The following is a 72089-nucleotide window of genomic DNA, read 5'->3' as shown; positions in this document are numbered from 1 at the left end:
AAACATCCCTATACTCCACCTCTGTGGATGAAAAGAAATTGTAGGATTTTTTCATGGAACTATTCATGAGCCAAAAGAAAGGGTGTAACTTGTAGTGGATTTCCGTCTATCTAAATCTGTGTCCCAAGCTGAATCACTCTATTTTTGAAGAATAATTTTGGAGTCCGTACCTGCAAAAACATATAGAATGCCTAACAACTTCTTTGAATGCTGCAGAGTTGGAAGACGCTATTGCATATGTGACTTGGGGGGTCTTTGCACGAATAATCTAAGAAGTCCAAATGGAAAATTGACACCAAACTAGGTGTTGAGCATCCAAAATAAGAGAACCGACCAGCTTCAGGTAACTTGTAGCATCTACTCATTTGAGGAGTCTTATTGAGGCAACTCTTGGTTGCATCCATAGGAGATGAAATAGGTTTACACTCAGTCATACCAGCAAGTCTTGGACATAGCATTATTGAGAGAGAAAGATACCCCACTTTGATTGCCATATCTCCAATCCACGTGAAGTAACGTGATGTTTGCCATTTCAAACTCCTTAGCTAAGGTCTTTGTAGTACTAAAAAAGTGTTGAACATGGATACTTGCAATCACAAGATCGTCCACATACAGGATAATAAAAGTCATTAATCCTTCCTCACTGTAAATATACCAATTTGGTTCTACAAAAAGGACGAAAGGTGTCATGAGAAAAACAAGTCTATCTTGTGGGTACTATGCTTAGAGGCTTGTTTCAGGCCATACAGAGTGTTCCACAACTTGCAAACCATTTAATTGAAATTTGGATCCAAGAACTGTGGAGGTTGCTGCACATGCACCCACCACCTCCTCCTCTTAGCCGTTGTTGGTGAGAAAAGCCTAGATGACATCCATTTGATAAACGGGCCACCCGAAAAAGGGCCACAAGGGAAAAAAATATCCAAATGGTTTCCATACTTGGAATTAGTACAAAGGTCTTGTTGTAGTCCACACCATGTCCTTGAGAGAATCCCTTGGCAATAAGTCATGCATTGTGCTTATCCAAAGAACCATCAGATTTTTACGTAGTCTCATATACCCATTTTCCACCAATCACCTTCTACTTTGGAAGGCCACAAAAACATTTTCCACGTGTTGTTCTTCTTGATGGAATTAAGCTCTTTTTGCATGGCCAAATTGTACTTTGGTTGTAAGTTGTGAAAATGTCTCCTCAACTGTCAGAGGGTGTCTATGTGAGGTCCCCACCCCGTTACCATATCCATTTGGCAAAAGGAGGGTATCTCACATGTGGTATCAGAGCCTAGGTTAGGAAACTGGAAAAATCATTATTGTTTGTAAATTTAGACAAAGAATGAATTGGAGACTTAAGTTCGAGAACTTATGAGCATCGATGTTTCAGGAAGATGCCGCCACTGAGTACCAAGTTCAATACCTTTGAGATAATGTATTATGAGGCTTGTCATTCTTCAAATTTTGCTTTTTGATGCAACATGATGAAGTTTTTGATGAAGGCTTTCTCTCCTCCATCAACAACAATCCAAAGGGGAAGGGAACTTGCTGGGATTGCGAAGGTGGCATCTTCTACATCAATGTGAGAAAGCTCGAATGCCTCTCCTCTAATTTAAAGAAGCTTTGGTGGGGGGAAGAGCTGCCAGCTATCCAACTTTACTACTTTCTTGGTACTACTAGGGATGACTACACTCTATCTCAAAATATGGACTTGACATGACCTTAAATAAATGGGTTTTCAATCAAGTGGTGAAAGTGATCCCTACTTATAGGATCAAACCCATTTCTGTCCCTGATATCTTTCCTCAAAATAAGAGTCTTGTATTCTATGAACCCTGCAAAGATGTGTACAAAAGCTACTACACAGACGAAATAGTGGATTGTAAAAACTTATCCACAAATACTTATCGACTGTACCACTATGCCCCTGGAAATCCATCTCTAAGAATCATATAGATTTTCAGCAGAGCTAACTTTGTATACATCATAATAGAGTAAAACAATGCCCATCTAGCTTCTTGATGAGATCTCAACTTTGTACATATCTTGAAGTAAATAAAGTTATGGCATCTTGAATCTAATAAAGATAGTTGCTTTCCAAATTTTGTCTTGAGTTGTAGAATTTTAAAGCACGATGTTGTGTTGAATCTTTAAATCAAATCATTGACAAGCGTACTATTGCGTAGGTACCGTCAAATGCTTTATACACGATTGTACACGAGAAAAAACTTCTCCTAAAGCAAGCCCAACCACCCACATTCAAGGGCAAGGGAACCCATGTTGAGCATGATGCTAAAGCCTGGATTGAGGCAATGGAAGGCTATTTCAAAGCTGCAGGGACCAACTTGTAAACCAAACTATGCTTGCAATGTTTTGTCTTATTGGCGATGCAAAAATATGGTGGAAACAACATTGCAAGGACTTTGGTGTTTAGAATCCTCTCAGTCTTGCGAGGATATTAAAGAAGCAGTTACAACATGATATCTTCCACTCGCTCATCGAGACACAAAAATGAATGAGTTCTTTGCTTTAAAATAGTTATCTTTATTGGTGGGAGAATACTACTCCAATTTTGTAACCTTGCAAAGATATGCCCCAAAAATGTCCATTGAGCGAGAGGTAGCACGATTCTGTCAAGGATTGAATCATCCCTTGGATACTCATCTTGAAGCAATGAGACCCATATCACTTCAAGATGCTCTATTAAAGGAAACACCTCTGGCTAAAGAGACGGCTAGAAATCAGGGAAGAGGAAATTTTAGAAACCAAAGGGCCAGGCCAAACAACTGGAGCCCCAAGCCTGCTAATCAAGCTTATCAACCTCGCCCTTTAATAAAAGCAACTATAGTAGCTCAACTGCAACATTCAAATGTTTGTTTCTTTGAGTGTAATGAGTTGGTCATTATAGGAGTCATTGTCCTAGAAGAAATGTAGCAACAACTGCAAATGCCATTCCTGTAGCACCAAATGGTAGAGGCCAACTTGTTTGTCATGGAGGGAGGAACGCAGGAAGAGGTCGTGGAATAGGAGCAATGTCTCAAACTCATGCCATTATTATGGAAGAACCAATGGTAGGAGACCAAGCTGAGGAGAGAGCAACTTTACATGCCGCTATTGACAACCCTAATGCTTGTTAAGTATGGAGCCTGATTTACCCCTTGTAATTTTCTGTGTTAAAAATGCACATTTGTAAGGCCCCCATTATGAGGAGAAGCCATCGTGCATGAAGAAAAAATAACTCGCCGGAAAATAAAATCACTCGCCGGAAACAAAAAAAAATTCACGCTCGGCTTCGCTGGAATATTATCTGCCAGAGTGGCCGAAAAGTGGTCAGAAAACACTACAAGAGGTACTTAATATTAGCGACGCTCGCAGTGCAATGCTCAAAAGTGAAAACCCACGGTGTCGTTATAGGCGTTGCTATGGGCGTCGCTAAGTTACAAGTAAACTAGCGATGCGCATAGTGAGACCTATAGATACGCCGACAGGGGTACAAAAATAACCGAGAGCGTCCGAAACTCAGATCTCAAATCTGAGTTTTTGGTGCGCGCTCAAGTAAGCAAAGGTAACCCGCACTCTCCCTCTCTCTCTCTTTCTTCTCCACACACACACACACACACACACACACACACACGAGGAGAGGAAGGAGAGCCAGGTATGCTCCTTCCCTCTCCTCACTCTCATGTTCCCTTCCCCTCTTTCTCTCTCCCTCTCTCTCTCTCTCTCACACACACAGACACACACACACACATTGTGTTTTTGAAAGAGAGAGAGAGAGAGAGAGAGAGAGAGAGAGAGAGAGAGAGAGAGAGAGAGAGAGAGAGAGAGAGCACATGCATAAACAAAAAACACACACACACATGCATAAACAAAGAATGCATACACACACATTGAGAGAGGAAGAGAGAGAGAGAGAGAGAGAGAGAGAGAGAGAGAGCGAGAAGAAGAAGAAGAAGAGAGTTTTAACGTCGTAGGAAACTATCCCAAGAGACCTTAAAGATCTGGTCGACGAGGAGTTGAACTCAAGACCTGTTATTCAAGAGGAAAACGGCATAACCAATCTACCACACTTGGGTGATAGAAAGGTTATACCATTTTCCTCCTTTTATTGGCGCGCACACACACCCACACACACGAGAAGAAGAGAGTTTTAACGTCGTAGGAAACTATCCCAAGAGACGTTAAAGATTAGGTTAGATGTAGATTTACGGTAGATTAGATTTAGGTTTATTTAGGTTAGATTAGATGAGATTTAGGTTTATTTTTTGTTAAATTTACGTAAGATTAGATTTAGGTTTATTTTGAGTTTAAGATTAAATTAGATCTAGATTTATGTTCGATGGACTAGTTTTTTTAGATTTAGGTTAGATTTTAGTGCATGTCAATGAAGGTGCACTCATGATGGTAAGCATTGTATGAAAAACACTTGCTCATATGAAAAACACTGAAAAAGACTCCGTTTTCCTACATGAGAAAATTTCCTGCGCTCAGAGCCTCGACAGTCCATGCGGACCAGCAATTCCACCTGCATGTTTGACTGCTGCTACCATACAATAAGTCGTCATGATCAGCCAATGGAAGAGCAAATTGAGCCTACACAGAAATTAGTGATGCAAGATGACGATTCCAAGGGTCACATACACACACACACACACACACACACACCACAACCCGTCAAATCTAGAGTAAGAATTAAGTGCTTTGAGCAGGCATCAGCTACATTGCAAGAATGGCGTACCCGCATGCTACAAAATAAATCTACTGTGAAAAAATGTTAAGATGCTGTAAAATGCTACACCTAGAGAAGAGGCAAAGTGGTTTTGTCCACTACATGCACTATCATGAAGACGTGGGTGTGTAGATTTCTTGTACCTACAAATATAGGCATTGACCAATAAAGACGAGATTATAACCCCGTGGTTTTGTTCTTCGTGCACCTCTAGACCGAGGTGTGCGGGGATTGGACATGACTAGAGAATGTGAGGTAGTTTACAGTGTGAACAAAGAGACAGAGAGATAAAAGAAGAATAATTCCAATAGAAGATTAAATTTGTATTCCAAGTTATAAGGTTTTTACCCTCATTATGAGTAGTGAGGAGGATGTGGGGCCATCCAACCAAAACACCTATCTCTCAACGAGGATCTTATGTCCTTGTAATCAATGCAAGCATGCTGTGCGACGGACAAGATGCATTTCTTTGCAGCACATTCACGAATTTGGTGAGTTCGATCCATCTATTATAGATTGAGTTGTTGCCAATTATAACTCGTCGGACTCTGACGCTGGCCAACAGGAAGCAATCTTGCAACCCAATAGACGTGTTCGCAAGCACTTTGGTCAAGCAGCATATGTGAGGCCACAAGATGTAGCCTCTGACAGCTTGGGGGATAATCATGCAGACCACATTCCCAACGAGGCAATGTTTGAGCCCGAGATCGATGAAATGATCGAGATGATCATGGATTCAGAAAGGCTTATCTATCATGATATGAAAAGTGAAGCTGATATGCCATTGTATAATGGAGCACATGTGTGAGATTCCCAACCTGCCAATACCAAGATCGGGATGGGATCCTTGATAGGTCTCTAGGTTTGATAAAAATCAGAGTCTCTAAATAAGAAAAATCCAAGGAATATACCTTTACCATTAACAATGGTTGGGGTCTATAGCCTTAGAAGAAGACCTAGTCCTGTCTCGCAGCGAAAACGGGACAACGTATTAAAAGTCCAAAAAAACTATTTCGGCCCTATAACTTCCACAAATGTGGCTAAGGTATCCGCAACCAGCGCTTTCCCCCCCTAACAAATGTGAGGGCACAGCCGCTGGTGGACTCCTCTTCCAAGTGAAGAAGTTACGTTTTTAGTGCGCGGGGATGGATAGCTACCTAACTAATCAGGTCCACCCGTCCATGATTGACAACCTTAGTCAATCCCCACTTACCACCCCGCACTCACACATAATTATTCTTTTGTTTTCTCATTACTATCACATTCTTGTCACAATTAAAACAATGATTTCTTTTAACTTTTATAACAGGATTTCATTGAAGCAGCCCTTGAAAACAGTATTGAAAACATTCTTTTCGCAAACAGACATCTTTAAACTTAAGACAGGGTACTGTCAATCAAAACATTGTCCATAATAACCATGACGAGTACTCTTCTTGTCTCAAGACCACCTAAGGGTGAAAAAAATGGCACCCGTTTCTTATTCATAATCCGGAGTGGATAAACCCCCACCCAAGGTTCTGGGTGCCCATACACCAAACCAGTTGCCCATACAACCGAGCGGCTCCCCGAGGATAAAAAATGGTATCCTAACTTCTGTAGAAACATCAAGACATGACACGGGGTATAAACTCCTTGTTCATGGGGGTAACCAACTTATCTGTGGCTGGAAATCCATCATTATTCATCAAAATATACCAAGGAGTCGGAGGTGTCTTGAGACAAGCTGTCTTAAGGATGATCAATCATATCTTTCCTAATTAAATCAGTTTTAATCCAAACAATTCTTTCCTACTTTATAAACAAATGCACATTGGAAGCTACCTTCCATTTTTGGTCAATTATTCCTTTTCTGATTCTTACTCACTCCTTGCGTATGCTGCTGCGCTTGCGGCTGAAGACTCTCCTCCATAGGCTTGCTACTAGGCCCAGCTTCATCGTTGTGCGACGCTCTAGATCTTTTTAGAGCTCTGCCCTCATCATCAGATGTAGGATTGGCTCGGGTCCTTTTAGATGCCATAACTTCTTGTTCCTTATACAAAGGACGTCTAATCATTAGGTAAATTATCCAAAAGCTAGACTTAACCTTTGTATCCGATTTTACCCAAATTTAGGGTAAATTTATAGTCTTAATTGGTAAATTCTTGACCTAGTAATTTCTTATTTTCCTATAGAGGCATGATAACTTTTTCCACAGCTTCCCTAAGGGTTTTCTAAGCTATCCTAATTTTCTTCTAATTTTGTATATCTTTTTCCTAATTTTTCCATCGAGTTTTTAAGCTTGGAATCAGCTTATTTTGAGCTTAATATTTATTCATTTATTTTCTCTTAAAGATTTCATTTCCTCAACTTTATATCATAGTTTTACACTTACTATAATTTTCCTAAAAACTTTTGACCGCAAAGTCTATTTATTTTAATTAATATTTTGCTAAAAATAGGACTTTTGGTCAATTATAATTTTCTAAACTCACTAATTATTTATGACATAATTATCACAAGTAATTATTTTTGACCTCTGATAATTATCTTTTAATTTTTCAACTCAATTATCTAATTTTCGGCTTTAGTTTTCAGCTAGAATTAGTATAATTTGACTTGGATAAATATCTATACTAATTTTCTAACCTTGACCTAATTATCACAGCCTCATTATTTTGTAATATAACTCTGATAAATAGCATGTAATCATATCACATGTTTTACTAATTTTCTCCTTTAGTTCTCAGCTAGAATTAGTATAATTTGACTTGAATACTTATCTATACTAGTTTTCTAACCTTGACATAATTATCAAGACCTTCTTATCCTATAATATAACTCAAATAAATAGCATGTAATCATATCACATGATTTACTAATTTTCCCCTTTAATTTACGCTCAGAAATAGTGTTTTTCTACTAAGATAATTAGCTAAACTAATTACCTGTGGTTAAAATAATTATCACATGTTCCTTAAAATGTGATTTATCTTTGATAATTATCTCAAAGCTTTTCAGTTTAATTTACTATTTTTTCCCATTAATTCTTTAAAAAAATAGTGTTTTCCTACCGAGATAATTAGTTAAACTAATTATCTGAGTTTAAGATAATCATCACGGGTGTCCTAAGTTGTATTTGACTTCTGATAATTATCTTAAAGCTTTTTGAATTAGTTTTCCATTTTCCCTCTTTTATTTAACTTAAAAACAATGTTTTTTTGCTGAGATAATCAGTTAAATTTATTATCTGAGGCTAATATAAATATCATATGTTTTAAAAGATGTATTCTTGCTTTGATAATTATCTCAAAGCATTTGGGTTCAGCTTACTATTTACCCCTTGTTATTTTTTCCTAAAAACAGTGTAATTCTACTGAGATAATTAGGTAAACTAATTATCTGAGGTTAAAATAATTATCACGGGTTTTATAAGATGTGAGTTACCTGTAATAATTATCTAAAAGCATTTTGGATTAGTTTGTTGTTTTTTCCCTATAATTAGTGTAATTCTGCTGAGATAATTAGTTAAACTAATTATCTAAAGTTAATATAATTATGAGGGTTTTAAAAGATGTGTTGTTGCTCTGATAATTATCTCAAAACATTTTGAATTATTTTACTATTTTCTCCCTTTTATTTTTTCCTAAAAATAGTGTAATTCTGCTGATAATTAGTTAAACTAATTATCTGAGGTCAAGATAATCAAGATGTGATTTACCTCTCATAATTATATCAAAGCATTTTATATAGTTTGATCACTTCCCCCTTTACTTTTCTCTTAAAAATAGTGTAATTCTGCTTAAATAATTATAAAAATTACAAGATAATTTTTCTAGCATAATGACAGTCTAACACAGCTCTGATAATTTTAGTCCTAATATAATATAATAATTAATTATCTTAGTGCTCCTAAGCTTAATCTCAATAATCAACAGAGAATTTTGAATTAGGAGAGAATTTTAGAGTATAAATAGTTTTAATCTTTAATTAATTAAGAAAAATATAAATAGGTTAACATAGTTCTACTAATTAAAAAAGGTTAGTGCTACTTATTGTTGATTAACCAACTAGAGCTTTGCTCTTTAGTGATTTCTACGTAGAGGTCCCTCTAGATGAGTAAAAAGGTACCAAGCCTCCGAGTCTGTTTGAAAATTTGAAGCAAAGGGTCATATTTATAGGTTTCTGGGCACTCACAGGCTGGAAATGGCAGTAACTTGCATCCCAAGCAGTCCTATAGCTCCAAAAACGCCCCCTGCTGCTAAATCTAGTTTGGGAAAGCTCATCATTATTCCACACAGCCCCCCAGATACGCAGAATCGATTTTCTGCTACTTTGTTGACTTTTAATGATTAATTTTGAAAATATATGCAATTTCTAGAATCTTAGGATAAAAATTATTTAGCAATAATAATTACTGAAACCGTTTAATTTTACTTAACTAATTAAATTCATAGTGTAACCTTTCAGAGCTCGTAACTTTTCCAGAGTTTATCAGAATTCTGTTCTAAAAAATTCTAACCAGTTTCCCTCAAGTAAGTAGGTTCAAAGTGAACAAAAGCCTTCACAAACAATGAGTTTTTGTGAAGAATCAACAAACGTGTTCTTAAGACGAAGGACACGTGAAGTGCTACAATTCTTGCAAAGCAAGGTTCGCATGCAACGCAAATCGTGGAGCATACAAAACACAAAGACTTCAATTTCACAAGGTACAATTTGACGTTTTTTTTTCTCTCTTTACATTAGTGTGTGTTTACCATGGCCAATGAGGATATCCCATCTACACACACTTTTGATTTTGAGCACGTAGATCAAAACCAAGTCACCGCAGGGGCTGCTAACACTAATATACATGACGACAATGATCTAGGAGATTATGGCCTTGTAGATATAGCTGCTTTCAAGACTTTGGAAAATTGCCAAAGCATGCTTGAACGAAACCACTCTGCACTCAATGCAAATGTTACCAATCTTACGGAGTTACTTGTAGACGGCTCAAGGAGCCACAAGTGGCACGGTCAAGGGAACCAAGCTCGCACGACCCACTGAGTCCAAGAGACAAGTGCTTTAGAAGATGCAGAAGGTAGCAATGCATTACTTAAGAATATCACCATTCCTGAGTTTCATGAGGAAGAGCGTAATCGCAAGAATGATGCGGCCAATACGTTCTTACACAAATGGAGTGATATTCATAGATTGAGACACACCCCAAATATAAAGATGGCTATGGAAACAAGTCTATCTCTTAAAGGCAAGGCCTATAAGTGGTGGATGACATTTCCAATAGATGTCCGTCCTCCGTCTTGGGCTACGTTTCAAGATTATTTTTCCATGGAATCCAATGAATAAGATAAGAATTGGTTAGCATGGGATGCATGCCGCATGTCTGGCCCACACAATACCTTTCCAAGTATCGAGAAACCATATTAAAACTAGAAGGTCTAGATGAATTTCAAAAGATACGGGGTTTTAATAGGGGTCTTGATGAATACTATCGTCTTTATGTCAAGACCCAACATCCAAAAACATTCGAGGAAGCCATCAGTCATGCCCAAAGATATGATGATGACCAATAGAGGAAAGGAAATGTTCCCTACTCTAAGAATAACTTTGCTAAGAGAAATGTGGCTAAGAGCCAATGGCAAGGTAGATCTCCCACATATTCCAAGAGGAATAAGAGACAATCTACCACTCCACGCCCACAAGAGGCTAAGAAGCCTAAGCAATCACAAGATACTCCACGTGGGTCGCTCAGCATTGTTAATTTTGAGCGTGCGAAGAAACACAGTTTGTGTTTTAAGGCCTTTTGGACCAACATAACAAGAAAGATTTTCCTCTTTTGCAAGGCAAAGAAAAGGCCATGCACACGGTGCAACACCTCACATTAGATTTATCTCCTAAATATTATGTTGTAGAGGTTCCTCATATGGAAGAAAAGCACAAGTGTTGTGTGCCTGCTTCAATGTGGCAGCCCACCTTTGGCCCCCATGATTTGATTCGCATGCATGGCACTATTAACGGACAATGTGTGCGTATTTTAGTGGATGATGGTGCAACTCATTACTTCTTAAACTATAAGCTAGTTAAGAAATTGAAGTTTACACAGACTCCCTACTCTCACAAGTATGTGGTGGAGCAGATGTTTGAAAATGATAAAGAAGTATGGGACACAGTAGTTCAAGGGGTTGAGCTTATTGTTCAAGATCATACGATGACCCTTAACTTCCTAGGGGTTGAGATATTGTAACATGTGCTTTTGCTTGGTGATAAAAATATACCATCTACACCTCTTATATGTACAACTGAGCTTTTTATTTTACAAAAACAAGATCTAATAGATGAAGTCTTTTTGTGTTACTGCTTGTCTCCAAGTCTTGTGAATTCTCAAGAGCAAAGTGCGGTGAATTCTAGTAATGGTATGCAAAGTGCAATGAATTTTAATAATAATCAAAGTGTTAACAAATCTAACGAGCAAAGTGCTCTCAACTTTAATTCTATAGAGCAACGTGCAATTGTTGTAAAACAAACATTATAAGAATTACAAGATTCTCCATCCCAGCATAACTCTAGTTTACTTTCTCCTTTTGCACGGCAAAAGCTGACTCACTTACTCACAGAGTATAGTGATGTATTCTCAAGTGATTTACCGTTGGTTTTGCCCCCTACACATGATGTGCAACATGGCATAGCTATCTTGCCACACACTAAACCAGTGCGTAAACCACCTTATCATATGAGTGCTAAAGAAGCCAAGGACTTTGAGAGTCAGTTGGCCCTTGCCTGTGGTTTTATTAGACCTAGCACTTTGCCTTGGGCATCACCAATTCTATTGGTAAAAAATAAAGATGGTACTATGCGCATGTCCGTAGACTATCGCGGATTAAACGCCATAACCATCAAGAACAAGTATCCTCTACCAAGAGTAGATGAGTTGTTTGATCAACTCCATGGGGCAAGAAACTATACAAAGATAGATCTTTGTTCAGGATACCACCAGGTGCGTATCCTTTTACAAGATATCTCCAAAATTGCCTGGTTCAAGCATTTTGAATTTTTGGTTATGCCTTTTGGTCTAACCAATGCTCCAGCTACATTTATGACACTCATGGATAGTGTCTTACGTCCCTATCTTGGAAAATTTGTTGTGGTTTTCCTTGATGACATTCTCATTTACAGTAAGACTGAAGATGAACACATAGAACACTTACGATTAGTGTTTGAATAGCTATGAGCTCATGCATTGTATGCTAAGCAAAGCAAGTGTGATTTCTTTAAAGCAGAGATACATTACCTCGGTCATGTGATCTCTTATTCTGGCATCAATATGGACACTAGCAAGGTAGTTTCCATTCTTTGATGTCCACATCCCGACATGGTTGATGAGCTTCAAATATTCTTAGGCATGGCTGGATTTTATTGACAGTATATCCGTGATTATACCAAAATCGATGTTCCTATGACGGATCAACTTAAAGCAAAAGTAAGAACTTTTTCTTGGGGAGAATCCCCAAGAAAAGTAAGAACTTTTCTTGGGGAGAAGCCCAAAAATAGAGTTTCAAACAGCTCAAGGTAGCTATAGCCACTGCTCCCATCCTAGCAATCGTTGACCCACTTAAGCCGTTTGTGGTAAAGACTGATGCTAGTGATAAATCAATTGGTACAGTACTTCTCGAGGAGGGAAGACCTATAGCCTTTAGAAGTAAAAAGTTAGATAGAGCTCAATAGAATTATTGTGTCTATGAGAGAGAGCTCTATGTCATAATACACGCTTTACAAAAGTGGCGACACTATTTATATGGTGCTTAGTTTGAACTAGTTTTTTACCATGAGAGTATCAAATGGTTTACTACTCAAACGGACTGAAGGGCCATAAAGCTAGATGGGCAAAAATCTTTCAAGATTATGATTGTAAGCTACGATATCACAAGGGGTGATATAATGTAGTAGCAGATGCACTAAGTCGCATGCCTCAAATTAATTCACTTGCTTTCACGGAAATAAAGAGTAGATTTTTGGAGTCATTATGTGGCAAGTGTGCACAAGATCAATCATATGCTAAAGTGTGGAGTGCAGTTTTAAAAAGGGATCCTTCAAACTCACATGTCTCTGTACGTGCAAATAAAAAATCCAACACACAGAACTCCACCCCTACTTAGGAAGAGCTTAAGCGATGGAATAATTTTTACATTGATGATGGCTACTTACTCCACATGGGTAGAGTATGCATGTTAAAGGACTTCGACACTAGGCGCCAAATCTTATTTGAGTGTCACGATAGTCCAAGTGCTGGTCATCCAGGTATTCGTAAGACCTATGCCTTAGTTCGATGGAAATTTTATTGTCTGGGATTACATCATGATGTTCAAGAGTACGTACTAAATTGCCAATAGTGCCAAGTTAATAAGGAGGAGCTCCTAAAGGTAGGTGGCCTTTTACATCCTTTAGAGATTCCACAAGGTAAGTGGGAGAGTATCTCTATGGATTTTGTAGTAGGACTACCTACTACAAATCCTGGCCATGATGGGTAATTGTAGACCGTCTCACAAAGATGGGTCGATTCATTCCCATTAAGACTACGGTTAAGACATCAGAATTAGCACGGCTATTTGTAGATCATATATATAAACTATACGGTCTTCCAGCTAGTGTCATTAGTGACAGAGATTGAAAGTTTAATAATCACTTATGGAGAGATGTGTTCCAAACATTGGAAACTAAACCTACTCTAAGTATGGCTGATCATCCAAAAACGAATGGTCAAACCAAAAGAGTTAATCAAGTGCTAGAGGATATGCTAAGAGCGTACGTTAACAAGAAGCAAACAAATTGGGAAGACTATTTACCTATATTGGAATTTGTTGATAATAGGTCAAAGCATGTGACTAAAAGGTTTAGTCCATTTATGTTTTTGTATGGATTTCAACCTAGATCACCCTTACGGTGGGTTGGCTAAGGAGAAGATACAACAAGCGAAGGATTTTCTCCAAGACCATTTTGACATGCTTCGAGTTGCTCGACAGAATGTTAAGCATGCTCAAGCTCGATATTAGAAGTATGCAGATGAGCATCATCGTCTTGCTACTTTCAAAGAAAGAGACAAGGTTTTCCTCAAAGTTCCAGAGCATTCAGAAAGTCTGAAGACGGGAAAATTTGATAAACGTTCACCACGCTATTGTGGACCGTTTACCATTCTCAAACGTATAGGTCAAGTGGCCTATAAGTACGCTCTTCCAGAGCACTCACGAGTTCATCCTATTTTTCATGTTAGCCGTTTACAAAACAGCTAGGAAAGAATGATAATGTCATTGACACAGGTGTGTTAGTTGACCTTATCGAACCGCCAAGCATCCCTTGGGTTGCAAAAGAGTTTGAAGAGATGCTATGCAATGTATGGAGCTAGCAGGAGTTGACTGCTTGTCAAACGAAGACCGGAGTGGAAAGATATAGAAGCCAAAAAGTTGGGTGCATTTTCTCGGGATTGGCTACAGATGGATCTTCACATTTTTGCGGCCTCCGTTCGGGGTCTCGGGGAGTCTTGAAGTGCGATAAGTCTAGAGGATTTTGAGGCCAATCATATGAACTTGTATCCGGGTTTTGCAACTCGACAAATGGATCAACAAGTGACAGATGGCAGGCAAGGAAAGCAAAGGAAAAAAGTGGGGTTGCATGGGGGGTTTTTATAAGAGTTGAAATTTATTAAAAAAAACTTGGTGATCCAGGGGCCGCCACATGGCAGCCATATATCCCGTATGCACGAATTCAAGCACGGATCGTGGAGTATAAGAGCTACAACGTGGAGCCCATTGGAGAGAGATGAGGGGAGTGAGCTCCTTGTTGCGTAGATATGGCGGCCCCTTGGAGCGTTGTGCTGCAGTTGTGCGCTGGCCTGAGGACGGCGGTGCGGGAGTTTTAAGTGCAAATCAGGTATAGAAACAAATATGATGATGGAGAAAATGATGTACAACAATGGGAGCACTCAATGTAGTGAGGGAATGGCTGAGGATAGGCTCATTGGACTGTTGAAAGTATGGGCTGCAGCGGAGAAGCTTGTGTTGGCAGAGATTCAAGCCCATTTCAGTGAGGGAAAGGGATTAAAATTGAAAACTTTAGACTAATGTATAGTTTTGGGAGGTTGAAGAATGGAACACTTAGGGTAGACTCAAATTTTGGCCACCTAAGATGTGGGTGTCAAGAGATCACACCTACCAAGTTCTGCGATGAAAATGAACTAGACTTGGTTCCTCTTTGCATGAATAGGGTGAATCCAAAAAGAGATAATCAAGAAACAATTGGGAATAATGAAGTGACATGAAAACTAGAGACTAAAATGTAGTGCTTACTATCCAAGATTACATTTCTATTCGAGATCTTACCATGAAAATGACTTGAGAAATGTCCTAGAGGAGAATAGCCAGCCAAGTAATGAATTTTACTATGACACTTTGACACTCAAGAATACTTAGACCTTGATGCACATCATGAAAAGTCAAAAGGTCATGAAAATTATCTAAAAATGATTTCGATGAATTCTTTGAGTTTCCCAATCAAAAGCCCTGAACGCAACAACTCTATAAGAAAAAGTGCACAAAACAAAAGGTAAGGAGCAACCCAATGTCATGTATTAGGGGAAACATGCGTACTTGAGATAAGTGGGATCCCCTTGATTTCATAATGGAAAAAGTAACTAGAAAATCCTCAATACCTGTCATAAAATCTAATATTGAACCAACCCAAATGATTTTCTCATATTAAACTGATCATTTAATGTGGGAGAATAAATGGGAACAAGGGTTAGAATATAGACATGTGCTTACAGCTCTATCTCAATACGGGGCCAATGGTAAACGGGTCCAAATGAGAGATGGTATGTCAAAGAGCAAGGCTAGCCAATGGAGATTAAAGGACCTTAGGGTTGGTCTCATAGAAGACCTCCAAAGGTTAGCGTTAAAAGTGCTTTGACCTTAAGTAAGCTAGGGTTGAACTTGATGTGGGAACCCGGCCCAAGCTTACGGTGCTTGTCGTGCTTGATGACTAAGGTGCTTGAGGTGCTTGTCGTTCTTGATGACTAAGGTTCTTAAGATGCTTGTCGTTCTTGCTGACTAAGATGCTTGAGGTGCGTGTAATACTTGCCGACTAGGGACCGTGAGGTGCTTGTGGAAACACTACCAAACCTTGACGTGCTTTGTCATGCTTGATGACTAAGGTGCTTGAGGGTAAGGTGTGAAAAAGTCAAATCCCATCCCTACAAAAGAGAGGGTGAGCCCTAAAGCTAGGGGGATGAGAGAGAACACACACACTCTCACACAAGGCAAGCTTGGTACAAAGAAAGCATATAGGACATTTGTCAAGTTCATCCTCATGTTGCCCTCATGGTGTGTCTAAATCCTATTGGTTAGCCTCCTAAGGTGTCCAATGATAACTTGGTAGATTTAATTATTGTCTTTGCATTTGTCAAGTCCAGTCTCTCAAAGGGAAAGGGGGACACTTGTCCCAAGACTACCCTTGTTGCTTGTAATGCATACTGCATGTGAGTAGCCAGTCTTGCAGGGGTCCAATGAGCTTCAAGCTTGAGCTACAAGAGGGGGGGGGGGGGGGGGGGGGGTCCACCAAATAAATAAGGGGGCTAGTTTGGGGGGTATACTCTCCCACACACACTCACACACACTCTCATTGTGTGAAGTGCAAAGTGCAAGAGCTCCATCTCCTTCTCCAAGCTAGTAGAGAAGTTGAGAGCCTACACCAACACACTTGGCTATGGAATGCTAATCCAACCAAGATACATGCTTCAATGCTTAAGCTTTCCATCTTCATTACTATGCTATTATGTATGCTAGAAAGAAGAGTAATGATAAGTGAGGAAATTTTTCTTTCTCCTATGAAATGTTTCTTCTTCCTCTTCCCTACCCTTATTCCCCACTAGCTCTCTCCACCTTCGAAGGTGTTTGAGGCCTTGGGATTGAGGCTTGGAGAGTTAATGGTTTTTGCAAAGTTTATGTTATGTACCTTATGCATGAAGCTTTCCATATTCATTGCATCACCTAGTTCACAAGGAACACAAAGAGAACCAAGTGGATTGAGACCAGATCCACACAAAAGAATGATGCACGCACTACAACACAATTTTTGTATGAGAATGTGTTTACACGCTATGGTTTACTATTGAGATTGTCAATGATCGAGGGAAGAGACACATTTTGTTAATGAAGTCATTGAGTATTTACTTGATGCATTTATGGTCATACACAAAAAATCATCTAATGGTCAAGCCAAGAGTACCAACAAAGTCTTTTTCTCATTTCTAACCAAAATTGTGAATGAGAATAGGTTGAATTAGAATTAAAAGTTGTACTCTGCTATTTGAGACTATACTGTTTCATACAAGAATGTTCAAGGGACTACACCTTATAGCATGGTGTTAGGACCTAATGCAATTTTATCCATAGAGTTTTTGATTCCAACTTTGAGTATAGAAAATAAACTTGAATGGACTGGACATGAATGGTCCAACTGTTTGGATGCCTTAGAGAAGTTGGATGAAATTATATTAAAGGTAGTGTTTGCAATTTATGCCCAAAAATGATGCATAAAAGAGTTTCATGACAAGTCTAAAGACATTGTTCTAGGAGATTATGTTCTTGTTTACACTCTTAAGCAAAAAACAAAGAAATTTCAAAAGTAAGTAACGGGACCATTTGTGATCCTTTCTTTGTCATCGAGTGGAGCCATTAAGCTTGCTACATTTGATGGATAGGAAATGTCAAATTGGATAAGTGGTTGCAAGCTAAAGAAATATCACTAGCCACTAACTCAAGAGATGCTTGAAAGGGCACATGAAACTAAAAATTGAAAAGAAAACATGATCTTGAGGTTCAACAGAAACAACAAGAATCTAAGGAGCAAGAAACAAAGAGAAAGCAAAGAAAAGAACATTTTCAGATGTGGAAGACTGTTCAAATTTATCAAACACTAACATTGAGTAAGATGAAGAAAGTTTGGACCCATATATTTCTACAAAACTAGAAGCCAACATGTTACCAATTCATGCATTGGTCAATTTTGGTTCACATTTGAATACAATTAGTTGAGATATGTATCAGTAAATGCCAGAGTTCATCCTACAATCGTTGAAAAGAAAACTTACAGGATTCAATGGGACTATTAGTACATTCTAGATTGTGGTGTTACACACCTCATTCCTAATTTTCCAAAACACCCAAACAACAAGGGAAAACAATGAACATTTTAGGAGTGCTACCTTCTTCAAGTAGATCTAAGGTAGAGCACACGGTTCCTATGAATGTGGTGACTCGAGCTCAAGCTCAAGAAGTTGCCAAAACTTCACCTCATTGAGGACGGAATGTACACTTACTCTCAAACAAAAATTGAGATCTTATCAATGAGGATGCAAAGAAAATTGTGGAAAGCTAAATGAGACAAAATGAAATAAAAAAGGATGAAGGAGAAAACAAGCTTAGAAACTGATATGCAATAAACTAAAGAGCATCTAAAACAAGAAAAGGGAAACAGGAACAAATGGAGAAAGAAAAATCATCCAAAATATCATCCACGAGGGGTTCACTAAAAAATATGTAGAATAGCATGTGGGTTTAACAGTCCGATTTAATTTTTAATGAGCTTATAGAAAATATACATAAGGGTGTTTTAAACTAAAAAAGTCAAAACTTTGGTACATAAGGATTTCTTCTATTGAGAAAAATGGTACATAAGGGCTCTCTATATACCTAAAAAATTTGATTAGAGGTTTTTATAAATACCTCTTGAATGCACGTGGTATATAATATCTCTATATAGTACCTCCCTCAAGGTATCATCGAGAGGTTCAATCCTGGTAGATAAAATTGTTGAACCTTTAGAGAGTCCAATTAAAGCTTACAAGTCTATACTAAAACCCAACCAAACACAAGAGAAAAGATGATTGACATATCCACACCTAGAGGTTGAAAAGGAGAGACTAGAAGTGTGTAAACGGCTCATAGAAACTACTCACACTTTATTGGATCTAGTGAAACAAAACATCCCTAGATATGAAGAGTTAACCCATGAAAAGGATGGGGAAATTGAGCACAAAAAGGACAAAATAAATGATCAAATGAATCATGAGACTGGAACACCATTGAACACAAGGGTAGTGGCCAACACCCTTGATGATACAAGATGACAATTTGTGGTACCTATCTCACAGGTAGAGGATCCATGGACACAAGAATTATGGGAAGTAATCAAGATTGCAAAGTATGTTAGTGTGACTCTTAAGTATGCACCTAACACTAAGATCAACATGGATCATGAGTACTACCCTAAAAATATACAATCTCTATATGGTGATGTTGGGTATGTCTTATCTGAAGAGAGAAAACCACACTCTTTCTAGAGACTCTGCCATCATATACGAGATAACATGAAGCCAAATCTGAGGTTAGAGTGGTACCATCTCACTAGAAAGACACAACAAATATGACGGACACCAAAAGCCTTCTTGAACTAATGTCATCTCCTATACGATGCAAGTTACTCTCTCAGAGTTTTTGAAAATTAGACAACATCTATGGGGAGAAGTGGGCAAGAATCTAGAGAAGATGGGATTAAAAATTCATCTTCAAAATATTCCATTAGATGAGTAAATGGGTAAAATGACACAAGAGAAGCCTAAGGAAAAACCGATACATGTAAACAAGGTGGGAGATTACTGCAAAGGAGAAGAGGAAAATGCCACCTTGCCACTAGAGCACCAATGAGTGAGAACCATTGCTATACTTGATAGCAAGGCTAGAGTGGCTGTAACATTTAATGGCCTAAAAACTTGTGTGTAGCGGAAATTAGCATGAACATAGTGGGCATTTCATTAGAATAGATTCCTAATGAGAATTACAAGAGTGCTTGGGTGGAGAGAGCAACAAAAATCATAACACCTAGTTAGATAGCATGAACAATACTTTCAAAAGAGAGAGAAATTAAGCTATTGACAACAGTTGAGGACCGGATTTGCAGGGAGCCGGTCCCCCCTCCAAAAGGCTTTGTATTATGGTTTCTCCCATCAAGAGAGACATTGCACAATACAATTCTTTGTGTTCCTTCAAGACTATCTAGTGCAATGAAGATGAAATCTTCATGCACTAAGCAAAACACTTAGCAAACACATCAATTATCCCCGGTCTCAGACCCAAGACCTCACACACCTTCGAAGATGATGAGAGCTAGCAGGGTATTAGAGTAGATTGAGAGGAAGAAGGAGTATCTTACGAGAAAGATGTACATCTCCTCACATAATCACTCATATTAGCATAGCTTAGCTTAGTAATTAGCATGGTAGAGGAGATGAGCATGCATTGAAGCTTGGCTCTTGGTTGGATTTGCATCCACATGCCAAGAGTGTGTCGATGTAGGCTTCTATCTCACAAGCTTGGAGTAGGTGGTGAGCTCTCCATTAAAGCTTGGGAAGAGATAGTCTTCTTTACTTCTCACATAGACTGTGTGAGAGTGTGTGTGTGATAATGCCTTCCAAAAATCAGCCCCCTCTATCTCTTGGGCGAGCCCTCTTGCTATTTGCTCTTCCTCTACCCTCATTGGACCTCCCCAGGTCAAGCCAATGACTATTAAGCAACAGAAGTGATAGCCTTCTGACATGTATCCCCCTTTTCCCTTTTGTGAGAGCTTTAGGTAATTTAATAATTATACTAAACTCTCATTGGACCCCGTTGCCTCCTGGCCAATAGGAATCAGGCAAGCCATTGGGCTACTGAATGCTCATTGGACCCCTTGGGAGACTGTCCAATAGTCTTCTAGAGGACTTAATTCTCATTGGTTCTTTTATTAAGTGTTTTTAAATTAATTAAACTAGATTTACTCTAGCCTAATTCTCATTAGTCCACCTCCAAGGCCATCCAATAGGAATTGGGTACACCTTGTGGGCATCTGGCCTAGGGAGCTGACATGTGTCCCTCATTCCCTTTGTGTAAAGGGAGCTTGTGTGTGTGTGTGGCTTTCTCTCTCATCCCCTACATGCAAGGCTCGCCCCCTCCCAAGTAGGGATTGAAAAGACTTTTTTGTACACACACAAAGCATCCAATTCCCTTAAGGTTGACCTTTGGACACAACCTTTGAATTTTGGAACCTTAGCATTTTGGAAGTCTTAATGAGCTGAGCCTTAGGGTCTTTTTAGCCCATTGTTGCACATGGATCTTTTGCAGATGGCCCCCCCTTTGGATCCTATTTTCCTTCCTTTGGATCCCTACGGTGGCCGGTCTACTAGCTTAACCAATATTCTAGCTTTTTCTCCCCTGGCACTTCCCCATATTAAATGATAAGTTTAACATGAGAAAATCATTTAGGAGAATTAGATATTGATTATTATGACATTGGCTATAGAAACAAAAGAAATTTGGGAAAATGGGGGAGAGCAGTTCTCAAAAAACATAAATGAATCTGCAACTTGCAGATGGATTTGTAGAGAGACTTGTGGGTATACTAAAACAAATCATAGTATCCTCATGCAGTATTGAGTACGAGCATGCCTTTGCCATAGTGAAATTTTGAAAGAGCAATAACTTTGATGTCGTTTTAAATCACACTATTCATGCAAAAACTTAGAATAGTATAATATTGGGCTATGAACACATCTATTTGTGGCCTCAAGGATCTCACTAGTAGGATTGGTGCCCACAACCATAGTTATAGAGGTGTTAGTCAAATTCTTGTAGAGGAATTTCACTCAACAATGGTCCATGAAAAGGAAATGCTTGCATGGTTGTACAACAAATAATTTATTTGAATGTGTGAAGTTTCCAAATCTATGAGCCTCATAAAAGGGTCAAAGCATGGTTTGGTGGTACAAAAAGGAGTGTCCTTGACACAACATATTCTTGTGTGTAAAAACCATGGGCATTTTTTTGGAATTGGGGAGGGCAAATAAACTTCTTTTTTAAGTGGACGTTTTTTTAACTTTAGAAGCATACTATCCTAAGAAGAGGCGGGGGGTGACGGCGGGGCCAGGGGTTGGGGTTACGGTTGGGACTTCAGCACCTCTCTCTCTCTCTCTCTCTCTCTCTCTCTCTCTCTCTCTCTCTCTCTCTCTCTCTCTCTCTCTCTCCCTCGCACGTCCCTCTCCCTGTGTGTCTCTGTCAGTTTTGAACCTTCTCGCTGATAGCCATTTTTCGGCTCTCATAAAATAATTTTAAGAAGCCACTTCACCCCACAAAAACACCCTAGCACAATGACTATGCTCGCTTTTTCATTGTAAATAGTGTGCGTGTGTTTAGGGTTTTTATCACATTTTTTTTATTAAATCGTTAAGTGAGTCATTGGGCTAGGAGACAAAAAATTAATTTATAATATTACGGTCCTCTTTATATGTAAATAGTAGTTATCAAATAAAGGACCTAAGTATAAAGGGTTTTTTTTCTCAATTTTTTTGTATTTATATAAATATATATTCCTAGGTGTGCATTATCAGACCTAAGTGTGCATTTTTATAAATCTCTTTGCATCCTTTCATGGCATGAAATATTTCTATGTTAGTGTGTACATACCCCATCGTATTTATTTTTATAAAATAAACCCATATATTTCATCCCGCACCCTCGTTGAAGTCGAAATTTGTTTCTACACTGTCACTCACTTTCACTAGATATTTTCTCACTTGCATATTTTACTCTTTCACCCAAAAACAAAATAAAATACTCCTATCATGATTTTTCTTCATGGGTCCTCCACATATTTTTTCCATACACCATGTGCTCATAAAGGCAAGGGCTAGGAAAAATCCAAGCACTAGGTCTATCATGTGCAATTGTTTTATTCATCAAAATTCATCATCCATGCATGTGGCAAGGGCCACTTGTATTCCTTAGGTCATGGCATGGCTCATGGGGGGCTCACCTTTGGATGTATAAGGAGAATTCAACCAAAAAGGGTCCCACATAAACACCTTTGCAGTCCCACAATACACAGATTTTTGCTCGAATTTTGGCACCTTCTTATAATCCGAATTTGAGGATACTTCCGAAAGACAAAACGTAGCTCGTGAGATGAAGTATTTTCCATAATTTTTTTAAAAATTTTGAAGTCAAGGGCGGTTTTACATGAAATTTATGGCCGACTTCAAAACTGCCACCTCATACACCCAAAAAATCTTCCTATTTCTCTCACCCTTCCACACACCTACTCACTCTTACACACTCCTCCCTCTCCTTCCCACTCCCAAACCTGCAACTCCCATGTCCTAATTCACCCTCTTCACCATTGCCACTTCTCTCACACCTCCATAGCCTTCATCCTCCATTTCTACACCCCTAGGTGCTTCCCTTTCTCTCTACATATATGTCCATATTACCATACCCTCTTCAACTTTGTAAAGGACTTCAAAAAAATCAGCAAAAATCCAAGGTTAACATCTGCAAATGAAGGTTTTTATCATGAAATTTCCAAGGTTTGAGGATAACATAGCTTCATCGACACGCGCTACTTCGCCATGCTGACCGCTTCTTCTTCCGGTGCTGTAAAGAGGTGAATGTCAACTTCTCAAAAGCTTCAACCTCTCTTTACAAGCTCATCCCTTCTCTAAATTTTCCCATCATATATCTCACCATTTGGTGAATGATTTCGTAAATATTTTGTAGTGAAAATTACTAACTACTAACCACTAACCTTATTGTAAAATGCACCCTCTACTAGAGTAGGCACTCCCAAATTATTCACTCAATCCTCTCTCCTTTCATCCTCAATAATTCTATTCCCTTGAGCCCACATCCATGTGACTCAAAGGATAAGAGAGACCCACCCTCATTTTAAAAAAATAAAATATGCATAATCTTTGATTTCTTCAAATAAACTTGATTAGGTCTAATCCTAATCGTTGCTTCTAAAACCTATAAATAGAGCCCTTCTCTCCCTTGTAAATCATCACATGATCACACCACACCACACCATTCTCAACACATAACACACCACTCTTCAAGCCTAGTTATGTAGAGTGTGTGCATTGTGAGTGCTCTATTCCATCACTACACATAGGTGCATGGAGAAGCTTGAAGTTAGTTATGCCATCTAGAGGCGTGGAGTGATACCATACTCTGCATCACACTTGTAGCCTACTCTTGTCCATAAATAAGATTCATAGTTTTGGGTGCAATTGTATGCTGCAACTACGACTCTTCTCTCCAAATTGACTTGATAAGTTGGCTCATCAGATGGTTGAAGGTATATTGTCCTTGGAGTCTGTTGTGCTATTTCGTGCTTGATGGTTTGAGGGCTTGTTGAATTGTTTGTCTAAAAAGTAAATTGTAAGAGGGTGCTCGGTGAGAGGGCTCCCGTGACGCTAAGACAATTTGTGTATTGGTAACAAGGTCAAGTTTTGTGTTGTCTCTCTATTTCTCATCAAGCTTTGTGTGCATCTAGTCTTTAAGGCTAAGACTGGGTTGCTCAAGTTGATTTGTGCTCTTTACCTCTCTCTGGCGTGGTGAATGTTTGGGTTTGGTGTGTGTGGCTATCTTGCATTCCCCTCTCTTGGTGCGTTTGAGTACAAGGAGATATCACATGCGTCCTAGTTCGCATCTACAACTAGGTGGTGCCCCTTTTCTTGTTTGGTTTCTGGCTGTGGGTTGTTGTTGTCTCTGATTGTGCTTGCCCTAGCCCCAATTGAGCAGCACGGGAGCCTTGAAGGGTGTTTAGAGGCCGCTCTTCTTGTTGCCCGCCCCGGACCGCCTCATCGCCTTCCTTGCCACCTCCATAGCCACCGAGCTACTGTGTTCTCACTCTCTCTCTCTCTCTCTCTCTCTCTCTCTCTCGCTCTCTCTCTCTCTCTCTCTCTCTCTCTCTCTCTCTCTCTCTCTCTCTCTCTCTCTCTCTCTCTCTCTCTCTCTTTGCAAATGGATAGTAGCGCAGGAGATTACTCGCTTGGTGATGCTTAGGACCTTACTTTCGATGAGATAGAAGGTGATGTTCAGGACCTCTCTTTCAACAAGGTAGAAGGCAATGCACAGCTCCTCTCTATCAACGAGATGGAAGGTGACGCACACTTCCTCTCTTTTGACGAGGTACAAGGTGGCCCAAGCAATGTTCAGTAGATGCACATCAATTCCATTAGCACTAGTATTCCAGCTGCATGTACCGATAATCAGGCTTTTCTTTGTGATTATTGGGCTGCAAAGAAATGCGCACAGAGAAGCAAGGAAATACATCCTACGTATGCTCTTGGATTATCGAAAGCCAGGTCAAGAAAGAACATTTGTGCAACGGTGGCTCGATGTTGGCGCAAGCAAACAGTAGGGATTGCAAAGAATGAGAAGAAGGAAATATTCCGTCAACTCCTGGACCACCAAACATTTTCCTTGTTGCAACCATCAAATTTCAGCAAAGTGGAAGACACTGTTGTATCGGGTCCCTCATTCAGCAAGTGAACTTTTTGTAAAGAGAAGCTCTTTGGCAATGATTCTGAACAATAGTACAAACTCACAATCAGTAAACCAATCCACAATGGCTAGTATCCTGAGGATCCATCGAAGGAATATAGCTGTAGCAAGCTCACAGCTAGAGAATAAAGATGAAGATGAAGTGTTTCCATTGAGTGCTTGTGAGAGACAACTGCCACGAGGAACTAGTATTACCGATGAAACAAGAGATTTGGTATATGCCTTTTGGACATCAGAGAGCAAAGTTTCACCCAACAAGAAAGACATATGCAAGATGAGAATTGGAAGGAAAAGTGTCGTCAAACATCCTATACATCTACTCGACGAATCTCAGGTACCAACAACTTCTAGTAATTGTACATCTTGTTTGGTGCTACTTAACACTAGAATGGTAACAGGACACTTTTATGTCCTTGGACACTTTTGTGTCCTGTTAAGTGACCATTTTGCTTGAATTATTTGAAGAGTATGAAAATGAATTTCTAGGTGCTATATATCAACAAAGTTTCCTTATGAGCTGATAAAAACATAGATTTTTTTTTTGAGTATCGATCTCACCATTAACCTTACTCTTGCACAACATTTTTGAACCTAAACTGTGTGAAAAAACGGGTCCTGTTTTTGGCTTTTTTTTCAATTTTTGGCAACTATACCACTCTAAACTTCATGCTTGTGAGGTTTAGATGGCTAGAGGTTAGCCTTCATAGTTCTCAACATGTTTTGATGCTTGTAGGGAAAGCTAAGTGGTAAAATTGAAAGTTATGACCAATTTACAAGAATTGCATATTCCTGTTTTTTGGCCAAAATTAGCACTTTTATGATTTTTTGGGTGGCTTTCTTGATATCCAAATTCAATTTTGATTGTGTAAGTGTAATGTATAACATAAAGCTAATCTTTCTTGAGTTTTGGGGGACCTAATATGCTATATAGCATAGTATATGATGATGGTTGAGTTTTTTTATTGTTGAAGAATACGATACATTTTAGAGTAGCAAGTATAAATTTCTCAATATTGCTAATTTCTTAGGCCAATTGTGTGTATTTTGTAGGTAGTGACCATATCTAATCATAGACTACAAACTTGGCTAGATATTGAGTAGTTTCTATGGGTTTCTAGAGGTCATAATGCTAAACCCAGTTTTTTCATGTTTGCTGTATTTAGCACTTTATCATTGCCCCCAAGGTTCCAATTGTAAGAGATCCATTATCATTTTGACATGCTCCATGACTCCTTTTGAATCCACAGGCCCAAAGGGAACTAAGAAAACATGTATATAGTATCTGTATTGATCGTGACTATAGAAACTTTGATGATAGGTCCGCAGAATGGCAAAAATGCAACTTTTTTGTAACTATTTCTTTTGGCCAAAAAAACAATCGTGAGGTAAAAGCAACCATATGTTTTGGTCACCAACCCATTGAAGTTAACGGGGCATTTTATCTCATATCCTTCAAAAATCTCCACTCTTATTTATATGCAATCAATCGTAAGAAATTGCTGTTTTGGGCAAAATGCACTGGTCCATCAACTTTGGAGGCTTGTAGTGACCAAGGGATGAGAAAAATTACAAGTTTATCATTTTTTCCATATGTAGTAGTTATTGAACTATAAGCTCATGAAAGGATTTTTCAAAATGAGTGGATCTACTATGGTTTTGGAATTTTTTCCCAAAACCCTGAAAGGACACTTTATGTCCTATTAGGTTACCATTCTAGTGTTAAGGCTTATTTGGTCCAGACAGTACCAAATTTGGTAGTCTGTTGTACGGCATAGGGTGTTTACAGTACCAAAGAATATCTATAAAGTACCAAATCCTAGATATCGAGTGCCAAAGCCTAACCATAGAGTTTAAAACCCTCCCTATAGAGTACCAAAACCTAATTATCCAGTACCAATGCCTATGTATAGAGAACCAAAGTCTATTTATAGAGTACCAGGCTCAATGGATACCACCAAAGCCTCTCTGTAGAGTATCAAATCCTATCACTATAGGACCAAGATCTATTTACAGGTTACCCCACACTTCTGATAGTACGAAAGCCTATATGTAGAGTACCAAATCTTGTCTATCGAGTACCAAAGGCTATCTATGGAGTACCAAAGCACATATGTAGAGTACCAAAGCCTATGTATGGAGTACCAAAGCATATCTGTAGGGTATCAAATCCGGTATATTGAGTACAAAATCCTAGCTATCGAGTGACAAAGCCTATCCATAGAGTTTCAAACCCTCTTGATAGAGTACCAATACCTATTTATCCAGAACCAATGCCTATGTATAGAGAACCAAAAACTATTTACAGAGTACCAAACTCATCGGATACCACCAAAGACTATATGTAGAGTACCAAATATTCTCTGTAGAGTACCAAATCCTATCTGTAGAGTACCAAAGCCTATCACTATAGGACCAAAGTCTATTTATAGGGTACCCCACACTTCTGATAGTACCAAAGCCTATATGCAGAGTACCAAATACTGTCTATCGAGTACCAAAGGCTATCTATGGAGTACCAAAGCACATATGTAGAGCACCAAATCCGGTATATCAAGTACCAAAGCCTATCTATGGAGTACCAACTCAGATTTGTAGAGTACCAAATCCGGTATATCGAGTACAAAATCCTAGCGATCGAGTGCCAAAGCCTATCCATAAAGTTTCAAACCCTCTCGACAGAGTACCAAAACCTATTTATCCAGTACCAATGCCTATGTATAGAGAACCAAAGTCTATTTACAGAGTGGAAAACTCATCGAATACCACCAAAGACTATCGTAGAGTATCAAATCCTATCTGTAGAGTACCAAAGCCTACCACTATAGGACCAAAGTCTATTTACAAAGTACCCCACACTTTTGATAGTACCAAAGCCTATATGTAGAGTACCAAACTCATCGGATACCACCAAAGACTATCTGTAGAGTACCAAAGCCTACCACTATAGGACCAAAGTCTATTTACAGGGTACCCCACACTTCTCATAGTACCAAAGCCTATATGTAGAGTACCAAATAATATCTATAGAGTACCAAAGCCTACCGACAGTACCAAATCTATGGTACCATATTTGGAACTTTCTAAAGCCAATTTTGGCACTATTGTAGTAGTGGAATTTTACCAATACCATGAAGTTGGTTTTTTTCTAAATCGTTTTTCTTTTGTGCCATAGGTTGAGCTGTACCAAAATATTCAAGAAGGCTCACCCAACAGTGGTAGTGTCTCTTAGATGCTTCGAGGCATTAAAGCCATACTTTGTACGGAAGTTGAAGGACAGAAATACTTGCTGCTGTGTGGTTCATGTGCAGATGCTTTATTTCAAAGAGGCCCTTAATCAAATGCATCAGAACAAGTTTGGGCACCACGGAAAAGGTCACCTTTGCACTTTCTCTGTTTGTTGCAGAGGTGATGAGAGAGGAACGTGTTTTGAAAACCAAGCAGTGTGTCAGCACATCACCGATATGTGGGAATCCATCATGTGCCCAAAGCCTCCAAATTGTGAATACCATGCAAAGAAATGCTTGATGGGGGACTGCTCACAATGTGGAGTAGTTGACATTTTGTCCTGATGAGATAGTAGAGGATAGCAAGGAGGTGTCTGTGAAGGTTTTCATGGAGGTTGTAACAGGATAGGTTCATGAAGGTGGGAGTGAGAAGAAGAGAAAGGACTTGATTGTGCAACGAATGAAAAGTGGGACTTTTCTTAGCCTATTTTCAGCCCATCTGATAGGCTTCATCAGGCACAACTTTGTCTTCCACTGCCAAGCCCAACAATTCAAGGACTGTTTGCAGAATTTTCCTAGCAATGTTGTAGTATCTGTTATTGACTTTGCGGAGAGTTATTCCTTTAAAGTTCAGAATGAAATTCAGTCAATGCATTGGTGGTCTAGCCAAGTCACAATACTTGTGCACACCACTTATTTAAGAAATGCAGCAGGTGGTACACAGAAGACGCTACACTTCTACATATCGGATCACAAGCAGCATGACACATTGTTTGTACAACATTTTTTCTTGGTGCATGACAAGTGGCTGAAAGAACGAGGACATTATCTGCAACAACATTGGGTTTGGTCAGATGGTGCTCACAATTCAAGGCCTGTAGACCTTACTATTTTGTGGTCAGGTACTATCAAATGACAGGCTTGCACATGATGCATAACTTCTCTACATCCGGCCATGGAAAAGGTGAGCATGATGGGGCAGGGGTAGTCATTAAGAGAACTTTGACGCATGAGGAATTGAACCCAGATGGCTGGCGTATGAAGTGTGCAGCCAATGTTGTCAACTTTTTGAAAGCAACTTTTTAGCCAAGAGAACAGTCTCAGAGGTGTAATACACAAAGAGTCTTTTGGCTTATTGGTGCAGATGAAGTGCAGCCCAATATGCAATGGGACTGTGAGGGCATCGTTGGCTCACGCTCATTTCATTGTGTTGATAGCTATTCACAGGACAACCGCACCGCCATAAGCTTTCGATCACTTTCATACTTTTGTGATCCGTGTATGCGTGGGTTGTGGAGAAGATGCAGGAACAGAATGCACATTGAAGAATGGAAATATGTTTGCATCAAACCATTGCCAGAGTCCGGGGATACAATTAGGGATGAAGAATCAGATTACGAGGAGGAGGGTGGAGATTCAACATCGATTTCGATGAGCCAAGTGTCCAACCTGCCACTATATGAAGGATGCCCTGCAACGTTAAGTGGCATGCTGTCCATAGGGGATAATTTTGCAGTGAAAGTAGCTGAGGCAAACGAAGACTTCTACATCATCAAATGTACAGAAGTGTTGTACCAAACGGTGAAAGCACAAAAGGATAAGTGGCATAAAAAAATTGTTAGAGGAGGGAAGGTTGTTGAAGGCTTTTTTTGTGGACAATTTGAAGGAAAAGCTGATACATACCGGCTATTGGATCACACATCTCCATTAATGATCTACTCACATCTTGTTAGGGCCATATGTTTCCCGATGGAGCCTATTGTAGGATCCCTAGGTCAAATTTTACAATACAAGTCGTCTACTGCAGTATATGAGAGGATATACAATAGCATGCCATATCATGATGATGAGAGCGACGAAGGTGCATCCATGTTACTTGAGGGCAATGAGAAGCCCTGATTGAACAACTGAATCCGGTAGTCAATAGTACCAAATCTGGTAGTCAACAGTACCAAGTGTATTCCGCACTATGTGCTTTTTAGTGACTGAGTCAACTTGATTTTTTGGCCCTGAGATTTATCTGTTCTCTCTATCTAGTTCTGTGTTGGTATGTTACCTTTCATTACATTACTGTTTCAGTTGTCCTCACTATATGTGCATTAAAGTACCAAATTTGGTACTTTCTGGTACTGTTGTGCTTGGGTGCACGTCTTTCCACTATTATAGTGCCAAATTTGATACTTTTTGGTACTGTTGAACTTGGGTTCACGTCTGTCCACTATTACAGTATCAAATTTGGTACTTTTTGGTACTATTGAACTTGGGTGCACCTTTGTCCACTATTACAGTACCAAGTTGGTACTTCTTGAACATGTTGTATCACTTATGGTTTACTTTATTTCTCTATCTCATTCTGTGTTGGTATGCTACCTTTCATTACATTATTGTTTCAGTTTTCCTCACTATATCTCTACTTTTTGTTACTGTTGAACTTGGGTGCACGTCTGTCCACTATTACAGTACCAAATTTGGTACTTTTTGGTACTATTGAACTTGGGTGCACGTCTGTCCACTATTACAGTACCAAATTTGGTACTTTTTGGTACTATTGAACTTGGGTGTCCACTATTACAGTACCAATTTGGTACTTCTTGAACTTGCTGTATCACTTATGGTTTACTTTATTTCTTGTTGTTTTTCAGTTTGTCTATTCATATTTGATACGACCACCTTGAGCAATGTCTAGAACTACGTTGATAACATAAAGGTATGCCAAACATAGATGCTATCTGCCTCAAAAATTAAAATGTTGGGAAACCTGGTTAGCTCTAAGAGGTTTCAACAGAATTAGTTAGAGGTTTCAACAGTAGAGATCAAGATACCAAGACAGTCTGAACAAGAAAAATGGTTTTCCATTATGTATAGTATCAGGTTACAAAATTCCATTATTTACATGATTATGGAAATCTCCTACCTCGGGGGATCAAAATTATAGGAGTACCCCTCCATCTCTATGAAGTAATCAGTAATGTACCCAGAAATATCATAGTGTCAAAGACTGGGTTTTTGCGAGTGTACGTTGTTGGGTACCGATCCCTTATCCACCCGAGCAACCAAGGAAAAACAAAATCCAGCATGTAAAGCGGGTAATCGATTCCTACTACCATGGGATCGTATGATCAGATTGCCATAGAGTTTTCATAGTCATTTTTAAGAAACTTGTATCTACAATTATCTACAAGAATAGTGTTTCTAGCATCGCACTTTGGGTGCCTTGCCCACATCGTTCATAGCTTCTTCAGAAAAATGGGCTTATCGCCCATGTCTTTGGGCACAACCGGCACCTCCGACTTACGGGGCCTCCATATTTCACAGTCCTCTTGGGAGAGAATATCTGCTAATGCCAAAAAATGAGGTTAGAGGTATGCGTAACTTATGTCCTGCAACATTCAAAGCGGGCATGCTGTACCTGCAAAATATTTTTGCCTTCTATGGTTGGGGAAGCAGGAGTTCACCATATGTAACAGTTTTCCCTTCTATAGCAGGACCACAACACTAGGCTGGCTTTTTGTTTGAGCCGTAGGATGAACTGCTCCGCATCCGGCCTTACAAGACAAATTACACTCTTTGCAGCACTTTCAAATAGTACCTAAAAAGTACCAAAATTACAAAAACTAACAAAATCAAACTACCAAAACCACTTTTTGCAGCACTTTCAAATAGTACCAAAAGTACCAAAACTCCCAAAATGACCAAAATCAAACTTTCAAATAGTACCAAAACAACCAAAACTACCAAAGAAACACTTTTCGCAGCACTTTCAAAAACTACCTTCAAGTACCAAAACTACCAAAATTACCAAAATCAAACTACCAATTACACTTTTGCAGCACTTTCAAATAGTACCTAAAAGTACAAAAACTAGCAAAACTACCAAAGCTATCAGAATAAAACTACCATAACACCTTTTGCAGCACTTTCAGAAAATACCTTAAAGTAAGTACCAAAACTACCAAAAAGTACCTGAAATACCAAACCATAAGACAGAAGGAAACCATAAACTACCTAGAATAAAAACAGCTCTACCATAAGTACCTAACACTACCAATCCCACCAAACCAAGCATAAACAGTTCTATCAAAGTTACCTAACACTACCAATCCCACCAAACCAAGCATAAACAGTTCTACCAAAGGTACCTAACACTACCAATCCCACCAAACCAAGCATAAACAGCTCTACCAAAAACTCCCAAAACTAGCAGCACCTGTTGCTCTAGAATCTCCTTGTCGAGCAATGACATATCTTCACTGATTCCATATCGGTGTAGCATCCTTTGACTGGCAGCCAAATCGGCTTCTATCACATTGATTTCTGCGTCATCGCCAGTGTTGGCCTCTCTCAGTGTTTCCAGCTGGGTCTCAGATTCCTTGATGTCATCCATAATCTGCTTGACAAGTTTATTAGAACCCTTCAAAGACATTGTCAGCTCTTTCAGCCTATCGGCTACCCCCACACATGTCCGAGGGACTCTCCCAACCATAGCTTCAAGGTCCGCAATATAATCAGGTGTCTTCTCCTCATGACCCTGTGGGGGGACTTTCTTTGTAGGGGGCATACTACTGATTGGTGTAAGTCGGGGCTTCTTGGTATTTGACGGGTGGCCTCCTTGGGATGCACCGTTTGCCTTTCGCCAATTCTCAACCTTCTTTTCCAAGCCTCCTGGTCGGGAGGAACACATGTTGAGTACACTCTCACCAAACCTAGCCCATGCAACCCTATGGCATGTAGGGTCCTTTGTGGCTGCATGACACTTCTCATATGCAAAACAACGGGAAAATTTTGTAGTGATCTCCCCACATGATGGTGGGGCTTGGTACACCTTATGGAAGAGGAACCTGCATTCATCCTGAAGCCGTGGCTGCACGTGATTTAAGTATATCTTTGTCTTCTTCTGGCTGGAATGCCTGAATACAGTGAGCCACTGGTCATCAAGGATGTCATCTTCCGTAAGATCCTTTGGAAGCACCCCCCTCCATGCTCAATCCATACTCATCGTGAAGCTCTTGTGCTGTATAGTAGAACTTTGTCAAGATAGGGTACTCGTCCATCTTGTTTTTTCCTGTGATGTGGAAACAACACGCAAGTAAAGACATGCCCTCATTTCAGCAGTCCAAATACCTGATTATTCACCCTATATGACTCATTTCAGTTGTGCAAAACAAAACACATGGAATGGAATGAATGTATCTCATTCAGGTGACAATTGCAAAATTCAGTTGTGTACAGAGCCAAATTTGGTAGTGGTTAGTATCAAATTTGGTTATTCTGACCGCCCTACTGAGCTTCAACTTTGTGCTATACTCATGCACAACATATACTGATTTTTGCACTTGCATGCATGCAAGTTAGCAATCTAAAGAGCAGCTTATCCATGTAACTTTGTAACTTTCCTAAACCCTAAATTCCTAAGAAAATCCCAAACATGCACATGTACTTGCTGCATGCAAAAAAAAGCAAATGCAGACCTCATCAGATAAAAGACATGCACAAGCTTGTATGCATGGAAAAGAAAATGGTAAATCACCAGAAAATGCAGAGCTCTCATAGCACCTACCTTTAGATGTTGTAGATGACCGTGGAGTCTGATCATCGGCAAAAAGAGGCCCAGGCTTAATGAAGTCTCCACGGACATAGCAGGTTTCTCCCTCTCCACAAAGGAGGCCCCCTTGTTAGCCCTCGTATTTGGGGTGTCGATGTTCCGAGGGAATTTTGCATCCATTGTCCTCTTCTTCTTCTTCTCATTGTCCGGTGACGCTTTGGCTGTTGATTTCCTTGCTGGCGTCCTCATCTTCCTGATTGTGAGTAGCCGGGGATCTTGTTACCTGCAAACAACTGTAGTGGTTTGCAGAAGGTGCTGTAGTAAGAGAGAAAGGCGAAAGCTGGAAAATGTGTATGTGTTGAGCAACTGTGCCACTCACAAACGCATGGTACTGTGATGGGACTTTTGGCACAGTTTCAAAACACCACTCGCATTACTTATTGCCCCACCCACGTTTTCTTTCACAGAAAGTTTAAATCATACAAATTTCCCTCCTACCATTCTTTAACATAGATGAAAAAAAAGGTTCCCTCCAAAGTGTGGACATATGTAGAAGTACCAACCAGGTAGAAGCAAAATAGGTCCTTTTTTTGTACCACCAAACCATGCTTTCACCCAAAAGAGGATTGCATCCTAGAGAGATCAGTAGAGGATAAAGACTATGTCCAAGAGCCTTTTCCAAAACATTCATTTGAACCTTTTGGATGGAATTAGATATTGGCTACTCTAGATGTGTGTGTAAACAAAATAGCACCTACAAAGTTTTATGATGAGTATGGCTATGAGATAGATCCTTGTTTTATGATAAAGGTGTTGAGGAAAGCTAATAAAAATTGTGAGTATGAGTGCATAAAATGTGAGACAATCGACTATGTCATGATTCATGGTGCAAAAGCAAAAACAAAGGAATAATAGCAAGCTCAAGAGTCTATCGGCACATGGACAATGATGGGAAATCCACCAATCAAAGAGCTAAAAGAAAAAGTATAAACAAGTTCCACAATGCCAATCCTTAGCTTTGATGTGGCAGAAGCTGTGCTCAAGTTGAGTACTAGATAACTCAAGGACACTTTCTACATAATTGACTCCCATCACCTCAAAGAGAGTCTAGTTTGGACAAAAATTAAGATGCACATCTTCTTCTGACAACAACAAAAAGCTTCAAAAACATCACCAAAGTTCCCAAGTGCATCTCAAATCCATGCAAAAATGAAACAACTAACCATAGTAGAAAAAAGTAAAGTTAAAGCAAACACTAAAGCATATCAACCTCGCAAGTCAACTTTACTTTTAACGAGTCTCCATCAAACTTCCTACATAGCCTCTACATCAAGATCCACACATAAACAATGCCATAGAAACCTAAGCAAAAAGTTTATCAACCAAAGTTTCTATCCCAAAAAGGCCTCCAAAGGAAGCCAAAAAGAATCAACCAAAAGTGTTAGTATCCAAAGACAACATCAAAGTCAAAGATCCACTTTGGATACACCAATCACAAGTTTGACCTCCAAAACCAAAGGTGTAGGATGGGTAGCATCAAATGAGTCAATCTCACTACTCAAAGAGCACCTCAAAGTCAAAGATCCATCTTGGATACATCAACAACCAAAGGTAGTAGGGTGGGTAGTATCAAATGAGTCAATCTCACTTCTGAAGGCTACCTTCAAGGAAACACCAATGCTTGAGCCAAAAAGCCTAAGGTGATAGCCTGGAACTACTCACTTCAAGAAAAACATTCTACAAAAGTGGAAGCCAAGCTTCCAATGGAAAATGAGCAGATGACTCAAGAGAAATAACAATAACAAAAGACAATAGAAAAGAACTTCAAAGAAACAAGAAATGCAACAAGTATGGGTAACAAAGTTAGACTTCAACCAAGCTATCCAACAAAGACATGTGAAGCAGCAGATGATTCAAGTCAAAATACTCAAAGCACAAGGGTTTTATGAAGGTAACACTCAAATATGGTTACCAAAAGTAGTAGCTCAACCTGGAACAACTAAGATCAATCATCCAGCACATAACTCCACCCAAATGAAAGCAGTCATAAAGAAGAGTCAATAGAATTTCAATCACAACCAAGGGTGATACAGCCTCCAAATGGATACCTTGTCATCTATTGCAAAACGGAAGTCTCAACACTCAAATATGGTTACCAGAATTAGTAGCTCAACATGGATCAACTAATATCAATCATGCAGCGGAGGATCCACCCAAAGGCAAGCAGTCATAAACAAGAACCAACAGAAGTGAATCACAACCAAGGGTGATAAAACCTCCACATGGATACCTTGTTGTCTACTACAAATGCAAGGATTCTACACTGGTAATAGTCACGTATGGATACCAAATCCTAGTGTCCACCAAGTCACAAAAAAAGGAAAAATGAAAAAGACGATCACACAAAGGCCAAAAACAAGGTGGGTTCCAAAATTTCTATTGGAAACTTGATCACATAGGATCCACAAACATATATAACCACTTCTCATGGGAGATAAAACAAAGGCTCCATCAATCCCTACAACAACCATCGAACTTGTTTCACAAAGTAGTACATGAAAACAAGTAAAGAGGAGCCAAAGTATGCCAACCTACTGAAGAAAATGGTGGCATTCAAAGACCAAAACAATGAAAGAGACCTAAATCTCAAGAACCTATGGGATTGGGTTTCTTGGCTAGAATAGGTCTCCACTCTTGCGCTCTCCTCTATTTTGAGATTTCTCATTCACCAAGTCATCTCAATGTCATTATCATCTTCACATAGAACTCAGACGAGGAGTCAAACCGATGTGTATCATATGCATATCAAACTGTCCAGAGAATATGAGCCCCTCCAGAAGAAGAATAAGCGAGGCATCCTTTACAAAGCTTCAAAAGAGAACTTCAGACTTCAAGGTAGAAATAGCGTCAATCTTTGGGTGGATGGCAGGATGTATCCTGAGCATTCTGTCACCAACTCAACTCCACCGTTCAAAAACATAACGTTGTCAGGAGTTTTTTGAAGCAAGGGATTGCGCATATGTACATACACATGCATGGTGCATCAAATAAATAATTGCCCATTTTCCAGAGCCAAGTGGTCACGTGGGGCCCACGTTTGTACAGGTAGGACAGGGTGTACATAGTGCAGCGATTTTCACTATTATTAGTACTAGTGTGTTTTTCCTACAATAAGGAGGAGTTGGTAGCACGTAAAACTTCTCGAGGAAGCTATCCGCGGGCCGATGACATGAGGTAAGTAGGTGCGTCAGATGGCATCAAGTGGCGTCAGGAGGCCGAACGGGGTCAATATTTGCACATGGATGAATACGGACACAAAGTGGTGTTTTCTTGTGAGAGTTATGCAGAAAGGTCATCATTAGGACCACTTTTTGGGGCCACTTCATGTGGTTGCAAGGCGCATTATTGAAAAGAAATGAGTGCCAGGTGTGCGCATGGATGCAGCAGGGTGACAACTATGCACTGCGAGGTTAGTTTTTGGCCTGTTCGGGGTCCGTTTGAGGTCATCTAAAAGGCCAAGGGTGCCCAACTAATAAAGCTAAGTGTGGGAACTGAAAAACAAGAGAGAAGACAAGAAAAAACATGGAGAAGAGAGGAGGAACAGCCGTAATTGTGTTTTTGGGGTTTTTGGAGCCTGTTTTGGCCGTAAACTGCTCATCCGATGTCGGATTTGAGCACTTTGACATGGTAGATTGGGGTTTTGGGCCGTTCCGGACGCGATGGCGCTGTCCATTTTGCCAAATTCCTCACTCTTTTTTTGCTGTGTAAGTTTCTCCTATGAGCGAAGTTTCTGCTCCAATTTGTGATTGTATCTGGCTTATTTTACCCATACTGTGTGAGTTGTTTGCTCCATTTGTGTTGGCCCAAGATCATTTGTATCTAGACATCAGAAATTCTCCTCTTTTGAGCTGAGTTTTTTGGGTGTGTGTGTGTGTGTGTATCTCTAGAGCTGTGTGGAGTGGGCAAGTGGATAGTCTCTCTCCTCTCACTCCATAGGTGTGTTCCCTGTCTCGGCCAGGTGTGTTGTGTAAGCCGAGTGGTGCCCCATAGTGTGTGTGTGTATCTTTCCAAGAGTGTGTGTCGGGTCGTTATAGAGGCGTTGTGTGTGTTTTCATCCCGCTCACATTCTTTTGGTGCCCCCACTGAGGATCTTCTTCGAGTACCTTCTGTTTCGAGCTTCAAGCTTCGAGATTCGGGATTACAGGTTACAGGTTACAGGTTACAGGGACAGGTACATATACAAGTGATTCACACAGGTACAGGTAGCTGGAGTACAGTGATATACTAGGAGTGATGTCACTTGCAGTTGTTGTGGGTATGCATCACTTGGCGCCTATTTGAGTGCATTGTCTGCTGGATTATACGTTACTTGTGGAAACTACCATTGTACGCATTTGTGGAGCCATACTTGGTTGTATTTGGCAGTCCCAGCCATTTCTGAGACTTGGTCTGGAAGATAGTCATTTCTGAGACTTGACTATACGCGATTTGCATTAGCCTTCGTGTGAGGGTCAATAGCGTGAGGTTTTTATTGAGCTGGGGGATTCTCAAATGTAGAGATCCTTTCGGTGATACAGGTAGCTGGAGCACCCTTTTTGTGACCTCGCCATAGGCTATGTACTAGTGAGTCCTACTTGATGCTCGGGTTCTATTGTTGACAGTTTATGCATACATATACAATCTATATTTTGGGTTCCTACTGCTCTCTTTCTGGGGAAACTCTGCCAAAATTTTTCCAAGTTATGATGGCTGGTTTTTTGGTCTTTTGAGCCATTTATGTTGTTATGCTGCTGAAATTTTGGCAAAATCAGAAGATAAGTCAGGTGTGCCTTCTTGGAAGCTTCATGGTTGGCTTTAATGGATGATCAAAATGTCCCTCAATTCACTCCATTTCATTTAACTCAAAGAATCCAGATAAATGTTCATGTGTCCAGGAAGATTTTTTTCCAGCAGTGCATAGTCTTTATGTTCGGGCCAAGAAGATTAAGAGAGATCTTGGAATGTCCTTTGCCTGTTGTAATTCCGATGATCAACTATGAAAACTCATTTGATGTGCATGTGTTTGTCCTTATCTAAAGTTGAGCTCCATTGAAGTTTCTGGGGATTGGGTAGTCAAAAGTTTTGGGTTCTTGCACGTGTGTTCAAAGGGGTTCTCAAAGCATTGTAACTTGGGTAGCCATGGATTTCTCTTATCCGGAGTTTCATGGAAGAAGTGATGAAGATGTGGAAGATTTTTTGGAAAAGATGGAGGTTGCCTACATTAGCAACCAGATTCATGACCCTGCGCAGATGTTACGTCTTCTCCAAATTTGTTTGAAGAGTGATGCACGAGTCAAGTCCAAAACATTTGAAGAGGAGTTGCGTGCAGTGGATCCACTTGTAAGATTGAGTTGGGACAATCTAAGGCATGGGTTGGAAGTGGAGTTTGTGAAGATAGAAGATCCTGATAAAGTGTGGCAAGAAGTACAGGCTTTGGTGCAAAAGGAAGGTGAGCCAGTAGATGCATACATACGTAAGTTCTCATTGGCATGGGAACGGATGTGCAAGGCCTTAGCACCATAGGTACCCCCACCTGACATGATGAAGAAGGACAGGTTCTTGGCTGGTCTTTGGGAGAACGTTGGAGAGTGGAGCTAAAGAAGCCTAGGACATATGAAGATGCACTAGAGGTAGCAAGGAACAAAGAGTGGAAGTTGAGGAAAATGAGTCAGTTAGGGGTGGAGTCTTTGCCCATGAGGTTTGAATTTCAGCCTATAGAGTCTTTACAAGGTCGCACGTCAAGGGTTCATCATGAACCAGTGGTTCCTGTTACTACTCAGGTTATGCCAGCAGTGGTCACTACATCGGTGCAAGATGATGGGCTAAGGCAAGACATGAGGCAAGCGGTAGATTTGATGAAGAATCTCAGCCTAAACATGCTAGGTCAAGTGGGAAATAATCGAGGTCGAGGAAGGTATGCAAATCAGCCAGGAGGTGAAGAAAGACCTAGGAATGGTGTTGGACAAAGCAATGGTAGGTTTTGGAGGCAGACACCCACATGTTACAATTGTGGAGAGTTGGGTCACATGAGCCCGCAATGTGATAAGCCACCAAGGATGGGGGGAGACATGTATCCAAGACAGGTGCTAACTAGGTCAAATGATTATGGCATCGAAATTAAGGGAGACAAAGGAACCAGTGGACTGACCCAGGAGGAAAAGGGAAAGACAAAAGTGCTAAGTGTAGTCACCTTGGAGAATGCATCAAAGATAGAGGATACATTAGTGATGCCTATTGGGAAGAGGACCACAGAGGACAAGGAAGGAAGAAGTGCCCCAGGTCCTAGTAAGAAGAAGGGAAAGAGTCATGCAGGTGAGGATGTCAAGGCCAAGAGGAAAAGGAGAGCTCGTCGAAAGTTTCATGTTTCAGATTTTCCACTAGGGGATGGGCAATTAAGCTATGACTTGAAGGAGGATCTGACGAGCAGGAAGGCAGATGTTACTTTTGGGCAGCTTATAGAGATGGTGCCTAAGCTAAAGCGACAGTGGAAGAGGATGGTTAACCCAATGGAGAAAGAGCCAGAGAGAGGTTTAGTAAAGGTGTTGGCAATGGATGAGCTACCAGACATTTGTCCAATAGTAGATGTGTGGCATAAAAGGAAAAATTTGGGACAAGGTTATGTGGATGGCGGAGCCCAAATATGCGTCATAACACACTCATGCGTTGAGAAGATGGATCTCACAGTGGCTGGGGTGTCAGGTTTCCGCATCAGATTGGCAAACCATCAAAAAGTAAAATGCTTGGGTGTTGTAAAGAGCTTAGAAGTGGAGGCATATGATGCAAAGGCGGTGGTTGATTTTCATGTGATGCCAGCAGGGTTGGGAGCATATCCTTTTATACTGGGAAGACCATGGTTACGTGCAGTGGGAGCTGTTCAAGATTAGTGACATGGTACGATTAGCCTCTATGGAAAGACATGTACCAAGAAGCTTTATAATATGGACACAAGGAAACGATTAGAGGAGCTTTATGAAGATGAGGATGAGTCTAGTGATGAAGACTCTTCCACGGTGACAGATGAGGACAGTGATAGCACTACCAGCAGTGATGAGGATGCTGATGTTGCATTTCTTTTGATGGACAAATAAATCCAAGAGTTTGGTTTAGTTGCATTTGCGAATGAGGTTGAAGATGAAAGTGAAGGGCCTTATGAAGTGATTGAAGGGCTGATGCAAACCAAGGTTGAGTTGTCAAAGAAGCAGGAATTGATGAGACAAATGATCAGTGGAGACCTCTCAGCTATGGAGAAGGATATATATTTGCACATGCTGGCTAGTTTTCCTGATTTGTTCATTACTTCATATGAAGAGATCAGAGGGTTCAAGGGTGAAGAGATGCATATAGAGCTGAAAGAAGGTGCTAAGACAGTGCGGCAACGGCTAAGAAGGATGGGTCAAGAGAAAATGAAAGCCTTGCGAGAAGAGGTGGACAAGTTGTTGAAGGTAGGGTTTATAGTCCTTGTGGAGACCACAGAATGGGTGAGTCCAGTTGTAGTCAGTCCAAAGAAGGATGGGAAGTGGAGAATTTGTGTAGATTTTAAACCCTTAAACGCAGCCACTAAGAAGAACCCATATCCTCTTCCATTCATCGATCAGATCTTGGATTCAGTGGCAGGTTATGAGAGGTACAGTGTGTGTGATGGTTTTTCAGGCTATTTTCAATTGAAGATTGTTCTTAAAGACCGCACAAAGACCACTTTTATTACGCCATGGGGCTGCTATTGCTACACAGTATTGCCATTTGGGTTGTCAAATGGACCTTCCTTCTATCAAGAGAGAGCAAATTGGGTGTTGGAACCATTCATTGGTAGTTGTGTTAAAGCTTTTATGGATGACTTCTGTGTTTATAGCAGTAGGGCTGAACACCATGAGAAGCTGCAGATGGTATTGGCTCGATATGATGAATGTGGAGGACAACTAAATCCAAAGAAATGTCATCTAGCACAGCCAAGGGTGAAGTTATTGGGCCACATGGTGTCAGAAAATGGCATTGAGGCTGATCCAGATAAGGTTAAGTCTATTATTCTTCTTCCATCACCTACGAGTACGAAGCAATTGGCAACTTTTATACACAAAGCAATTGGCAACTTTTATACACAAAGTGTAGTACATGGAAAGGTTTATTCCATTGTCTTCCAGCAAGTGGCAAAGCATGATCCATTGCAATGGGATGACAAGTGTGAAGAAGTGTTTCAAGAGGTGAAAGAGATGTTAGGGGGGTTGTCAGCCATGCAGGCTCCTGATTGGGAGAAAGTGTTTTATGTAAATCCATCAGTAGGGGATGATGCCATTGGAGCCATGCTATTGCAAAAGGGAAAGGGAAGCCATTATATGAGGCCAGTGTATTGTGCAAGCCGAGTGAAGTTGGTAGCGGAGAGAAAGTTATCGGAAGTAGAGCTAGTGATGGCCAGTGTAATATTTGCTTGTCGACAATTTCGTCATTACTTGCTACCACGGCCTTTTGTTTTCTTGACGAGTTATGCCTTTTTGCCACAGTTAATTAATGGCACTAACATGTCAAATGTGGTGAAGAAATGGGTAATTGAGATGCAAGAGTTTGAGTTCTCTTTTCTAGTGGAAGATAGTACAAGGGCTACCCTAGCTGATTTGTTGACCTACAAGGAGAATCCCCTTATTGTTAAGGAAGAGGTGGTGAGAAAGGTAGTTGAAGAAGTGCCACAGATCAGCAATGCACATGTGTTGTTCTTTGATGGTTCATACAGAAAGAGCCATGATGCAGCTTCAGGGGGTATAGCACTTTATGATCTAGAGGGGAAGCTAGTATGCAAGAGAGGGTTCAAATTGGATGCTCATAGTAACAATGAGGCTGAATATGCTACTCTGGAAGCCGGATTACACATTTGTTTGAAGCATGGGGTTCGAAGGTTGAGCATAAAAGGTGATGCCTTGTTAGTGGTGAAGAAAGTGTTGGGTGTGTGGAAGAGCAAGAACACCTCATTGAAGGAAGTGTGCTTCATAATTAAAGGCCTGTTAAAAAAGTTCGAAGCATGGATCATCAGACACATTGAACGTGCTCTAAATGGAGAGGCACATGAAGCAGCTCAAGGCATGATTGGGGAGCTATTTGTGTTGAGGGCCACTTTACCTCTTTATCATGGCCGGGAAAGTTTGGCTCAAGAAGAGGATTTTTTGCTAGCAGGAATCATTCCAAAGGAGATTCAGAAGTCTAAGAAGTATGGCTTTGTGCATAGAGCATACAGGTACAAATTGATTGGTGATGTCTTATACATGAAATGTTGAGATGTCGAGCTCTACATCTTGAGCTGGCATCCACTACGGGTCTTGGCCGCTTACGACATTTACTCACTGGCGCGTTAGGTGACCGACATGGAGGATCTCTTCCAGTGATTCTACAGCTAGACTACACTTATAGTGCCAGCCTAGTACGCTTCTAGCGAGTTCACACTTAGTGACCACATGTACATATGTGCTACTTTTCAGCTTTAGCACTAAGTCATTTTGTACTCTCTTTTCTAGGTGAAGAAGAAGAAGCTTTCCATCTCTGTGTGCTTTATGCTTGTCTTGTGTAGCTCTCTTGCATCCTCATTCTTTACATGGTATCAGAGCCTGGTGCAGGCAAGAGATCAAGAGCACCACAATCCCTTCGTTCGCAATCCACGACTATGTAGAAGGAGACAATGAAAAGGAACCAGAGATTCCCGAGGCAAATGCTACAGCAGAACAAAGGAAATCTTTGAGGGACTGGCAACAAGGCCAGAGCAAAGTGATGTATTGGCTTTCTATGAGCATCAAAGATGGCATGATGGGCTATCTACAGGATGCTGAAACCCCCGCCATTGCATGGAGAAACTTAGGCAGAGTGTTCGAGGTGAACACCAAGGCCAGGAAGCTTCAACTAAAGTCGGAGCTAAATCAGGTTAAGAGAAACAACCTCTCAATCAATGATTATTCCTTGAAGATCAAGAGTATCATTGAGGCTCTTGGATCTATTAAAGTCTCAGTGGAAGACGATGACATTGTCCGTGCATGCTTGGATGGTCTAGGAGATGAGTATGTACATTTTAGGTCTTCCATGAATACAAGAGACAACATCCCCGTGTTCCAAGATTTGATTTCTATGCTTATTCTTGAGGAGAAGAACCTTGACACATCTTCTTCTCATGGCAGAAATAATTTTGAACAGGCCTTCTATTCTAACTCCAACAGAGGTAGAGGTAGAGGTTGTGGTCGAGGCCCAAGGGGTTGCAGGGGCCACTTTCTGGAAGGTCAATCAAATCAAAATAATACAGGTGTCAGGGGAAACCAGTCTCAAGGTAGGGGGAGTCAAAGAGGTCGTGGTGCATGATCAAGCAGGCAGCAACATACTCCAGATAGCAGAGAATGTTGGACTTGTGGTGAAAGAGGCCACATGTCACGTGACTGTCCAAAGGGAAAAGCAAGTGGAAAGAGAGAACAGGGCAACTATGCATCTACTAGCAGAGATGTAGATGACAGCAAAAACGAGCGCATGTTTGTTATGCAGCATGTAATGAATACAATGACTGCAGAGAATTCCACCCAAGATGATGCTTGGTATGTGGATTCAGGTGCCTCTAATCACATGACGTCTCGTGGAGAGTGGTTTAGAGATATGCGCAAACCAGATGTGTCAGGCTATGTGCAGACAGGAGATGACACAGCTCACCCCATTGCTCATGTAGGGGACATACCTCTAAATACGAAGAGTGGGAAATCAAAGTACTTAGCAGATGTACTTCATGTCCCAAACATTACAAAGAATCTTGTTTCTGTTGGACAAATGGTTGAGCAGGGTTTGCAGGTTCACTTCAATCCAAATGGTTGTTATGTAGAAGATTTCCAGAATGGCTGTAAGCTGATCACAGAGGGCAAATGTGTGGGCAGAATGTTTACGCTGAATGTAGACATGCCTGAGGTAAAAGCTGCATTATTTGCACAGGGCACAGGTGTTGTGGCTGATGTTGACATTTGGCACAAATGCATTGGCCATGTCAATGAGCAGAGATTGCGCAGCATGCAATCAAAACAGATTGTAAAAGGTTTGCCCAAATTCAAGGTGGATGGTATGCATAAAGTGTGTGCAGCATGCCAGTTTGGAAAACAGTCAAAGGGCTCATTTCCACATGAGCGCAATGTATGTAAAAAGCCACTTGAGGTGGTGCACACAGATGTTTGGGGTCCAACCGATACTGCAAGTATACATGGTTGCAGGTATTATGTCTCTTTCATTGATGACCATACAAGGAAAGTATGGGTCTACTTCATGCGTAACAAAAGTGAAGTGTTTGGTCACTTTCAAGACTTCAAAGTCATGATTGAGAAGGAGACAGATATGCAAATCAAGACATTGAGGTCAGATGGAGGGGGAGAGTACTTCTCCAATGATTTTTCAGATTTTCTGCAAATGCATGGTATACGTAGGCAGTTTACATGCAGATATACTCCACAACAAAATGGGGTCGCAGAAAGGAAAAACAGGCACATTATAGAGGTTGCACGTGCATTGATGAATGAGAAGAACATGCCTCATCATTTCTGGGCTGAAGCCGTAAATACAACTGTGTACATTATGAATAGGACACCTACAGCTGCGGTGCATGATGTAACACCTGAGGAAAAGTTTACAGGTACAAAGCCTGATTTGGCACACTTGAAAGTGTTTGGCTGCATACCTTACGTGCATGTACTAGATGAGTTGCGTAGGAAATTGGATCCTAAAGCAGAGAAATGTATTCTTGTGGGATATTCCCTTGAACAAAAGGGGTACAGGTGCTACAATCCTACTACACGAGAATTACGAGTAAGCAGAGATGTAGTCTTTGATGAGATGAGCAGCTGGTACAATAATGCACATGGCACTATTGGGGCTGATGTAAAAGATGATGTGGTTGTACAAAATGTGAGGCCACAGTCACAGGTTTTGAGTGGACCACAAGAGTCCTCTTCTCGTGGCTCTGTTGAGAAACCATGGAATGGTAGACTACGTACGTAGGTTACTCCACCAACAGGTACAGGGAATGTATCATGAAAAGGAAAGGAAAAGGTTGATGAACCTCCCTTTATGGCTGATGCATCATCAGGTTTTTCACATGTAGACATGGATTCACATGGTTCTGAACAAAGTCTTGATGAGGAATTTGGAATTCCGACTGTCAGGACACCTGGTGTAAGGAAAGTACAAGAAGATGCTAGAGGGCAAAGGAGTGACCCAGGACCGTGCAGATCTAATAGAGTCAGAAACCCAATTCAAAAATTGACTTATGATGGGTATCTAGCGCATCACCAAGCCTACATGGCTGAGGTGATACAGGATGTGGAGCCCACATGTTTTGAGGATGCAGTTGGAAATGTGCATTGGGATGATGCAATGAATGAAGAGATGGCTGCATTGGAAGCAAACGACACATGGGAGTTGGTGCCATTGCCAAGTGGCAAGAAAGATATTGGCTGTAAATGGGTGTATAAAACCAAGCATAAGGCTGATGGTAACATTGAGCGTCACAAGGCAAGGCTGGTCACAAAGGGTTATGCACAGACGTATGGCATAGACTATGAGGAAACCTTTGCTCCAGTGGCAAAGATGACGACTGTGAGAGCAGTCATAGCAGTGGCTGCATCTAGAGGATGGATTATGCATCAAATGGATGTAAAGAATGCCTTCTTGAATGGTGAGTTGCAAGAGGAAGTGTATATGGATCAGCCACCTGGTTATGTCGATCCAGGTTACCCAGATTATGTATGCAAACTTCTCAAAGCTTTGTATGGTTTGAAGCAGGGCTCTAGAGCATGGTATGATAGGATTGCCAAGTATCTTGTCAATATTGGTTTTAGGAGAGCTCATGTTGATCATTCACACTATGTACGTGAGAGTGATGTGGGGATTGTGGTCATTACCATATATGTAGATGACCTTATTATTGTTGGTGACAATGCTATGGAGATTGACCATGTGAAGGGTCTTCTCAGACAGGAGTTTGAAATGAAAGATTTGGGCGAGTTACGCTACTTTCTTAGCATTGAGGTGATCAGGACTCCAGAGGGTGTATGGCTGTCACAGAGACAGTATGCTTTGGACATGTTGTCAAAGTATGGTATGGCTGATTGTAAGACAATTTCTATTCCCTTGGATGTGAATGCAAAGCTGAGTGCAGAGAAGGGTGATGTTGTTGAGGATGTCAACATGTACAGGAAGATTGTGGGTAGTCTAATCTACTTGACTATCACGAGGCCAGACTTGAGCTACACAGTAGGCTTGGAGAGTCAGTTCATGCAGCTTCCGAGGAAGCCACATTTGGATGGAGTACGACGCACACTTCGGTATGTGCAAGGGACTCTTGACTACGCATTGTTCTATGCAGCAGATGCACCATTAGCATTGTATGGGTATGCAGATGCAGATTGGGCAGGTAGCATTGTTGATAGGAGATCTACGAGTGGCTTCATGTTCTCTTTTGGGAGTGCTGCTGTTACTTGGAGAAGCAAAAAGCAGCCTACGGTTGCTTTATCGAGCACAGAGGCCGAGTACAGAGGTGCAGCAGTTGCGGCGTGCGAGGTAGCTTGGCTACGTACATTACTTGAGGACTTGGGAGTGCAAGTGGACCAGCAGATTGTCATTCATTGTGACAACCTCAGCAGCATGCAGTTGGCTAGGAACCCAGTGTTCCATGCCACGACCAAACACATAGAGGTCCATTACCACTACGTTCGAGAGCGAGTGTTGGCGGGAGACATCAACTTGGTCTACGTCAGCACAGAGGAGCAGATAGAGGATATCTTTACCAAGGCCCTCGGAGCTGAGAAGCTTCGACGTTTCCGGACTATGCTTGGACTCTGCGACATGCAGAGCTCGAGGGGGAGTGTTGAGATATCGAGCTCTACATCTTGAGCTGGCATCCACTACGGGTCTTGGCCGCTTACGCCATTTACTCACTGGCGCGTTAGGTGACCGACACGAAGGATCTCTACCAGTGATTCTACAGCTGGACTACACTTATAGTGCCAGCCTAGTACGCTTCTAGCGAGTTCACACTTAGTGACCGCATGTACATATGTGCTACTTTTCAGCTTTAGCACTAAGTCATTTTGTACTCTCTTTTCTAGGTGAAGAAGAAGAAGCTTTCCATCTCTGTGTGCTTTGTGCTTGTCTTGTGTAGCTCTCTTGCATCCTCATTCTTTACATGAAAGGGGCTGATCTCGTGTTGAGACGTGTACCTTGGCGGGAGGAGCTTTACAGAGTGTTGGAAGAGAATCATGAAGGGGCATGTGGTGGCCATTTTGCTCTAAAGATCACCTTGCATAAGATTTTGCAAGAGGGGTATGTATGGCCTAGTTTGCACAAGGATGTTCACCATTGGTGTAGGTCTTGCAATAGGTGTCAAGCATTTGGGAAGAGAGTGTTGAAGCCAGAGCTACGAAAAGCCATTATGGCGTTTGATGTGTTTGAAAAGTGGGGGATTGATGCAATAGGCCCGTTACCTATCACAAGCAGGGGCAAAAGCTATATCTTGACGGCAGTGGACTATCTCTCTAGATGGGCAGAGGCTATAGCAGTAAAACAGATCACTGCAAAGGATGTGGCAAAATTTGTGTATGATGAAATATGTAGCAAGTTTGGGGTGCCATTAGAGCTACTTTCAGATAAGGGGCCAGGATTTAGAGCTAAACTGCTAGACTTCTTATGCACAAAGATGAAGATTAGGCACCATCATACCACTCCTTATTACCCGCAATGTAATGTCTTAAATGAAAGATTCAATGGTGAGTTGGTACAAATTCTTTCTAAAGTGACAGAGCACCAAGGAAAGAATTGGGATTTGGAATTGCCTAGTGCATTATGGGCTTACCGTACTTCGGTGAAGACAGGTACAGGGTTTACTCCATTTCATTTGGTGTATGGAAAGAAAGCACTATTTCCTGTGGAGGTAGAGTTACCTGCGGTCAAGATGTTAGAGAAGTTGCTTGGGCCGCGTTGCTTGGGCCGCTTAGTGATGCATTCAAAGAGAGGCTCTTGCAGTTACAAGAGGTCCAGTTGGATAGGATGAGCGCATTGGAGCATTACGGGCAGAAGCAGGATAAGGATTTGGTAAAGATAGATGAAATGTCAAAAGTAAGGGTATCAAGAAACATGACTTGTTTTTGCGCTACAATAGTAAGCTGGAAAACACCTTCCAAAAGAAGTTTCAAATTAAGTGGGAAGGCCCTTTCAAGGTAGTGGAGTGTTTTCCAAATGGCACATATCAGCTGGCTAACCTGGATGGTGTTCTACATAAGTCAAGGGTAAATGGATTGCGTCTTAAATTGTATCATGCTAGATTGATGATGGTGGAGCAAGATGAGCTATCTGTGGACCAAGCAATGTTGGTTAAGGATGAGGAGACCTGTGATGCGGTGAGTCTCATATCTCTCTTTGCTGCTGCTGATCATGAATGATCTAGAAGCAAGGAATTGCGCATATGTACATACACATGCATGGTGCATCAAATAAAGAATTGCCCATTTTCCAGAGCCAAGTGGTCACGTGGGGCCCACGTTTGTACACGTAGGACAGGGTGTACATAGTGCAACGATTTTCACTATTATCGGTACTAGTGTGTTTTTCCTACAATCAGGAGGAGTTGGTAGCGCGTAAAAATTCTTGAGGAAGCTATCCACGGGCCGACGACATGAGGTAAGCAGGTGTGTCAGATGGCATCGAGTGGCGTCAAGAGACCGAATGGGGTCAATATTTGCACGTGGATGAATACGGACACAAAGTGGTGTTTTCTTGTGAGAGTTATGCAGGAAGGTCATCATTAGGACCACTTTTTGGGGCCACTTCATGTGGTTGCGAGACGCATTATTGAAAAGAAATGAGTGCCAGGTGTGCGCATGGATGCAGCAGGGTGACAACTATGCACTGCGAGGTCAGTTTTTGGCCTGTTCCGGGTCCGTTTGAGGTCATCTAAAAGGCCAAGGGTGCCCAACTAGTAAAGCTAAGTGTGGGAACTGAAAAACAAGAGAGAAGACCAGAAAAAACGTGTAGAAGAGAGGAGGAACAGCCGCAACTGTGTTTTTGGGGTTTTTGGAGCCTGTTTTGGCCGTAAATTGCTCATCCGATGTCAGATTTGAGCACTTTGACATTGTAGATTGGGGTTTTGGGCCGTTCCGGACGCGATGGCGCTGTCCATTTTTCCAAATTCCTCACTCTTTTTTTGCTGTTTTTGCTGTGTAAGTTTCTCCTATGAGCGAAGTTTCTGCTCCAATTTGTGATTGTATCTGGCTTATTTTACCCATACTGTGTGAGCTGTTTGCTCCATTTGTGTTGGCCCAAGCTCAGTTTTATCTAGACATCAAAAATTCTCCTCTTTTGAGCTGAGTTTTTTGGGTGTGTATATGTGTGTGTATCTCTCTGTGTGGAGTGGGCAAGTGGATAGTCTCTCTCCTCTCACTCCATAGGTGTGTTCCCTGTCTCGGCCAAGTGTGTTGTGTAAGCCGAGTGGTGCCCCCTAGTGTGTGTGTGTGTGTGTGTATCTTCCCAAGAGTGTGTGTCGGGTCGTTATAGAGGCATTGTGTGTGTTTTCATCCCGCTCACAACGTCATTGTTGAACTACGTAGGAGACTGTTATTCTGGTTTATATGGCTACACCAAGCATTTGGCGGCCAGAAATGATATTCTTAAGCTTGAGAGAGACCTTTCACACAAAGAAAACATTTGCTTGAAGAAAATTGTGACAGAGTATGCTCAACAACAAGTGAAAGGCAAGGACGAAAGCATCACGCAAATCACGCAGGATCTTAGAGAAAAAAATATTGTCTTGGGTCCTCGGCTAAGAGAACGACGCTTACGAGACATTGAACAGCTGAAGGTTGGTTCTGGGGGTTTGAAGAAGAAGGTTAAAGCAATCAAGTAAGATTATCATTCAAGTAGGTTTAATTCATCTTTATATTTGTAGTTATATCTTACTTTTCATATTTATGCTTAGATCGTTGCTACATCCTCAGTCAAATATTGACAGCAACACACCAACTTCTTCAACTCCTTATGGTCTCATACTAAAACGCAAAGATGTCGCTGGACTTTTGGACGATAAGCGCTACTGCAAGATTGTTGCTAAGCAAGTTGACACTCTTTTGAAATAGAATCAACTTCAAGCACGTGATGTTCAGTCAATTCTGGATGAAGCCGGAATATCCAACAAAGGTTATTCTACAATTTTTAGGTATGTCTGGTGTTTGAATCAATTGTCTTCACCTGTCAAATCAAATGACTGCAATTTTTAGGTATATTGGGTATGTGTAGCAGAAAACTTGGAAATAGTCCATTTACTTAATTTTCTGTTTACAGAACTATGCAGCAACAAAGTAAGAAGTTCAATCTCAAGCACACGTTGCTGCCAAATCCTTTCTCCATTCGAAAGACAAGACTGGAGGTCAACCAGGAGGTGCTTCTGACATTGGGCACTCCTTTTCACATTGAAGCAATGTACAGATCGCCATCAGCAGAGGAAGTGGTCTATGACAAATACAATAATATATTTTATGATTTAGTAGCTTTGCAGACATATATTGTTCAATTGTTCAAGGTTTCTCAAGAGGAATGCAATGGATTTTTGAAGTTTGTGCTTAAACTGGATGAGTGTGAGCTAGTGAAAGAGACAAATGTTGAGCGTGTGACAATAACACTTATGAATAGAGCATTAGATGAAAGCATTGCTTCAGACGACCCTAGAAACTTTAGCGTACAATCCGAAAACAATATTTTCTTATTAGCCACATTCAAGGTTTGATATCAACAAGTTTTTTCTTTAAAAAATGGTTAGACATGTTTCATTTGATTGGTTTGGTTTTCCCATTTTAGGTGCCTGCAGAGAATTTCGATATTCTTAACTGGGTTTTTCATCAAACAAGTATTCCTGAAGTCATAAGAGAACAAAGAAATGGAAGTACACTCGATGTATTAGGCATGGGTTCATACATAGTAGAGTGGCATATGGCTGGAGATCTCAAAACCCTAAAGTGTATGTACAACATCTCAAAAGGAGCAACAAGTAAAAGCCCTTGTTTGTATTGCATGGGAGGAGTCATTGGTCTTGACAAAAGAAATTGGAGGAGAGCACCGGACAGGCACTTGCGGGAACTTAACTTCCGCCCAGTGTTGGAGATTCCACTATGCAGAGTACATATTGCACGATGCATGCACTCTGCAGAATCATTGAGAAACTTATGTTTCTGTACAATTGTTTTTCTTGGACCACTCCGCCAGCATCAGCAAAACAAAGGGCTATATTATCATTGGAAACAGTTTTCTCAGATATGGGCTTGCATGGAGGACATGTGAAAATAGAGCAAGACGAGAAGAGGTCTAAAAATGGTCGAGATGTGCCAAAGAAGTTGTCTATTAGCGGTGTGAAATCCCGTCTCTTCTTGTCGATTCCAACAAGTGGTAGACAACGCAAAAGCCAAAGTGCTCAGGAAAGGTTGACATTGAGATACAACCGATGGAGAAACCTGCACAATGCAGTGGTTGACCACGCAGACAATGGTGCAGCAAGGACTCGCAAAGCGAACGTGTGGAAAAGTTTGGATTCCATATTCAAGTTTTGTGAGCTCAATACTTGGAGAGATATTGACTAAACATTGTTTCAAGACGCTCTACAAACCTTCCACAGGTCTTTCATAGCTGCATGGACAAATCAACACATAACTCATTACATGGTATATTACTTTATTTGATAAAATTGTGATTATATATTTACATATAAACAATAGGCTGGTCTTTTTTTTAGCATATCATATGCAGCCACATGCCTTGGTTTGCTAGGCAGTATGGTAGCTTGGCTATATGGTCTACACAAGGTATGGAGAGAACTCACTACCAAGCCCGTACTGGCTATTTCAGCCACTCGTCACGGAGGTGGTGTAAACAAAGCCAACAGTTTGGAGGAACTACATCAATGGACTTATCAAAAATTTATGCATAGAACACACTGAAAGGAATGTGTCAAAGACAGTCAGACTGGCCAAGCAATGAGATTAGCAAACAAACGACGGAAGAAGGAAATATGGGAGGCATCTTCTGCGGCATCACGACATGCAGAGTGGCGACTTAAAAAATAACGCACTGGAAAAACTTGGACAACTCCGAACCAAGTTGTTTGAGACTTCCTAAAGATAGCACATTGTAACACAATATAATTTTTTGTGCCAAGAGAAGACAACCAGTCACAAAAGTGAGAAACATAAAGTACTCATTGTTTTGATAGAAAATGTACTATTTTTTGGCATTGACAATATACATTGGAGCTTCTCTGTTCTTCATCTTCGTCAGGAAAAGTTACATAATATTCTGGCCTTTTTGCCTGCTGTGTGTTATCGTCTTCTTCTTGCCTTGGTCTTTTGCAACCTAGTCCTGCAGGTTTGTTTGTCGACGGTACATTTGTCTCCACCTCCACAGCCACAAGAGACATTTCTTCAGTAGGCAGATGCGCAATTGGTTGTTTATTGTGAAACATAGCATGCTTGTCATACTCTAGTAATTGCACAGGGTCACTGATTTCGCATGCCAAACCATATGCTGCTTGGGTCAAAGAATAGCGACTATGCAAACCATACATTCCTGGCCCTTGGCCAAACATATACAATGCGGCCTTTTTTTCTAAAAGCATTATTTTATCTGCGTTCCACCTAATGACGGCCCCTCCTAAATATCTTGAAAGTGTCTTCAACGTCATCAAGGGTAGCTCCGTGTTGTCATTGGAGAAGGAAGAATGGAAGACCAAAAAACTCGGATACTTAAGATTCTTTAAGTATTGGCCGAGAGAGGAATTCTTCCCTAAATCTCCCATGCCTCGTCCATGAGGTGAGGAATGAAGGTATCATCATAGACCACCAACTGCAACAAATTAAAGTTATGAAATAATATAAGTAGAAACCAAAAAGGTAAGGCAAAAAAAAAAAAGATTACCTTCTGGTTTTCATCTTCCTCAAGTAAGTCCTCATTCCATAGGTTGATGCCGCCCTGACCTCCAGTGGGCGCATTGGAGGTTGAGGCCAAAGATGATGAAGAAGTGCTTGCCTTACCCATTTCTTCAATCCCTAGATTTTTTTGCACTTCCATGAACTCCTTTTCTGTTGGAAGCGTGCGCTCATACCTAGAAACATCATTGTAAATCATCACAAGGGCACTTGTGGGGTCAACGAACTCATCCTCATTTACATGGGCATCTATAACAATGATACGTGTCGTGCTCAGGGTCAATGGCAGCATCATCCTCTTTGAGATTCTGTGCCACAATGGCAAGGCAATAGTCCTCTCGAAGGTCAAAAAACTCCATAATGTCGTTAAGCATGACATACTACAAATCACCAATAGGTATGGTAGGTAGAACACTAGTAGGCAAAGCACCCTCCTGAAGCTGGACTCCCTCTGAAACCTGCAAGGCAAGGCTTCCCCGAGATTTGGGCTCTTGACCCTTCCCAGTCTGATCCTCTAGCAAGGCCTCTGCAGCATCAACATGCTCATCCAAAATTAAATGCAAATATAAAATAAAACCTGCATAATATTCAGCCTGTTATCCGCAAGTACACTGGCAGCTTAAGGCAACTTCTAGAAAATATGTGTTTCTTGGAGGAGTCCGAATTGATATCCTTGATGTGAACAAAACGAACTCCTTGTATCTCGACAGTGCCACCGGACGTTTGTTGCTGGTAGGTATGCTCAAAACCTGATAGGTAATGTTGTGCGGAGACAATCCACTCATGCAAAGAAAAGTCTGGATTGAACATCAGCCTGATCTCTGTCTCGCGCTGCTGAAGCCCAATGCCGTATAGAAAATGAGATAGTTTGTCTTGGGGGGCATCCTGAGAGAAAGGCACTTCCTTCTCTGCTTCAACATTGAAGGGGTCCATAACGGAAATTCAAAAGCGAAGATAGACGAGAGAGCACAACATCCAAACAAAGGGCAAATGGGGGAGCAAGTGTTGGGCGGTTACGCCGCTAGCGGTGGCTATGATAGCGAGAACTCAACCGACAAACAAGAATGTCAGACAAGGACAGAGCTTGACCCATAGGCTCATGGAAACAAATAAGTGATTGTCAAATCACCTACTCAACCTTCTAATGACAATCACTACCAAGGAAATCAAACCTAAGTTCTCAAAAACGCAAATGACCGAAATCCGTACTACAAACAAATTCTATCCGAAACATAATCTAAAGTCATCGAATCAGCCTCAAACTCAAAGGGGGCTCTCTACCCTAGGTAAGGACAATACCCTATGAATCTACAATATAATCTCAACTTGTAACCACTCCGTGCGGTAAACGCGTATGAAGATAGGTCGAAAAATGGAGGTGATCGAATTCCGACCCCGATGATACTAATGTGTAGCTATACTCGCTGCGGTTCTATCGATATATGGCACACTCAATTTCGACACATAGATAGGGAGAAAACTTACATAGAAGCTCGTGGGAGCTCACCTCGCGTAGAAGCCAAATGCGCGCACACTTGGTATCGGTGCGTAGCTCTCACCGTTGCTAACACGATGGCGGTGTCGCTTCTTCAATGGCGGCTCCGTAGCTCGCGTAGCAAGAGGATAAGACTCTCTCTCTCTCACTCTCTCTCAGACACAGTCACAGCGCTTCAGAACTTATCTTGATTAATCTTTCAAGAAAACTTGTCCTTCGGTTTACAATAATTGGCTCTTATACTTCAGCCTTGGAAGTGTGAACACATCTCTAATCTAATTACATAAGCAGGTGAAACTACTTGGGGAATACAAGCTGGAAACTCAATTGAGTCCCGCTAATTACAATGAATCGGCTCCATCAAAAATGAAATGTCAAAAAGACATTTATTACAATAAGTGTTTACAAAAATATGAGTTTGAGAAAAAATGTCTAGGTGTAGTCCTCCGCTCAACACTCCCCCCCTCCGCATCCATGTCGTCCCTGACATGACATCCTTGCTTTGTCTTTACTGGAGTCCCGTCTATTTCAGCATCAAAAGATGTGACTCGTATCTCAGGTTTTCAATAGTTAGTGTAGGGCGGAATATCTTACTTTCATGAGTAAAGAAACCAGTATAGAATGCCTCCTCAAAGGCTTGCATGTGGAAACTCGGCATAAACATGATTCTCTGATAAAAGAGGTGTAATACTTTAGGAGATGGCTGCAAGGCTAAATCATACATCATATATGTGACTGTGTCAGCCGTTGACAACAATGTTGAGCTGGTAGCTTTATCCGGCGCGAACACCTCAATGCAAGCCAATAATGTTTTGCAAATCTTTTTGAGCATTTGACACGAAAGGTCAGGAGAGCCAGTAAACAACTTAATAGTGCCCATTAGGGTTTTCACCATGTAGGCCTTACTTATTCTCTCTCCCGCCTTCGGTCCTGTCATCCTGGGGTAATTAAGTCAATTCGGCTTCTTTGCTGTGACTCTGTCATGTTCTTGCCAACTCCTGACTCGTGGCACTGGACAGAATGTTGCATCTTCTCTAACTTCCTTGGGTGCCTCCACCAAATAGATTAGGTACGTTGGATACTTTGTCAACCACCCTTTCCTCCATCTCGGCTGGGAGTCTACTATCTTCTTTGATTCCTCCTCTTTTGTGATGTCGCCTTCGTATAGCGCGACATACTGATCTTCTTCTATCCTTTTATTTGTCTTCAGCACTTCAAACTGTAGTAGAGGAAGGGGAAATGCAGGTTGCATCCATTGTTCTTGCAGCACCTTAGTATCCACCCCTTGAAGTCCAATAGAGAACAGGAGTCTTCTTTCCCACTCCATGGCCGCCTTTGCACTTTCCTCTGTTTTCTTCTCTATCTACTCGGGAAATCTTTTTTCATCCTTCTCGATAAGTGTGGAGGTTGCGGTCTCGTCTTGTGCAGGGGCTAGATCTTCACTTGTTGTGGCTTCCCCAGTCTCTGGAAGCTCCACGACTGCCCTGCCTATTTCTTCTTGCTGATCCTCTGTATCTTTTATCACTTTGTCTTGCAGATCTTGGAGCTGCTTTCGGAGGGCCTCATTCTCCGCTGTCAGTGCTTGGGTCTCTGATGTCAGCCGTTCTTCGACAGCCAATGAGCCCTCCGCAATGTGCAATCTCTGCACTTTCTCTATCCGCAATTCTCTTTGCAAACTCCGAATTTGATCTTCCAGACCGGGGATTATTGCTCCCTCTGGCTCTACTCCTGCTCTGCTAGCTCTTGGTGTGGATCTAAGCCTTAGGATTGTTCTATCCTACAGCTCCATCCTTTCTCAAAGCTCAATGAGCTCGTCCTTTGCAGCTTCCAATTCCTGATTAATTCTTTCCTTGGCTTCTTGTGCACTGGCCACCTCTCTTGAAGCATCAGCAAGTTGGAGGATTAGTCGATATCTTTCATTTTCTGCTTCCAGGAGAGATGCCTTGAGGTACTCTTATTATTCTAGTGCACTCTCATATTTTGTTTCCATCTCCTTTTATCTCTTTTCTGCTTCTTCTTTGCTGTCCCTCATTGTCTTTGATTGGTCTTTGATCTACTGCAACAATTGATGCACTTTCTAGATATCTCTCTCATCCTCCTCTTCAAGCTCATCCTCTGCCTTCTCAGGTACCAGCCTTCGCTCTCTGTCGAATCGATTCTTGGTGCTCCTCTCCTTTCCTCTCTGTTCTTCATGTGTTAAGATAATGCCATACACAACTTTGAGGGCCTCTTCTTGAGTATATCCTGTGTCGATTAGAACATCATATTGCTCTTTATTCATTTGAATTGGATCCGTTGCCTTCTCCTCTTGTTGTATTTCGGACTTTTCTGGCACATCCACCTACACTTCAGTACTCGTTTCCTCCACTATCTTTTCTTCTTCTTCAGGACTAGACTCTTCTAGCTTGCTCTTGCCCTTGTCACCTCCTTTTAATTTAGCTTTAATGTGCTGAACTTCTGCTTCGGTGTATGGCTCTACTGGTTGCTGCTCCAATATAGCTTCTGATTCTTCATAAGCCTTGATATATTGATCATACTGATCAATATGGGGTCTGGTTGAGCTGGCTCCGACTTTAGCTGGATCTGGTACCCACTTTTCCTCAAAATCTCCCTTTAAAACTTGCTCGGCTCTAAACTGTTTAATCAGCCTCTCCATTCTGGCAGCTTTCTGGCTCTTAGTTATCTTGGGAGCGGGTTTCTTCTTGGTCTTCTTCTTGAGGGGCTCGTCTGCTTCTTCTTCTAGCTCAGAAACAATCTCTAGCTTCCGCCTTGCCCTTGTTGACACTCTCTTGGTGACCTCTGGCTGGTCTTCATCTTCATCTATCTCTCTTAGCCATTGGTTTTGCGAGAGAACCTTTGGCCATTGGTCCCTTGCTTCGATAGCTTCATAAGCTATCTTAGTCAACACTTCGGCTCCCCCAATGTACTTTGGCTTCTCGTTCTGCATAACAATTACTTGCTCATGAATGTGCTGAGCATAATTGACTTCCTTCGGGATGTTGCTCTTTATTGCCCAAGTGATGGTTGTGGAAATGGCATGTGGTGGTGTGGTATACTTTTGTGGCCTTTTGCTGCATATGTGTAAAAATTGGTTGTAGAGCCGGCAAAGCTTTGCCGCCCTCGGATCTACCATGTCTTCATAGGTGACATTTTGCTTCTTTGGCCCATACACTTCTATAGCTTCTCGTCTTTTTATGACTGAGCTTCCTTTGCTGTGCAGCTTCAGAGCATGTGCAATGAGCTGAGGCATTAGGTAAATTTTGAACTCATTTTTGGGCCTTTTAAGAGTGCCACATCATCAAAGTTGTACAAAAGAAAGCAACCCGGTAGACCCCTCTAAATATTGCTTAGAGCCCCATGATATGACCTATCATTGGAAAGTTCTTGAAAAATGGATTCTAAAGAGCCAAGGTCCGAAAAGTTTGGATGACTTCTATGAAAGTTATGTCTTTTTTTTTTCAATCAGTCAGGTTTTGTTACCGTTACGGTAATCTAAAATCACATTTTTCTATATCTACATGAAGGCAATGTCCGATACATGCATGCTATATATCAATAGATAGCATTTGAAGAGTAGATTCTAAATATCCAACCTCCGACAAGTTTGGATCTTATTTGCAAAAAATTTACCGACCCCCACTTTTTGAAAGCTATGCCACATCAACAATTCTTACAAGGCCCATTTTTGAGTCCAAACTTTTCCTAATTGAGTGAAAATCACTTCAACTTTCTCCCCATCCCAGGCTATGAGTGTAGCCATTCCATCTTTCTGTATGGTGGTTACCAACTCATACACTCTTTGAGCATCTACTCGTGATGGTCTGGAAGTAAAAAGCTGCGGAGATCTGCCCTTTCCAAGTATCTGCTTATCTCGTCCGTTCTGCTGTAGTCCACCAGTTCTTGGGGAATCATTGGGATATCCATTGTTTGTCCCCGTGGGTCTCTGAAAGTACCTTGGTATATCTTTATCCCCTGTTCTTCTAACACCGCTTCTTCTATCCAAGTCTTTGTGGGCTTGAGAGTCTCTAGGAGAATAGAAAATGGCTCAGCTTTTGCTGTTGCTTCCTTGAGTGTCGTTCTCTTTCTCTTTGATGAAGACTTCCCCGAATCCATGGATCCTGTAACTCCCATTTCAGAAGTTAGTGTCTTTTTCAGTACTGAAAGCTGAAATTAAGTTTTTAACTATCCAAATGACTTAAAAATTGAAACATATTCAGGGCCTAAGGATGCAATGCATATGGAAAAATATGACATTTGGGTGCAAAATCATGCAGGAGACATCATACGCGTATGATGTCTTTTGTGTCAAAATGGCTTGATATTGGTTGTGCTTGTAGTTGATAGTGCATACATCCATTCTATATGCCTGGATTTGAATTTGGGTCCCATTTGGTCAAGTTATGGTCATTTTAGTCTTGGTCCAGGCTCTTTGCAAGATATTGAGTGGGAATTGGATTTTGTGATCCAAATTGGATGAAACTTGGTGGTTGGCTCTCAAATGGCATGTAGATCACTTCTGTGTGGTGGTTGCAACCCTGAAATGCAAAAATCAAGTAGGAAGACATTATACTCGTATGATGTCTTTTGGGTAAAATTGAACCATTTTGCATTGTAAGCTTGGATTTGGCTTTATATAGGCTTAGACAATGATTTTATGAAATTTGGGTATAGTTTGGATTAAAATTGGCCCTGGAGACATCATACGCGTATAATGTCTTTTGTGTCATGTCAGGCTTTAAACAAAGGCTTTTTCGCTGATTGGGCTAATAGAGTGATCCCCTTGACCAAATGGTACCAAACTCCTTATGTGGAATGTATTTGACATATATAATGGATATATGATGAAAAATGATCAATTTTCGCTCTGTATGTGCAAAGTGACATCATACGCGTATGATGTCTTTTTGGTCAAAATGGTACTTTTTGGTTCGAGATAGCTTTTGCATGTGTTGAACAACATCCCTACAAAGTTTCATTGAGTTTGGAGCTATTTTGGCAAATTTAGGGCCATAAGTCAGTTTTTTGCCCTACTTTGCATCTTTTTAGTTTCCAATTGGTTTTTCAACTCCAAATCTCATGATACTTTGTACATTTGATGTTGTTAGCATGTAGAAATAGGCTATGCATTCATGTGTTCAAGATGATGTGAATTAAATCATGCTGTGAGACATCACACGCGTATGATGTTTATTCTTGATAAAAAGTGTTTTTTTGTGCAAAGCATGGTTTGTGCTAGTGCCCTAAGCCCTGCTAACTGGTTTTCAACCTTAAAAATCATCAGTTTAGTTAAAAACCCCCTTTGTAGGCATTTCAGTCTCCGAAGTCGTCTTTTGGTGTTGGAGTTGATTTTCCTCGATCTTTCTCCTCGAGAGTTGCATCCCGAGCTCATTTGAGGTGTTGGGAAGTCGTCTATATGGTTGGACTCGACTTTGGTTCCTTCTTTTCCACCTTTAACCATTTGATTACCTGAAAGCATCTTTTTCACCATTGGTAAGTGAAACGGCTTTCTTTTGGGTTTTGCTTGTACACATGTGTCATTGATGACTATTTGAAGTTGCTTGTGAAGTTTCATGGCAGTTGGTCGTCAATTTTGGCCGTTATGCCAAAATGACGCTTTGTGTGTCTGCCGCCGAATTGGTTGTTTTGACCCACTTTTGGTGGTCCAAACCTAGAGATACTCCATGGATGCATTGTCCTCGATGTTGTCAAGCTTCTTGTGAAGTTTGGTGTCGTTTCGACAACTTTTTCCTGTTTGCCGCTTGCAGGCTCTCTTGACCTAGGGTTTTTCTAGTTGATCTTCCTCGTACTTTGAGAGTTAGGAACTCATCTTCTACACTAGGGTAAGCCACCTATTGCTTCTTGCATGGTTTGGTTAGGCGGTCGTGCCTCTACCTAGCATTCTACCCCTTTCCCGTCTGCTCTTGTTTCTTTGTTTTGGTTAGTTTTCGCGACAAAAGTTAGTGATAAGCATCAAAAGCTTATGGCAATGAGTCTACCTCTCATATCCGGAGTCCTCTGAGCTCTCGTAGCGGTCATAGAAGGTCGGATGCTCCTGTGTGCTCTTTGCTCTCTCCAAGTGGGTAGTAGTTGGGTAGTAGTGCAACTGAGCTTGTAAGTGAAGTAAAAAATACTTAACTCTAGACTTTCCGGCTCACTTGTTACCAAATTTGACATGTGATTCTATCTCGTCGTGAAATGCACTTTAGGATTTGAAATTTCTCAATTTGGACTCCGTTTGACCTGTTTCCGAGAAATTTGTCTACTTTGTCAAAATTCTGCCGTTTCGGGCTTTCCGCAACTTTTCCCAAATTGTGCCCAATTTTTACCATGGGTTGCTCTTGTCATTAGGATCATCATCATCTATTCTTTTCTTTTTTTTAATCTTGTTTCACGTGTTTTTTTATTTTTCTTTTACTTTTATTAAGAAAATCCTAAAAAATAAAGAAAAATAGCAAATTGAAACAAAAAATTTCCAAAAATACACCATAATTAGCTGGTAACCCCATGTATATGTATATACACTTATTTGTGGTTTCTCGGCTTGGATTACCACTTTTTGGCTCCAAAAACACGCATATTTAGTCGTATTTACAAAGTTGGAGACTCAAATTCATCATTTGATCTCTCATTATTGAAAAACAAAGTATATAAGGGCATAAATATTATCAATATCAGCAATCAAACATAAAAAATTCGAAATCATGTAAGACACTGCCCTCGTAATATCATTTTCTTTGTCCTTATTGCTTGTAGTTCTTGTATACCTGTATACCTCCCCCCCTCCTAGTCTGAGTCCTCTCGGACGACTATGAAGTGTCTGAGGGTGAAGCCTTGTAGTTCTTGTGGTCATGCCTAGTGAATTCAATTGTAGAGCAATGAAATAGCAATATTTGCAATAATGCCGCTCTTTGTTTGATTGTCAGGCTTTTGGGCAATATTTGGGTTGTCTGTAGCACTAGTGTTGTAGAATCAGTACCTGGGTTCTTGTTTACATTTGTGTCCTTTTTTATAATCCAAATCTGCTTCCGATTTTCCTGTGCTTGCCACAAACTCTTTGCTACCCAAATCTGCTTGACTTTAGGTTGTGATGGCTCTGTCCTTGAATACTGAGGATTCTCTGTTGATTGTATCGAAGGGAGTTCCTGTTTACAAATCTCTAGAATCCAGAATTCCTTGCTATGGCTTTGTGCTATCAGCAACTTCTTTGGAATCCAGATCAGTTTCACTGAATTTGGCTGTCTGATACTCTGTTGTCTAGTGTTGAAGACTTTGTTTTTCACCTTTGTTCTCTCTGGCACAACCTTCTTTGGCTTCCATACCAACTTTGAGTCTGTCTTTATCCAAGGTTGAGCTGTGCATGTATTTTCTGTCTTCTCTACCCATTGAGATTTCTTTTTTGAGGAGCGTTCCGGTTGTGTAGACGTGGCTTTTGGTTGCCATCGCTCCTTCTTCACCTCTTTAGGTCATTTACCCTTGTCATTGGATTCTTCGGCTTGCACCTGTACGGTTGCTTTGGAGAACGGAATGGATTGACCTTCCTCCTCATATTTGATGTTAACTGAATTTGAGCACCAATTAATCATCACATTGTACTGCTTTTGCCATGGTTGCCCTAGTAACAACGGATGTTGCGTAGCTTTGTCTTCAACCACATATAACATATGTGGATACATATATTGATTTATCTGTACATGCAGTATTGTGCACCCGCTTGCCTTAATTGAGTGTGTTGAATAACTCTTCAACTCCTGTTTGACAGTTTGCAGCTTAGTGTCATGTTTCATTTGTTTGTACAAACTGACTAAAAGCAGGTTAGCTTGTGCTCCTGAATCCAATAGTGCTCTGGCATTAATTTGGTTTGGCCCCACTTTGACCTCGATGATGGGATCTACTTTGTCTCCACCCATCTTTGATACACTGAGTGCGTTTATTCGTAAGGCTCCTTCATTGCGTTGTCGCTGACGCAGTAGTCTTCTTTTCTCCATTCTTTCTTTTGCTTCCGCTTGCGCTTCCTCAACAATATTTTTCTTTTTTTGAAGTCGCAGTTGTCTTGATGTATTTTGAGAAGCATGTCCTGGGTTAGTGGCAAATGATACTTCTTCAATCTGCAACCACTAATCCAGTTTGGCATTTCTTCTCCGTCTAATGTAGCAAGCTTGACGGCCCTGCTTGGTGATAGATCTTTAATCACAAGTGGTCCCATCCCTCGCTTTTTAAGTTTTTTTGCATGCTGTTTTAGAGTGTATACTAGGACAAAGTCCCCAATCTTAAGCTCTTTAGTTCGTACATGCTTATCAAAGAACTCTTTTTGTCGCCTTTTCTAAGCCTAGATTGAAGCCACTGCTTTTAAGCGAAGCTCATCTAGCGTTTCAAGGTCGTCTATTCTATCTGAAAGCTCATGTCCTGTCCAATCTAATTCCTTAGCTACTCTCAGTGTTGGAATTAAAAATTCTATTGGTAAAATAGCATTCAAACCAAAAACCATCTTGTACGGGGTCATCCCTATCGATGTTTTATATGCTACCCTATACGCCCATAATGTCGAATGCAATCTCTGGTTCCAATCAGTTCTCGACTCAGATACAATCTTTGTAAGAACCGTGCATATGGTTTTGTTCGTCGCTTCAACTTGTCCATTGGCCTGTGGATGATATGGAGCTGATTTGTGATATATTACCATGAATTCATCTAGAAGGATCTCTATCACTTCATTTATGAAGTGTGTGCCTCGATCACTCACAATTTCTATTGGTAATCCATATCGTACAAAGACGTATTCATACAAAAATTGTGCCGAGGTCCTGGCATCGGCTTTTTGAGTTGCTTTTGCCTCAACCCACTTTGTTAGATAGTCCGTCGCCACAATGATGTATTGTGCATGAGTCCTATAAGCTGGAGGTGAGATAGGTCCAACATAATCAATCCCCCATTTTGCAAAGGCTCTTGCTCCCATCATTGGTCTAAGCAGCATATCGTCTCTTTTCAGTGGTACTTTTGTCCGCTGACAATCATCACATCATTTTACGTATTCCTCAGCGTCCATGTGTAATGTCGGCCACCATATTCCTGCAGCTAAGACAATTTTTGTTGTCTTATCACCTGAGAAATAGCCTCCACCTACTCCTCCATGAGCGTGCTTATCCTAAGCTGGTTGTCCTTTCCTCTCTTATAAAGTTGATTTCCTATTAAAGCGTAATCTCGCGCTTCTATCTGTACAGCTCTTTGACGCGCTTTTGAGGTTCCCTCTGGAAAAGTTCTGTTTGTGAGATATTCAACAATATAATGACTCCATTCAGGAGCGATCATTATCTGATACAATGTTGAATACTCAGTGGGCAGTTTTGACGAACATGTAATACATGCCGTGACATATTCATGTACACTCTCTTTCATTCCTAGCCAGTAGACTCCCAGTTGTAACAGATTTCTGTATGTGTTTCTTCTTGAAGAATGAAATGCACATTCGTGAACATGTGCTTCTCGCAGATATATGTTAATTCTTCAGGATGCATAACCTTAAAATGTTATCGGTTCCTAAGTGATACAACCTTCCTGCAATCAAATGAAGATTTTTAGATTGTTGAACAATAACTTGTTTCTGGTTGTATTCCTTTCAATCAAACTCTCCTCCATAGGTTAATAGATTAACAACATCCTGAGACCACTTTGGTATCATCTCTATGTTGAATAAGTACGCATCCGGCACGTCGTCATCTACACCTATAGGGTCTTCTCCATTCGTCAACCTTGAAAGGTGATCAGCTCGGAGATGTGTCTTTCCTTTCTTTACTACTACCATGAAGTCGAATTCTAATAAGATGATGAACCATCTTACTATCCGTCCCGTATTGCATGGTTTGTTCACTAGGTAGAGCAAGGCTTGATGATCTGTGAAAAACAAAAACTTATTGGCTAGAAGATAATACCAAAATTTCTTCACAGCATAAATCATTCCTAATCCCTTGTGATCCATTATAGTGTAATTCCTCTTAGCATTGTTGAGCTGGCGACTAGCATAGCAGAATTGAAAATCCATGTTTCCTTCTTCTGGCTGAGCCAGGATGCATCCTATTGTATATGCCAAAGCATCTATATGCACATGGAATATCTTCTCCCAATCTGGTGATTTCAAGACTGGAGAAGTGATCAGTGCCTCTTTCAGTTTCTTGAAGGATTCCTCACACTCCTCTGTCCATTCGTAATTCACTATTAGCCTGTAAAGTGGTTGGCCTATTATAGCGTACATGTAAATGAATCGTCTATAATATCCACAATGTCCCATAAAGCTCTGCACTTGTTTCGCGTTGGCTGGTCTAGGCATATCCACTATTACTTTTATCTTTTCCATATCCATGGATATTTCATTATGTGAGACAATATGTCCCAGAATTTTGCCTTGCCGAACCATAAACACACACTTCTCAGGATTAAGAAAAATGCGATATGTCCTACATTTCTCGAATACCTTTCTTAGGTGTTCTATATGCTCATCTCTCAGAAGAGAGTGTACACACAAATCATCCATGTATATTTCTAGAAACAACCTCAAGTACTCTTTGAAAGCATGAGTCATCAGCCTTTGGAATGTTGCGGGAGCATTAGTTAAACCAAAAGGCATAACTCGATACGCATAAATTTCCCACTCCGTTGCAAAAGCTGTTTTGTGTTGATCCTCTGGCGCAATGGCAAGCTGATTATATCCTAAAAATCCATCTAGAAAGGAATATGCTCTTTTCCCCGATACACGTTCTAGAACATGATCAGTTATCGGCAAGGGATAATTGTCTCTGATTGTCGCAGCATTTACTTTCTTTAGATTGACACACACTCGGAGTTTCCCATTTTTCTTAGGCACTACCACAATCGGAGATACCCAGTCCGTGTGTTCAATCTCATATACGAATTCAGCTTCCATTATCTTGTCTATTTCCTCTTTGATTCGCTTAGCAAACGTGTCATTATACGTGTACGGTCTCTGTCTGCTAGACTTAGCATCTTGTTTCAAAGGAATTGTATGTTGGCTTATTGATGGATCGACTCCTTTCAAATCCTTGTACGACCATGCAAACACATCCCTGTATTCTCTGAGAAGACTCAAAAGTCTCTCTTCTTCTTCCGGAGACAAATCTGTAGCTATGTACACCAGTCTAGGTTCCTCTCCTGGAGCTGCTAAATCAACCTTTTTAGAGTCCTCCGGTCCATCATATGATTCGTTCTCCTTTATTTCTCTGATAGGCTGGGTTAATATCACCTTCCTATCCTCTATCGTAAATTTCCTGTAGTGAGAGGGAACATCCATGTTTCCCTTGACATTGGCATTTGCGTCCTCACCACTCTCGATTTCAGTCGTCCAAACTTCTTTCAGAGTTTTCTTTAACTCTTTGTACTTGTTTCGGCGTTCTAATTTGGACTCTTTGTTTTCCTTGTTTCTAATGTTCTTTTCCGCTTTATTTGTTTTGGTTTTCGTTCCACTGGGTTGAACTCGATTTCTTGAGCTTTGTTTGTCTTTCCGTGAGCTCGTTTCCACATTTCCTCTCATTCTTCCAAAAGTCTTGTCCTTGACACAATCGTCCTCTTTTACTAGCATTAGGAATTGGTTTTTCCCTCTTATCCTAGGCATCGGAGTGTTTCTAACTCCTTTCGTTTTTCTCTTTTCTCTATAGCGTGTCTGGCATTTTTCAGTCTGATTTGGGAAGTCGTAGAGTCTAACATCCTTTATGGTTTCCTCGTTCTCGCTTGAGTTGTCTGTGGACTCGTTGTCAGCTTCATTTCCCCATTCTGGATGATGGGGAATGTCGTGAAACATCTCCTCTTCATCTCTGTTGTTTAGTGTATCAATATTTTCAGTCTCCTTTTCGAGTACAACTCTCATCATGAAGTATGGAACCATATCATATCCATCTTTATCACAAAACTTCGTTGTGGCCGAACCATCTTGAGTTGAACAAACATCTAGGGTTGCGAGAATGTTTGTCCATTCTAATGGTTCAAGTGCATCGTGCGTCCTCTGGAAAGGGTTCACCTATATAATTTTTGTCTTCAATTGCCCTTTCTAAAACACATTCTTCGCGCTTCAGACTTCCACAGTTTGAAGCTCCACACATCCATAGCTCTTTGGGTTTGCCTAACCAAGCTGGAAACTCTAATCCTGCCAAAGTAGCTGAATCAAACTCTTCAACTGGCATTCGGCTCACATCCTTGTAGCTATGGTCTTTTAGGTTCACACGAGTAATGGTTTCCATATGTCTCAAGTATATGTGGTCGTAACCCCAACCCTGGACCATTTTCAAATGTCTCATGAACGGTCTTCCAAGTATAATATCATAGTTATTCTCCTTGCCAATGTCAACAATAGCAAAAGTATTCTCGTATTCAATTGCGCAAGAAGTCACTAAAACTTTCTCTAACAGTCCCAAAGGTCTCTCCATATGTTCGTCCGCTAGTTGGAGTTTCAACCTAGTTTTTCTTATCGCCGATTTTCTCCATTTTTTCTAGATTTCTTTCGTAGCAATGGCTACTCTAGCCCCGCTGTCAAGTACTACCATCGTGTTAACTCCGTGGAATTCAACTGGTAAGGTTGTATTCCCCTCTTCGCCTTCGCAATACTCTCCGACCTTGTTCAAAGGTACAGGCTTAGCGTTTTTTTGTGGCGTACTCAACTCTCATATGCCCTCTTGTAGTTTTGCAGTTGGGTCTTTTATCTTGAATTTCTCCAAGCATTTTCCTCCAGTTGCCCACATGTTTGGTTGTAGTCTCAAAAGCTCAGCTAGGGTGATGGTGCATGTCACTGGTGTTGACAAAATCTCTATCAATCCTTGCGAGTCTATAAATTTTTCTGAAGATATTCCTCGTGAGGGAAGCACTCTAATCTCAGATTTTGCTTCATATTCTCTTAAGTATGAAGGTAAGGTTTTCAGCGAATGAGATTTACTCTCTACTGTTCTAACAGAGCCTCCATCTCCCCAGTAAGAATGCAGATCTAAGTCCACTTGAGATCCTGCCTCAAATTCCTCTATGGGAGGATTCCTGACGTCCTTTTCCCCATTAGTCTGATTAGCTTGACAACTCAGCTCATTCGCAAAGTTTTCCTCTCTCACTTGTTTCCAAAACTCATTGTAATCCTCATCTCTTCCATAAGACCTCTGTATCACAGGATGAAAACTCTCTATTTCTTGATCTGTGGTGTTCATCACTATACGTTCATCCCCATGCTTTTTTTTAGGCTTTTGTGCACTGTTAGGCTTTTCAACTACCCGTGAGAGGATAGTCTCTTGATGAATTGGGTTTTTCGCTTCACAATTCATTGGTTCTCTAGGTGGTTCTAACAAGGCTTCAGTGGAGTCTCGATCATTTTCTGACACATTTCGAGTCTCTGCTTTTCCAATTCCGTGTTTGGATAAGTCAACCACCGTTGTTCTTGTGTTTGGTTGTTCTTTAATCTCGCTTCATAAGCTCTCATCAGTGCATCCAATGGTTCGTGTACTTTGTTGACTAACACTGATCCCCCTGAGCTTACACTCGTTGTCTCTTTGACGCTCTTCAGTTTTGACTTTTCAGATTCCATTTCTTGTATTCCGTTTTGACTCTCAAGTTTCTCTAATCTGTCTTTTGTTTGTTTTAATTCCTCAGCTAGAATCTCATCTTGCTATTCTTTTTTCAGCTTCATGCGTGCTTTCCTAGATTTCCATGTGTTTCTATGGCCTCGTCGTCCTTAATGACTTGCCAATTCCGTCTCTGGTTCTCTAGTGGTTTTCTTTGCTTGAGCTCTAGTTACAACTTGTGTTGGTATCTTGGTTTCATTTTCAGACCCACTGCTAGTAGGAATCGACTCTAGCATGTTCAATGTCGTCTTTTGCACTTTGTTGGGATTCTTTGAACAATCCTCAATGAAGTGAGTGACTCCACACTCTGTGCAATATGCATTTATTCTAATGATCTCTATGTGTGGACAAACATTCATCAAATGGTCACCTCCACACTTATAACAGGAGGTCTTGGTGTCCCTTAATTTGCTCTTTGTGGGTAGGCTAGTCTTTGGCCTGACAACCCCCCATGAGCTATGAACATAAGTGTTCTTGCGTCCAAGTTATACCTCTCTTATTCTGAGGCATGTGCGGTTGTTAGTGGTCCAACATTTCCTATCATGCTCCAAGGTTCTGGTTGTTTTGGTTCTTCAGGTGGGTAATACACAGTAGGAGCCATGGGTGCAGCAGAAACTTCGTAATAAGTCTGAACAGGCACTAAAGCTCGTTCTTCCTGATTCTCTAGGGTGGGTGCATATCTAATACCCACTGGTCTCACTCCTGGTAAGGGTGGTTGTTGCCCCAATACCGGTTGTGGCCTTTCTATCCCCATAGGTCCTGGTACGTTTCCCGTTGGGTATCGAGGTACTAGATGTACCTGAGGTGGTGCTATTTGAGCTGGAGGTGCATACTGATGCTCCTTCACATAACCCTTGTGTAATAGCACTCTTTTGTTGAATGATTTGTCCATTTTTTTTCGATTGCACACCATTTCGTTGGTTTTGGCATTGGTTTAGGGTATGGTGCTAATCTCCTTATAGCATCTTCTATCATTTGTTCCATGTTCACCACTGTTGTTGTTTGGACATTCTTCTTAGTGGTGGTCTTGCTAGCTACGGGTGATGAGCTACTGGATGCGACATTCGTATCCGCTGCCACCTCTTCATAAACAACATAGTTATCCACTAAGTACAATGCTTCTCTAGTCACTTTCTCAAAACTTGTACAAGCTTTCAGGTGCAAGTCTTTCTTGAGAGTGTCATTTCTCAGCCCTTCTATAAAGAGGACAGATAGTCTGTCATCTTGTGGTCATTCCCGTACTGGACATCTCTCTATGTATTGTTTGAAGCGAAGCGAAGCTTCCTTCACCTTTTCTTGCTCCTTCTGTTTGAAAGCATATATTTGGGATACCGTGCTGTGTTTGATCCCTCTTTTCGAAAATTCCTCCGCAAACTCTCGCAGCAAGTGGTCAATGTCATGGAACCTTCACCATCAGTGGTTGAAACCATCTCAATGCCATCCCTTCTAAAGTAAGACCAAATCCTTCATATTGTGTGTGGAAATCTGTTATCTACTCAGCTCTTAAGACTTGCTTAAAGAGTGAGACATGTGCATATGGATCTCCTGAGCCACTATGCTTCTTCTGCATACACTTGGACACTTGAGATGGTCTCATGCATCTATTGTCTGCCACCAACCTCATTGCTCCTCTATCGCGACTAAAACTTTCTCTTGTGTCATGGACTTCATGGGCTGCTCTAGTTGGCTCCCTTGCCACGAATCTACTACTAGGAGGCAAATGTGATGGTGTTGCTACAAACATCGGACCTACCGTAGTATGTGTAGAGAATGGAACTGCACTACCTTGATTCAAAGCCATTGACTCTCTAGAATGCAACGTTCCCATTGGGCTTGGCATAGAATAATGAGGCCGACTGAAAGATTCAGTTACATGAGTCCTCTCTCTACCTGTTGCCATCAGTTCTGGCATGACAGTTGTAGGTGCTGGTCTCAGTGGACTTGGAGTGACATAATAATGGTGGAGTGGTCCCCCAAAGTATGTGTATCCTTCCAACTCTTTTTTTTCGATTTCTGCATATCGTTTTCCATACTTGTCGTATGCGACAATCTTCGTTTCTGATCCCTCTGTGTAGGTAAAGACATAAAGTCTTTTCCGCTCTGTCAACTCATCGACGTAGGGTTCCTCGCATCTATAATAGAGATCTTCCTCTCCATTATTATACTTGTATAACCCCACATAGACGTTGTCTGTGTTGATTCTCAAAGTTTCATTTTCTCGTCTTAATTTAGCATTAGGGAAGCTCATTGTTGGTGCTTTCTCTTCGGGTTCTTCATCTACTTTGGCTTTCGTGCCCATCAATCCCCACTTTTCCACAATGTTAGGATTCAAAACTACCAAGTACATGATACCTTCATCATCTAGGTACCTATCTCCGCTATAGCTCACAGGCACTAAGTCCTTGAACTCACTTGGTCTATCTTCTATCTTCACACAGTAGCAGTCCATACCATCTTTGTAGATCTTGGCACCTTGCTTGTTATCATATTGATACTTGATGAACAATAGCTTCATTGTGGCCGAAGGGTTTGATGGTCCTGCTGCCATGTTTTCTCTTTCGTTTAAGTTCAAGTATCCTAAGTGTTCAATGAAAATCTCGTAAGATCTCTCTGAAGAAGTATCGGAAATACTTCCTTCAAGGATCGGCTCTAACGGTCGCACTACACTTTGGTTTACACTCTCGTCGGTTGATATAACACTCGTTTGTTCTCTTTAACTCGGTTATTCTGGAGATATCTACCGGATCTCAAATTCATCAATCCCCCTAGAGGAATCTAACTTTTCAATCTCGGCAGTTTGCTTTATCCCCGTTTTTGTGATCAAAAGTGATCCAAACTGAATGATACTTGGTCAAATGGTTTGTTTTGTCAATTGGAAGACTTCTGTGATCTCAAGTGAAAATTTTGTATCGGATTTGCTTAAAAAGACATTATACGCATATGATGTCTTTTTTCACACATTTTGGATATTTTTGCCATGCTCACTCCCAGAAGCACCCTTATGCTCTGTCCACTCACAAAATTCAATTTGAACTCTGGTTGTGCAAGTTATGGCCAGATTAGGCTTTTCTGGGCAATTTCCCGATTTTTGACTTACCTGGGGTCACTTGA

This window comes from Adiantum capillus-veneris, chromosome 12 (genome assembly GCF_014529385.1).
Source record: "Adiantum capillus-veneris isolate H3 chromosome 12, ASM1452938v2, whole genome shotgun sequence".
NCBI classification, from domain to species: domain Eukaryota; kingdom Viridiplantae; phylum Streptophyta; class Polypodiopsida; order Polypodiales; family Pteridaceae; genus Adiantum; species Adiantum capillus-veneris.
This window is presented reverse-complemented; position numbering follows the sequence as displayed.